Source organism: Mandrillus leucophaeus, unplaced genomic scaffold (genome assembly GCF_000951045.1).
Source record: "Mandrillus leucophaeus isolate KB7577 unplaced genomic scaffold, Mleu.le_1.0 Scaffold7, whole genome shotgun sequence".
Lineage (NCBI taxonomy): Eukaryota > Metazoa > Chordata > Mammalia > Primates > Cercopithecidae > Mandrillus > Mandrillus leucophaeus.
The window spans coordinates 4320729-4386282 of NW_012107585.1; the positions used below are offsets into that span (position 1 = coordinate 4320729).

The window sequence follows — 65554 nt, forward strand, 5'->3', positions numbered from 1 at the left end:
AGCAGACTGATGAGGCTTCAGTTGAGTACTTACTGAAGTAGTTGTCTTGTATTTTGAGGGCCACGGTGGATAAAAATGACGTCTGGTTTATTACTGGAATTGCACTTGGGGTTGGCAAGGTGCTCACACCATGAGACTGGAGGCAGAAATTGAGCTGACTGAGGAAAGATGCACCTTGATCTCACCCTCACTCCAAGGCACATAGCAAGATCACTCCCTAGCTTCTCTGAGCACACCTAGTTGGTTTCATGTATGTTACACATGCCTCCACTCCACAGTACCTAATTTCTCTGCGTTCCCCTGAGATCTGAAGGCTACCTTGGGAAGAGGCGTCAGCCATCTTGCTTGAGAACCACCAACCCAAAAGCAAAAGCCTTTATCTATGATATCTTGCTGTTCCATCCGGGGAAAGCACAAAGCTATTTCTAAAATTAGAAAAAAAAATGGTGGAAGGAGCAGCCAGATGTTCCACAGGACCCTGCCAAGAAGGTCATCTCCAAACCCATCCTGGAAGGGCCCAGGATCCAAAAGTCATCAGTTCTGCTTGTCTGACCAACTGGCAGTGTCTTCTGTCTGCTGGCCGGAGACAGCTCTTGCCCTTTCCAAAGTCACTGTCCACTGCCTTGCAATTGCCAGCTTGTCTGGTCCAGCTTTGGGTTTGGTGAGACTTTTGCAACATCCCTGGTTGTTTCCCTGGCAATGTGACTACCCAGCCCTAACCCAAAGCAAGGGAGTGCCCCTTTCCTGGGGGAAGTTTACAAGAAGGCTGCTTAAATGCCTGCTTCTGGAAAATATCTTTCTCTCTCTCTCTCTCTGTCTCTCAGTGTATTTCTCTACTTTCTTTTACATTTCCTTTTTTTCTATCCAAAAACAGTGTGCTTGTTGAGGCACTGGTAACCTTGATTAACCAGAACCTCCCATTCGTGGTATTGCTGTTCCTTCGCCCATTTCACCCTCATTACCTTCTGCTTCCAAGGAATATGACAGATCACCAGGATGCTGCTCGTGGGGAGGATTTATCTCAAAAACCAACCTCCAAAATGGGAGGGGGATGTGGCTTGAGGTCAAGGACCATGCATCCCAAGCCTTTGACCTTCCTGCTATGGAAGTGCGCTGGATGACAGAAACTGGATATATTGCTCCCTTTCCCCAGGGCAAAGTTCCCACCTCTGTGAAAAGGAGGGGTTTGGGGGATAAAAATTCAAAATGTTGGCCTGAGGCCTGAGAGTGTCCCCGGAGACAGAGGGAGCTTCACTAAGACCCAGAGGGAAAAGGAAAAGAGCCTCAAACATTTTTAGGAGGTTCTCCATTATGAGAGTAAAAACAAAAAGCAAGATTTGATCTCCCCTCAGTTAATTAGGCAATGCTAATTAACTCAAAGCCCCCACTTCGTAACATTCTGGTTCATTGAGGTTTGACCATATTCCTATCTGCTTTCCTTCCCTTCTTTGAAGGACAATTGATCTTTCAGAAGCGGAATAAAATTAAGATGTTAGAACAAAGGTCTCAGTCTCAGAGAGCCCCATCACTTCATTTGCTCAGAGTCATCCTCTTTTGCAAAAGGGTTTTCTTGGAGAGGCCAAAATTCAGGGTGCTCTCAAAGGCAAAGAAAGCACATTGTCTTCTTTCTCCAGTCCAACTTTCATCTTCTCTTCTGCTGTTTTCTTTTCCCCTCTTCTTTTTCACAAATGTTCAAAATGGTCTCATGCGCATGTGTCTTGCCCTGCTTTCCCCTTTAGCTGAACAGAAAATTTCATCTTTCGACTTAGTAAAACAAGTCAAAAAACAGGATTCCTCCAAACATGCCTCCTCCCACACCGGTCAACCAAGTCCAGCTGAGAAACTTTTACTAGATTCAATGTCATTGAGCAATGCTTTATTGAAACCTTGTTCTCACTTCTGCACCAATGAGCCAATGATACTGACGCAAATGTCATCTCTCCTCCATCTGTGGTTGTTGTTTTTGGAGTTAAAGTTTGTGTGTGTGTGTGTGTGTGTGTGTGTGTGTGTGTGTGTGTGTGTTTAGTTCTTTTGATGGCTGTTGTTTTGCATTGTAAATACCATGATGGGGGACCCCCATCAGAACATGGTTTATTTAATAATTTATTTCCTATTTATTGAGTAATATTAGGAAAAGAGAAGGACCACCTCTTTCCCTGAATTGCTATTGAGAATTGGTCCATCTCCCAGCTCCGGGTGCTGCTGTCTGCAGCAGGGGCATTACTGCCCAGGTAATGAGTGCTAGAATCACCAAGCAAATTGAAGTTGGCAGAAATGGAGGCTTCAGTCACACAAATTAGGCTCGAATGGAACTAAAACACTGGTTATCTCTGAGAAAACCTCATTTAGATGGAAATTAATTGAATAAAATGCTTACACACGAACCAACGTCTATTAAAAAGTCACAACTCCTTGAAAAAAAAAATGAAGAAAGAAAAATTGTAAACCCTTTTTCTTTCCGGCCAAGAAAAGCTATGCCTCATCTTCTAACGAGCCAAGTCAAAAATACTACAATGGTATTCCTATGTGTTTCTTTGGCCTTTGTGTCAGTCTGAATGAAATAGAATGGGTCTCTAGCCTCAGTCTCGTCATCTGTAAAATGGGGTTTGTCCTATATATTATCTGCAAGATGTAGGAAATGGGGGCCCAAGCTCTGATGCTGTGGACTCCATACTGTTGGATATATTGTCCCTTGTGTCTTCTGCTGACTGTAGATTAAAGGGTGTCAACCAAGGAAGGAAACAAAAAAGTAGGGATTGGACTTCATTTGCAGAGTGAGGTCACAGTCGCTGAGTCCCACAGTCATATATGGGAGACCTCAAGTTGCTGTCACCTTGATAACTCTTGTATACTGGGTTAAAGCCCTCTGTATTTAGTTTGAACTTCTCTCCAAGCCCCGTGGTCCAAAGTCATCACGGGAGAGACCAAGATGGGCTTACCTTGCCCTGCTCTAGATTTAACCACTGTTCATTGTCAGGCTATATTTTTGTACAATCATTCAAACAATCCAGTGACATAGGTCATGTTGCCACTTTTCAGAGGAGAAAACTGAGGCCCAGGAGGGGGGAGTTGACATGCCCAAGCTCCCTTGAGCCCAGATTGGCTTGACTCAATGTCCAACGTTCCCTTGGTAGCTTTTTCTCTGGGGTCCTATGCTGTAAGAACTTCCCTCCGCACTGTATATTTTTTCTCCCAATTCTTAGCTATTTCTTCAAGCAATGATTGGCCAAGGACCTAGCATAATCCACCACATTGGCCTAGGGGACGTGGTGCACCCCAAGGCCATTTCTCTACATTGGAGGCTGCGAATCTCCTCTGGAAAATTCCCAACCCAAGGACCCACCATGAGCCCAGCTCAGCCTGACCAGACAGCCTCTGCCTGGAGCATCCACATCACAGGGAAAGAAGCTGCTGTGTCCTCTAGCATCCTGGGACCCTGTCCTCTGCCCAGTGACACAGCAGCCATGGCTTGCTTGATTTCTGGTCTCCAAAGCTAAGCATAACCTTCCCGGGGTTTCTGGTTTTTCAGCCTGTACGAAACATGTCTCTGTTCTAATTAAAAGTCCCATGGTATGGTGTTCTCATGTATGGCTCAGTGTCCTCTGTTTATATGGGGTACTCAGAAGTAAAAAGTGGGGAGGGAGACAAGGAGCTAGAGAAGGCTTAAGTAGCACCTGCTGCATGTCATACATGTTCACACTGCTCAGCTCACATCTTTAATCTTCCAAACAAACGTGTAAGTATTTTGGGTTTTTGGTTGTATGTACAGTATATATACCAAATATATATATATGATATATATGTGTGTGTGTGTATATATATATATGTGTGTGTGTGTGTGTGTGTGTGTCTGTGTGTGTTAGTAGCATCTATGGGGCACCTTAGGTGACCTTTTTGAAACATTTTATGTGTCTTATCTTAGTCTTCAGCAACAACCAACCCTATAAAGTAGGTATTAGGAACTTCTTACGAATGAGGAAACTGAGGCTTAGAAAAGCAAAGTCAGCCAAGCACAGTGGCTCATGCCTGTGATCCCAGCACTTTGGGAGGCTGAGGCGGGCAGATTACCTGAGGTCAGGAGTTCGAGACCAGCCTGGCCAACGTGGTGAAACCCCATCTAAACCCCTACTAAAAATACAAAAATTAGCTGGCCATGGTGGTGGGCACCTATAGTCCCAGCTACTCAGGAGGCTGAGGTACAAGAATCACTTAAACCTGGGAGGCAGAGGTTGCAGTGAGCTGAGTTCACACCACTGCACTCCAGCCTGGGCCACAGAGAGACAACCCATCTCAAAAAAATAAAAAGAAAACCAGAAAAGCAAAGTCACTTGCCCAAGGACCACAGAATCCAGAATCGATGATAATATCCAGGCAGGCTAACTCCAAAGCCCAGGTTGTCAACTTCTTTGCTCTGTAGCACTCCAGTATGTGTAATGAGTAACCAGAGTTCTTTGGTGGAACTCTTTTTCTCTGGAATCTTCTTCATGGTTGGGAGGAAGGACACAGATTTTGGAGTCCAAAGACTTAGATTCAAATCTAGACCCTGCCATTACCAGCTAGGTGGTATTGGGCAAGCACTATATACCTTGCTGGTGCTTGATTGGTTTGCTCATCTGTAAAATGGGATAGCAACAGCCACCTCCCTGGGCTGCTGTGGGAACTAAATGAGATGGCGGCTTTAAAAAATAATGAGGCACCAAAAGTAGTCAGTGACTGTTAATGAGCAACATGACTATTTCCTAAACTGAGACTGAGCTATGGTGGTGAAGATTGAGTAGATAGCCTAAAATAGCCAACTTGGATCTGCAGTAGCCCTGCAAGGCCCTGTGGAAATGTCCTCAATGTGGAATTAAATTGTTTCTTTCCCTCCAGAGGAGGGGCTGAAAACACCCCCCAGGACAGGCAGGTGAGGGAAGCAGACAAGGTTAGAACTGTGGGGAACTGGAGAACTCAATAGATGAATACCAGATCGAAACCTCAGCTCAGAGTTGCCAAATCTTCCCATTTTTCAAGACAGCCTGAATTTTTCCATCTTAAAATCTCCTGATTTTAAAATATTCATAACTCATTGTTTTTTTCAAACACTATGTGGGTCCAAAAAATTATGCACACACACACACCAGTCCACAACCGAGTTGATTATCAACTAGGAGAGAAAGATCAAAGAAAACAGGTGACTGCCACTACTCCCCTTGTATCCTGCCCAGCAGAAATTTCCCTTAGGAGTCATTGGGTGGGATAATCTCCTTTGAGTAAATCCATGACTATACACCACACTCCCCAAGTGCCCCCAAACACACTGATTTCTTTCTTCCCAAATAGGTTTGGATAAAGCAACAACCAGTGTCCTTCTCTGAGGCTCCGTCAATAAATAATGGTAATTACTACTAATAATAAACCTTCATGGATCAGTTACCACCTGCCACGCCCTTTGCATGCATTAACTTATCTCCTTTGGGGAGGGTTACCTAACTTTTTTACTTTTAATTTTTTGGGGTACACACACTTATTTCATTCTCATAACAACATCATTTAGCCCCATTTGACAGAGGACAAAATTGAAGCTGATGGAGGGAAGACCACATAGCTAGTAGGTATTTGAACTTAGGTCTGTGGGCTCCAGGGCCATTTCTGCTACACCTCTTTACCCCTGAGGGTGGGAGCTCCATCAACTCAGAGCTAGCCATCCTTAAGGACCCCTGGTAACTTCTTCCCATAAAGTATGGCTGCCAGGAGACTGGAGGATGCCTTCACCTTTCTATCTCCTGCTCCAGCCCCCGGTTACCGGAATCCATGTGTTTGTTTCTCCAGCAATTGCTCTCAACAGGCACTTCTCCCAGCCCAGGTGTCTGGGTTGCAGAGGACAGAGACATCCCTCCGGAGATGTCTCTCTCTCAGGCCAGATTAACAGCTGCCCAACGATGGAGCGGAGGTGGCACGCATTCAACAGTCCCACCTGGGCAGCCCTGGGGACACACACAGCCCTTCCATCGGGTGAAAACAAAGGCATAAGCAGAGGGGCGGGAGGAACATCAGAAAACAAATCCTCCTGAGAGCCAGGGACCAAGACTTGCTGCATGGCCCTAAGTAAATCAAGCCGCTCTCTAGGACCTGGTTACTCTACCTGTTAAAAGGGAATGCACTAGACCAGTGGTCCACAACCCTGGCTAGACATTAAAATCACCTGTGAACTTTACAAAACCACACATGCTGGAGTTCCACTCCACCCCAAATAATAAGAACCTCCGAGGGTGACATTGGTGTTTCTAAAAGGCTCCCTAGAGCATTCTGATACGAAGCCAGGATTGAGAGTCACTGAATTAGATGGCACCTGAAATGCCACCCAGGTCTGGTGTCCTAGGCATGTTACTAGATGTCATAATGGGGACAATAAAACCAGCACAAAAAGCACCCAACACATACAGGGCCTGCTATGTGCTAGGCATGCTTCTAAGTGCTTCACATATGTGAACATAAATTATATATTTACTGCCACAACATCCTTATAGGGTAGATAGTACAATTTTTGATGCCTATTTTGCAGGTGTGGAAACTGAGGCACAGACAGTTTTCCCCAGGTCACACAGATAGTAAGGGGTAACTGCTGGATGCTAGGATAAAAGTGAGTCCAAAGAGGCACGTGAAACAGCCTTGTGGGGTCAAAAAGGCATCGCAGAAAAAAACTGACCTCTAGGTTGATCCTGGGAGATGGGTAGGTGTTGGTCAAGCAAAGGAAGGGTTAAAAAAGAGGAGGGAAAGGGCCAAGCACAGTGGCTCATACATGTAATGCCATCTCTTCGGGAGGCAGAGGCAGACGGATCACTTGAGGTCAGGAGTTCAAGATTAGCCTGGCCAACATGGTGAAACCCCATCTCTACTAAAAATACAAAAATTAGCTGGGCATGGTGGTGCATACCTATTATCACAGCTACTCCAGAGGCTGAGACAGCGGAATTGCTTGAACCTGGAAGGAAGAGATTGCAACACTGCACTTCACCCTGGGTGACAGAGCAAGACTGTGTCTCAGAAAAAAAGAAAAAAGAAAAAGAAGAAAAGAAAGAGGAGGGAAGGGAGTCATCTCCAACAGGGGCAATTCAGAGTGTACAGGGCCAGAGTCAATGACACCCACCTGCCTCCCCCACGTCCCCAGCATATTCCTTCCATGAGGCTTCTTACCACCTATAACCAGTTTGCTTACTTGTTTACTTGTTTACTGCCCATCTCCATGAGGACAGGAGTCTTGTCCACTTCATTCATCTCTGTACGCCCTGCAGCACATGGCCAGCTGTCAAGTGATTGAATCTGCCTGGAGTGCCAGCCCCGTTCCCTTTCAATACCCATTCATTCTTGAGCTGGTTAATTTTTAGCTTATGTCAGGGACAGAGAGTGGTACCAGGAGGACTGTGGCAAGGCTGTGACATTGTCCCACACAAGGACTCTAAAGATCTCTCATGCACACTCTCTTCCCACCCTGGGAGAGAGAGAAGGCAGCATGCATGGTAGGGTAGACATGAGCACCTACTGTTTGTCCAGCATTGTTCGAAGCACTGGATATATACCCTTAGATGAGAAAATGGCACAATTTTAAAAGGCTGTGGCTTTAAGCAAGAACTTGTGAATCAGACAACCTGGACTGGAGCCTGACTCTGCTACTTCCTCACTGTGTGTCTGTGTGTCAGTGACCTAACCTCTCTGAGCCTCAGGTTCCTTATCTTTCCAATGACTGCTGTGAAGGTTAGTAGAGGTGATGCCTGGAAAGGACTTAGCAAAGTGTCTGACTGAGTTACTGATCATTTTAAATTTAAATGATTGTTACTGATCATTTTAAAAAGGGGAGGGGGGCTGGGTGAAGTGGCTCACGCCTGTAATCCCAGCACTTTGGGAGGCCTAGGAGGGCGGATCACGTGAGGTTGGGAGTTCAAGACCAGCCTGGCCAACGTGGAAAAACCCCGTCTCTACTAAAAATACAAAATTAGCCAGGGGTGGTGGCACATGCCTGTAATCCCAGCTACTCGGGAGGCTGAGGCAGGAGAATCTCTTGAACCCGGGAGACGGAGGTTGCCATGAGCCGAGATCATGCCACTGCACTCCAGCCTTGGCAACAAGAGTGAAACTCCACCTCAAAAAAAAAAAGGGGGGGGTGGTGGGGGTAGATGCTCAGTTGCGTATATAAGCTCATGATAATTTCTGGGAGGATTTCAGGTCACCTTGGCAAAAGATAGAACAGTATCTCTTCCCCTTTCATCACCTACAACACGAGATTCTCAAGAGAGGCACTCCCACCTGCCATCCTCCATAAGGATCTCCTCCTCTCAGAAGGATCTAAAGCCTCCTGAGAACTTGGCAATCTTCCTATGTAGATCCCCACCCTGATATTTCATCAACATCTTCCACGCAAGTAGCTCTAGCCTGAACCCATCAGTGGAAAGACACTGGGGCACTGTTCAGGCCTTTCCACCCATAGTGGGTTTACAAAACAGGCTTACCACTCCCTTGGAACGCTGTCACTCCACCATTGTATACCTATGGCCAACCTATAGTCAGATGACTCATGGAAATTTTTCTTTTGGTCTTTTCTTCCCCTTTTGCCATGGAAAATTGTCAAATGTTTTCTGAAGGTTTAACACTGTGTTCCTTTGACAATACACTCTCAAATTGAAAACCAAAATAACACAAATCACATCAAATAGAGTCATATTGCCAAATGGAAAGGGGTTGGAATAGATACACACACACACACACACACATATCCCGAGAGAGAGAGAGACAGAGAGAGAGGATTTGTTTTTTCCCTTCAGTCTCTGTCATCTCAAAACCTATTTCTAGATCAAGGTATCTTAATCTAAAGAAAACCATGCCCTCCTGTGCTTGGGCTTCATAGAGTCTGTGAATCATTTGAAATTCTAAGCCAAGTTTTCTGTATTAAAATATCAGCATTTCAGTGCAGAGGAGGTATATATTTCCACCAGTTTTCCAAGGGATTCAACTCAATGAAACCTTCAGGATGCTTCTGCAAAACCCATCTTCACTCTCTTCGGATGTGGTGGTGTTTCTAGTTGCCTCCCAAAAGCCATTCCCCCTTCATCCATAGTAATAAAAAACCCCAATTTATAACTGGGATTATAGCCACCCAGAATAAAGACTGCATCTCCCAGCCTCCTTTGCAGCTAGGGGTGGCCATAGCTGCAAGATGTCTGAGCAATAGACAGAATTCTTGGTGGTAGTGTCCAGAAATTTTTATGAAAGAGATTTGTCGTGTGCTTTTTCCTTCTTCATTGCTTCCTTTCTCTTGCTGGCTGGAATGTGGACATTATTGCTGGAATGCGGGTGACTTTCTGATTCATGAGGTGGCTTTGGGAATAGAGCCCATGTGGTTAAAGCACTAAGATAGAAGCGGTCTCCAGCTTGAGGATATGGTGGAGCAAGGACACATATTAGCCTCAGACAGAATCTCTCTGGACTTCAACGTTAAGAAGAAATAAATTTATTCTCTTATTTCAGCCACTCTTATTTTGACTGTCTGTTGTTCACAGCTAAAGTTACTCACAACTCAAATTCAGGGTGAAGCTAAGACAGTCCCCAGAAGGAATATCTTGTTAATCTCTCCTTCTCCATCTCTATACATCCTCCCCAGCTCCTCCAGTCTTCCTCCTGCTCCCAGAACAAAGCTTGAGAATGCTCTCAGCTGAATGCTCCTAAGAGCTGTCACTCCAGACTTAGAAGAAGCTATTTCTAAGTAGTTGTCTGGCAGCAAAGTCACCAACTGGTCAAACCGGATTCTGCTCTGACTGCAGAGGTATCTGGGAAAAGGGCCTCAAGATTACAGACCTTCCAGCTCTCCCTTTTCCAAAGATCTCAGAGCCACCCTCTGTATAAGGTGCTCATGATGGAATTCTTCATAAATGCTCCAAACTGAGAGGAACATGTACCACTTTCCTAGCCAGGCTCTAGACAGAGGAAGCAGAATGATTTACCCCTTAGCATAACTTTAGTACTGGGAAAGTTCTTTTAAAGCAATACCAACAACCACAGAATTACAGAATTCGGAAGACTCTCCATCAGAATAAGCCAGGTTATGCTGCAATAACAAATAAGTCCAAAATTTCAATGTCTTGAAAGAGCAAAGACTTCTTTCTCACCCGTGTCCATTGTTGGCCAGCAGGGTCAGCCTACTTGTTACTGATGTTGACGACTATGATGCTGATGATCATAGGGCAGAGGGAAAAAGAACTCACTCACCCAAGGGTGCTGCCTACACAGAGCCAAGAGGTTCCCACGGGCTCCCAAGGTGCTTTGAACTGGCAGTGATGGACATCATTTCTGCTCACAACTCATCGGCCATAACTAGTTATATGGCTCCTTCCAACCACGGTGGCATCAGGAAGTGCATTGCTGCCTCACAGGGGCCCAGAAAGCAGGAGGAGGAGGAAGAGAAACCAGAAATGTTTGGCAAACAACGCTAGTTACAACCTCAAACCTCCCATTTCATTGAATCCTCACTATGGGTCAGGTACTGCTCTAGGTGGCAATGATACAGCCATGAACAATCAGACATAAGTCCCTGCCCTCTGCCTGCATGGAGCTTACATTCTAATGGAGGCAGCAGAGAAACAAATAACTAGAGATGTAAAATGTTACTAGTAGTTAATGGTAAGTGCTGTGAGGAAAAGTAAACCAGCTAATGTGAGAGTGTGACTTATTAAGTGGTTAGAGAAGCTTTATCTGAGTAGTTGAAATATAAGTAGAGACACAAATGAATGAAGAGACCTGCCTTATGGAGACCTGGGGGAAGAGTGTTCCAAGCAGTGGCAACAGCAGGCAGGAAGACCTTCAGGCAGGAACATGCTTGATTCTTCCATCTGAGGGTCAGAAATGAGGACCCTATGATTGAAGCCCATGACCAAGGAGTGGGTATTAGCAGGAAATCCAGTGAGAAGGGTAACCAGGAGCCTTCCTTTTTTCTTCATAAAATTTTGTAGTATTGTCACCAGAAATGGGTCGTGATCCAGATCCCAAGAGAGGGTTCTCGGATCTCACACAAGAAAGAATTCCAGGAGAGTCCATACAGTGAGGCCAAAGCAAGTTTATTAAGAAAGTAAAGGAATAAAAGAATGGCTACTCCATAGGCAGAGCAGCCCTGAGGGCCGCTGGTTGCCCATTTATGGTTATTTCTTAATTATATGCCAAACAAGGGGTAGATTATTCATGAGTTTTATGGGAAGTCAGGGGTAGGGGGGTGGGGGGGTAGGGCAAATTTCTGGAACTGAGGGTTCCTCCCCTTTTTAGACCATGTAGGTGTAAACATAACTTCCTTACATTGCCATGGCATCTGTAAAGTGTGATGGCGCTAGTGGGAGTGTCTTTTAGCATGTTAATGCATTATACTTCGCGAATAATGAGCTGTGACGACCAGAGGTCACTCTCATTGCCATCTTGGTTCTGGTGGGTTTTAGCTGGCTTCTTTACGGCAACCTGGAACTTTGTGACCTGTATCTTGTGCCGATCTCCTATCTCATCTCAAAGACCTTGTGACCCAAGGTCTTTGTGACCTGTACCTTGTGCTGACTTCCTATCTCATCCTGTGACAGAATGCCTAACTTAGTGGGAATGCAGCCCAGCAGGTCTCAGTCTTATTTTACCCAGTCCCCATTCACCATGGAGTTGCTCTGGTTCACATGCCACTGACGGTATCTGAAATTCTTTCTATTGTTTATTTATTTTGTGAACCCAAAAATCTGAAACACGTCTCAGTTAACTTAGAAAGTTTATTTTACCAAGGTTGAGGACACACCTGTGATACAGCTTCGGGTGGACATGTGCCCAAGGTGGTAGGGGCACAGCTTGGTTTTATACATTTTAGGGAGACAGGAGACATCAATCAATATGTGTAAGATGTACATTGGCTCAGTCCAGAAAGGTGGGACAACCAGAGGAGAAGGCAGGACAACTTGAAGAGGGGCGGGGGCTTCCAGGTCATAGGTAGATAAGAGACAAATGGTTGCATTCTTTCCAGTTTCTGATTAGCCTTTCCAAAGGAGGCAATCAGATATGCATGTATCTCAGTGAGCAGAGGGGTGACTTTGGATAGAATGGAAGCAGGTTTGCCCTCAACTGTTTCCAGCTTGACTTTTTCCCTTAGCTTAGTGATTTGGGGGCCCCAAGATTTATTTCCCTTTCATAAACTGTTTATTGATACACATGAAAGCAGGGATTTTGCCTCATTTACTGCTTCATCTCTAGCCCCTCAGCTAGTGCTTTCCAAGTGAGAATGTAACAATTATGGAATGAATGAATCCGTGAGTAAATGAACAGACTGTGTCTCCCACTCCCTGCGTCTGGCTCCTCCTCACATGTTCACTGAGTGGCACCACCATTCACCCCATTGAAAGGTCTGAAAACCGAGACATGCATTTGACGAAACTTCTCTTCCCCTCTCACCGCAATCAGCAGTCAAAATGCTCCTGCTTCTTTAACGGATCATGATTATATCCACACTTTACCGCTCCTCAGCCAACAACACAGCCAAGGTTGCCATTTCACTGGGACCACTGCAGCAGCCTCCTAGCTGGTCTCCCTAAAGCCCCTGTAAGATCTTCTCCAAAAGCAGACAGTGATTTTCGTGGAACTCAGTTCTCATCACAGCACGCTCCTCCTCCAAAGAGTTCAGTGGTTCTTCAGTGTGCTCAAGACAAAGTCTAACCTCTTAATGGAGTCTGCAAGGTCCAGTGTGATCAAGGGCACACCTTGACTATTTCATCTCCCTGACTATTATATAGTCACCTCCCTGACTATTTCCCCTGATAATCTATGCTGACAGTTACTCAGGGAGATAGGTGTTGAGATCATCTCCATTTTACAGACGACAAGACAGAGGTTCAGAGAGACTAAGTTCCTTGCCCAAAGCAGCAGAGCTAATGGGATTCAAATCCATATCTGGTTGAGTTCCTACCAACTATGTTTTACTGTCTTTCTTAAGTGGGAAATGGCAGCCCGGTCACTTCCTGAAAATTCTGGTTAGTTGAGATACTGGTTCCCTGAACCCGGAGGAAGTGTTTGAACCATGAAAGATCTCAGAGGCCTTGATTTAGGCTCAGGTGTAAGAAATAGAGCCCCTGAGAGCCTAGTTGCGGATGTCCCTTCTTGAGGATGGGTGGAGAGAGGGCAGGATGATCCTCTCCGTCCCATAGCTGAGCCCTGACTCCCGTCTGTTGGCGGCACCTGCAGCAGAGGGGAGCTCCTATTGAGCTTGCGGGGCCCCCAGCCCTGCCCCAGCTCCAAGTGGCTTTCATTAGTAACACGTAAGGATCCTCTGCTCGACGCACAATAGCTCCTCCCAGGCAGTCGTCACTCTCCCAAATGACAGCGTGTTCCTGATGTCATTTGTTCTGCTGAGAAAGTCTGGAAGGGCTGAAAGAGGTTTCAGAGAGAGAGAAGCCTAGCAAGAAGGTGGGGGAAGAGGTGGTCCAGTGACCTGAAGTTCAGCTGTGTTCTGCTGGTAGATCTGGGTTTGGAAGGCCAGTGCTCTGGCTGGGCATACACCAGGGGTCAGGTGGCACAGGCTCCCTGGGTAGCTGAAGGTACAGGTTTTGCATCCAGTCATCCCGGATCTGACCCTGTGCTTTAGATTGTTCAACTGTAAAATGTGGTTAACAATAGGACTTCTACCTCCAAGGGTTGTTAGGAGGATTAAAAGAGGCACAACATACAGGGCATTTAGCAGAGCTTGGTACATGATAGTTCTCAAATAATGATGGGTATCATTACTTTCATTTTGTAGTTATTATTCACAGAATCACATAGTGGTTAAGAACACAGACTCTGGAGCCGGATTGCCTAGACGTGAATCCCAGCTTTGCCACTTAGTAGCTGTGTGACCTTGGGCAAGTTATTTAACCGTTCTGTGCTTTGATGTTGTCATCTGTGAATGGGGATAATAATACCTACCTTAGAGCAATTCACGTGAGAATTAAATAAGTTGATATATGCGAAGCACTTACAATTGGTACTAAATGTTAAATACGTATTTATTATTATTATTATTACCACTATGATCATTATTTGCAAAGGTGGTCAGGGAAGGCAAAGTCCTGGAAAGAATTTTGGAGAAAAATAATAGAAGAAAGCTAGAGCTCCAATAAATAAGTGTTACTTTCCCAGGATTGTGAGGGCGTAGGCTCATTTAGGGAGGGACTCACTGCAGGCTGTTTATTTTATTTTGTTTATTTATTCATTCTTGCCAGGGTGTGCGGCAGAGAAAAGAGGCCTGGGCTTGAAGTTCAGACAAACCTAAGTTCAGAATCCATAAGCTGGAGGCCTCGGGCAGGTCCCTTCATGTCTTGCGCCTCAGTTTCCTTATCTGTAAAAAGGGAATAATGATAGCATAAAATCTCCAGGGGGCGGTGATGAAAATTAAAAAGAGCATGCTTGGGAAGCCTTGGTGCCTGGCACCTTTTACGGACTGCAGAAATATTAGTTAATATTCTGATGCTGTTACTGCATGTAGAGTCTACCCAGTGGGTGCTAGGCAATTCAGACCCAGGGTTGCTGATATGACATCATCTACTCATCCAAGATATGCTGGGCTTCTACAGTGCAGCAGGCACCCTCTAGGTGCTGGGGATGCCGCTATGAGCAGGACATCCAAGGTTCCTGCTGTATGGAGCCAAGTGTGCTGGAAATTCCATTAGTGTCATCGTAGGGGAGTCTGAGAAACGAAAGAAATAAAAAGGCATGAGCACGCTTACTTCCTATTTTCTGGAGGATGTGCTGGGATCCAGGGCCACCCAAAAGAACCAACTCTGAGACGGGTCTTCAGACCCTGGGGAGGGGCTGGGGGCTGGGAATCCCCTAGGGGAGGGTGGGAACTTTTGTTTCTTACTACACTGAAAAGAAAAGGCACAGAATCTGGCAGCTGTGTCTTTGTCCTACTTGGTCCTAGCTTCAGACCACCACTTCCCCCGAGTTTTGCACATGTAGGGTGATCTCATCCTCCTCCTGGGCTGTTTTGAGAATTAATAGCGGTATGCCCCATATGAAAGCTCTAAGAGGATGGCATCCAAGAGAACAATGCTCTGGTTCCCAGGATCTAACGTCCGTACCCTGCACCACAGTACCCTCTAAGGTCTCTTCTTCCCTGGTGGAACCAGCTTGGAGGCCCCCCCTTTTCCCGGGCCTCTCCTGAGCCTGGCGTCATATTTTCACCTGACTGGTGACAGCCCATGGGGTTTAGTGACCACTTTCCTCGTGTGTTAGCTGACTCCTCACCAGGTGGCCGAGTTAGCAGGAGCAGCTGCCTCCCTCCTCAGCGTCCTGACATGAAGGGCTGGCTGGATCCAGAAATGCAATGAGAGCCCAAAGGGGAACAGGACACCAGGTAGTGTGGAAGGATCGCTGGGTAAGGCTTGGCCAATATTGTCTCATACCGGTTATTACCGTGCACTCCCAAGTCCCCCCGACTTGGATTCCAATCCTTGGTGGCTTCACCTCTCTGAACCACAAGGATTCCATGAGGTCATGGATAAAACTGTTGATCACAGGGCTGGGTGCATGGTTAGTGTTCAATAAATGTGAGCCATGACTTTGACTTCAGAGGCAGTGTAGCAGATGAGACAAGAACCAAACTGCCCAAGTTCGAATCCCAGCTCTGCCACTGACATAGGCATGTCAGGTAATCTCTCTGTGCCTTAGTTTCCTCATCTCTAAAATGTGTTTAATAAAACATTCCTGACAGTCATGGTGGCTCATGCCTGTAATCCCAGCAATTTGGGAGGCCGAGGGGGTGGATCACCTGAGGTCCAGAGTTTGAGACCAGCCTGACCAACACGGTGAAACTCCATCTCTACTAAAAATACAAAAATTAGCCAGGTGTGGTGGCAGGTGCCTGTAATCCCAGCTACTCCGGAGGCTGAGGCATGAGAATCACTTGAACCCGGGAGGGAGGCAGAGGTTGCAGTGAGCCAAGATCATGCCATTGCACTCCAGCCTGGGCAACAAGAGTGAAACTCCACCTCTAAATAAATAAATAAATAAATAAAACATCCTTCCTAGTAGGATTGTGGTGAGAAGTACAAGAGTTTTAGGCACATACATTTAAAGTGCTCAGAACAGAAACTGGCATGGGGCAAGTGCCCCATAAATGCTAATGATTGTTATTTCTATTTTCTACCTTTGCATCCTCTCTCTCCTCCCCCTCATCCTTGAAATGAGAAGGTGGATTAGGTCATCACGGTTCAGTTCCCTGCTCCTTCGCCAGGCTTCCCCTCCTTCTGGGTCCCCTGGTACCAACTAAGCCGCGTTTTAGGCAGAGGGGTCCTCTGGAGGTTTGGGGATGGCCTGGAAAGGGAGAAGGAGGGGAGTTTCTTCCCGAACATACCCCACCAGCAGACTCGCCAATAAATAAACACAGCCCCATCGGCACATAAACACACACTCACCCCTGCACCCACTCAAATCCACACACAAACTCATTCCACCCTGTCCCACGCACTCAGAAACCTCACCCCAGCCCCTGCCCAGGTCCCAGGTAGGGCCAGGTTTCTCTGGTGCGTCATGCGGCATGCAGTGATTCTCCCCACAACTGGTTTCCAACTCAGCCGGCCCCGCCCAGCTGTAATTACAGAGAAAGCAGAGGCTTCTGTGCCCAGCCATGACGTCAGCCCGAAGCTTCCAGCCTGATGAGCTCACCCCACATCCAGCGGGGGCCCAGTCACTCGGGACATGTCATGCCATGGGGTCCCGACCATTCTTTCTCAGCTGGGGAGGAGGGCAGGGGTCTCTGTCTGTCGGTTAAGCACAGATCCGGGATTCAGAACAACCCAGGTTCCCATCCAGGCTCTGCCACTCCATATCTGTGTGCAAGGGCCAAGGCTCTGTGCCTCTGTTTTTTCACCTGCAAAATGGGGGTGATGATAATAGTGACACTTAACTATTGAGTGAGGGTTTAACTCAGTAATGTCTGAAATATACTAACTCTAAAAGCAGATGCACAGGAGGCAATGGGTGACAGTGATTGTTTTTCTCCATATTATTATTTTTAGCAAACTGCCTCATGCAAACACTGTTTAATATCAAAACAATTTCTCAACCTATGACTCACCGAATTCCTTAATATCCTCAACTTACCCTCATCTCGTGAAGAAGGCAGGGCTGAGACCCAAAAGCCCACAGAGGGAAAACGACATGCCGAAAATTGTCTACCTGTTGCGGACAGATCAAAGATTAGAACCAAAGGCGAAGAGGCCTCCGGGCCAAAGGAGGATTTGTAAATTCATTCTTCCAGCTGTGTGGTTAGAGAGGGAAAGTCTAGATTTGGGGCTTTGAGTTTCAGACCAGACATCCTGCTTGAGTATACTACTTTTCAATAATTATCAGTATTAACAGTCATAATAATAACAGAAGCTACTATTCATGAACACTTCTATGGTAGTTTTCTCATCTGTAAAATGGGATAATACTGGTACTCTTACCTCATGGGATTGCTGCTGAGGATTAAATGAGTTCATATTTATAAAGCCCATAGAGCAGGGCCTGGCATATAGCAAACATTATGTAATCGATAACTCAAAATGGAAACTACAAAGGTGCCCATCAGACTGCTAGGTGCTGAAAGAGAATTACCTCATGTATTCCTCATGGCACATCTGTGAATTGACTACTGTTACATCCATTTATAAGGAGGAAAACTGACAATTTGGAGGTGCCTGGGAATAATGTTACTGCCTATAAAGATGCTTTGCTTGATCAAACATTAATCAGATTTCTGAATCTTCTCCTAAGTCCATCTGTGAAGTTCCTTATAAAAATTCAGTTTTGGGCCAGGCGAGGAGGCTCATGCCTGTAATCCCAGCACTTTGGGAGGCCGAGGCAGGTGGATCATGAGGTCAGGAGTTCAAGACCAGCCTGGCCAAGATGGTGAAACCCGTTTCTACTAAAATATACAAAAATTAGCTGGGCATGATGGCGGGTGCCTGTAATCTCAGCTACTCGGGAGGCTGAGGCAGGAGAATCGCTTGAACCTGGAAGGCAGAGGTTGCAGTGAGCCAAAATGGCACAACTGTACTCTAGCCTAGGGGACAGAGTGAGACTCCGTCTCAAAAAAAAAAAGAAAAAAAGAAAGAAAGAAAGAAAAATTCAGTTTTGGCGTGAACTCTGCTAAGTCTGTTTAGCAGCAATCACCCATCTTCGATTTCTGATCACCCTCCATATCTGATTAGTTTCTCCATCCTCCACCATCCCCCAGGTGACATCTGAGCACCCTGGCCTGTCTTCAGCAAGCATCCTCTTAGGTTAGCTGAGCCTGAATCCCTCTGATCCCTGGACTTTCCTCCTAGTAATTTTCCATTCGCTGATCCTATCCCCACCCCACCTGCTTCTTGCCTACAAATTCCCACTTACCTATGACCTACTGGGAATCAAATCTAATCTTTCTCCCTCACTGCAAAATCCCATTGCGGGGGTCCTTACATCTATGGAGAAAGTTTCCCTGCCCAGTAAAGTCTTGCTTATCATACTTTGACAAGTGTCATATGAATACATATATATATATGTATAATTTTTTGTTTTTTCTTTACCGCTCTCCCCAGAGGGCGTTGAGGCTTTAGGAGCTTGGCCACCTTGTAACTGGGGATTCCAACCCACGGACATCCTTCAAATCCACTGGGCTAATGTCTCTCTCTTCCCTTTCTGTAGGTCCCCAGGGGAAAGGCAGGATACGACACGCTCTGGGGAAGGTATTTCCAGAGGGTGACCTGAGCCCTCAGCCAGGCTAGGGGTTATTAATAGCCAGGCCTTAGTGCGCCTCTCCGGGAGGGCGGCTCCAGCGCCAGGAGCAAGCGGAGGGCGGAGCTGAGCGGAGTGGCCAGGGGAGGAGAGAGTGTCCAGAGAGGCTGGTTGAACTTGGACGCGGCCCCTCCCAGCTCCCCCCACAGCCCAGCTGTTCCCTCCGCGGATTCTCCGGGGCTGGTTCATCACCTCCGAATATTCCTGTGACAGGAGACGCTTGCAAAACCCGCCTCCAGTCTCCAGCAGCAAATAAATAGAAGGCTTGCAGCCCAGGAGGAGCCAGAAGAAGTTTCTAGGCGCGTGTGCCCTGGGTTTATTAAGCTCCTGGCTCCGCTCTAGACCTCAGCGGCTCTGGCTGCCAGCCTGGGCAGCCTGGGAGGACGGCGGCTTGCTGGTCTGTCGTGAGGCAGTGCGGAGAGGGGCCCTCTGGGATTCTGCTGGACCTGCCTGGGGGTCACCTTTGGGGTCTGGGACCCCAGCTGAGGGGGCACAACCGTCCCTGGCAGTGGTTGGTTCTGCTTCTCCCTGCAGAAAAGCAGCATTTTCGGAAGCTGAAGAATAAGCTAACCCAGCCACACCACCTTGTTGAGTGACCTTGGGCAGGTGGTTCTGTCTCTCTGAGCCTCTGTTTCCCTCTGAGCTCAGCAGCCACCATGGCTGATGGTCAGATGCCCTTCTCCTGCCACTACCCAAGCCGCCTGCGCCGAGACCCCTTCCGGGACTCTCCCCTCTCCTCTCGCCTGCTGGATGATGGCTTTGGCATGGACCCCTTCCCAGACGACTTGACGGCCTCTTGGCCCGACTGGGCTCTGCCTCGTCTCTCCTCCGCCTGGCCAGGCACCCTAAGGTCTGGCATGGTGCCCCGGGGCCCCACTGCCACCGCCAGGTTTGGGGTACCTGCCGAGGGCCGGACCCCCCCGCCCTTCCCTGGGGAGCCCTGGAAAGTGTGTGTGAATGTGCACAGCTTCAAGCCAGAGGAGTTGATGGTGAAGACCAAAGATGGATATGTGGAGGTGTCTGGTAAGTCAGGGGTAGGAGGTCGGCGGGAGGAGGGGTGGGGCGGGGGAGTAGGCCTCAGCCCTGGGAATAGCCAGGAGAAAAGTTTCCTGAGAGCAGACGCTGGGACAGTGTGACACAGGTGACCTCAGGGCTCAGGAATGCAGCCCACAAAGTTATCTTTATGGAAAACTTCTCTCCCAGCTCCCAGCAGAGATCTTAACCTGCCTGACTCAGCTACTGGGGCCTTTGGGTGCTGATCAATCAGGGTACAGACAGGAAAATAGAAACCACGTTGGGTATTTTGACAGAGGGCATTTCATATAAAGAACAGGTTAAACAGATATCAAAAAATTAAAAAACAAAGAAGAAATGGGATTTCATGCACTCCAGCATCACAACACAGGGTCTAGAAGTTCACGTTAAGGCTGAGCAATGATAGTGTTAATATCCACAACTGGTTTCCAGTGAAACACCTCTCCTTGTCCCAGACAAGGAAACTGAGGCTTACCAGTAATTGTAATAACACTAACTGGTAACTCTGAGTGCTAACTATGTGCTCAGCACTTTGCTAAATACTGTTGCCTATCATATCTCAGCTAACACAACCGCCAGAGGAGGTGGGTACTGTTTATCTTCTTTTTTTTGCAGATGAGGAAACTGAGGTATGGAGAGATTAAAGTAACTTGTTCAAGGCCACCAAAGATTCAGACCCAGGCTGTCTGGGAATTAGGAGGCCAGAAAGAGGGAATGATTTACTGAGCACCTGCTAGGTGCCAAGGGCTGGGCTGACATTCTTATACTTCTTCTCCAAAATCACCCTCAGTCAAGTCCAGAGTAGCAGGGGTGTCTAGGCCCATCTTGCAGTTGAGGAGGCTGAGGCCTAGGTGGGACTTGTTCACAGTCATGCCATGAGTCAGCAATAGGAGTGGAGTAGGGACTGGGCCTATCCACAGCTTTAGGCTCAGGGCTCTCACAGCCACATCCCACCCTGGGAGAAAGAAACATACAAGGGGGAAGAAAGAGAGAAGACAGGAAGCTCAGCCCCTGTTAAGCTGGGCAGCAGAAAAAGCTTTCTTTTCCTTCCCTCCCGCTCCATTAAAAAGAATGTGTTCCCGGCAGAGGCTTGCCTTCCAGAAAATCAGTCAAAGCCATTGCAAACACAGGCTGGGCAGGAACAAGCCCCGGCAATGTTCAGGGGGAGTTTCAAGCCAGTCATGGCAGAATTATAAACATCAGAGGCTCCAGCGGGTGTGGTGGGCTGGGAGACTTGCTGGGGCCACGTGCTGCTGACAGGGTCAGCCAGATCTCTGAGTTGGCTGGGAGCCAGGCACGAGTTACGAAACTGGGTCCAACTCTAACCAGCAGGATGTGCAAATTACTTTACATCTTTGTGCTTGTTTTGTTTCCTCATCTGGAAATTAGGGTTCAAATGGTTATACCGTAAAGATTGTTGTATTAAATGAGGTGATGCTGTACAATGTGTACCTACCTGTGAACCCAGAAAATCTGAGACATATCTCAGTTCATTTAGGAAGTTTATTTTGCCCAGGCTGAGGACATGCCCATGACACAGCCTCAGGAAGTCCTCCTGTCACATGCCCAAGGTGGTCTGGGCACAGCTCAGTTTTATACATTTTAGAGAGACATGAGACATCAATCAATATATGTAAGAAGTACATTGGTTCCATCTGGAAAGGCAGGACAACTTGAAGCAAAGGCAGGAAGATTTGAAGTAGGGAGAGGCTTTCCAGGTCACAGGTAGCTGAGAGACAAATAGTTCTTTTGAGTTTCTGATTAGCCTTTCCAAAGAAGGCAAGCAGCTATGCATCTATGTCAGTGAGCAGAGGGCTGACTTTGAATAGAATGGGGGGTAGGTTGGCCCTAAACAGTTCCCAGCTTGACTTTTCCCTTTAGCTTAGCGATTTGGGGGCCCCAAGATTTATTTTCCTTTCACATTTCTACGACCTGGAACACAAGGAATTAGTAGTAGTATTGCCATCGTTGTTGTTATAATGCCAGGCATCCAGGAAGGCCCCAATAAATAATGAATAATAGATTCTCTTTGAAACCTGGGTTCAGATCCCAGCACTGCTGTTCACTAGCATGATGGATGTGGACAAGAAAGTCTTCTCATCCCTCTGAGCCTCATTTCTCCTATCTGCAGACTGGGGATCATAATACTATCTGTCCTGCAAGAGTGTAGGAAAGATTAAACATAGACAGACTATCTATGATCACATATGCAGAGTGTCTATAAAATGGAGCTAATAATAGTGCTTGGCTGGCATTCTGTAAACAGAACGATTATCACCATTCCTTCTGTCCTTGTTTTAATTAGGCTCTTAGATGCTTCCAGCCCAAGTCCAAGGGTCTTCCCTACCCTGTGGCCTCTCTAGGAGACCCTCTGTCCAGCCTGGAGGGCTTTTCACCATCCTCTTTTGTAGGTGCTTCATAACAGGTGGGGTCTGGCAGCTCCATGTTGAGATCTCAGCTAAGTATTTTACTAATCCAGAGGCTTTGGGTGAGTCATGCAGTCTCAGTTTCCGCATCTGTAAAATGGGGTCATTGGGAGCTTACATAAGACTAAGACAAAGCTTTTCAGATGTACAATTAGTGACATCGGCTAGACAGAATCCAAATTCCCTGAGAGTCCATACAAGTGCTTTCAAAGAAGGAGTTTAAAAAAATAAAATTGATATCAGGCGCTCTATTTAAGAAGCAACTTTCGGGTCGAGTGCGGTGGCTCATGCCTGTAATCGCAGCACTTTGGGAGGCCAAGGCGGGAGGATCACTTGAGGTCAGGAGTTTGAGACCAGCCTGGCCAACATGGTGAAACCCTGTTCTACTAAAAACACAAAAATCAGCTGGGCATGGTGGCAGGCACCTGTAATCTCAGCTACTCAGGAGTCTGAGGCAGGAGAATCGCTTGAACCCAGGAGGTGGAGGTTGCAGTGAGCCGAGACCATGCCACTGCATTCCAGCCTGGGCAACAAGAAAGAAATTCTGTCTCAAAAGATATAAAAAATAAAAATAAATAAAAAGCAATTTTCAAGGGAAGTTGGAAGTCAGATCCACTTTCCCACCCTGTACCACATAATGACAAATCCATTCCTCCACAAGTATGTGCTAAAGGCCTACATGTGGTGGCTCAGTGGTTCCTCATAAGGACCTCCTAGGAAGTGTGGGTAGGTTAACCCCATTATGCAGATAAGGAAACCGAGGCCCAGGGAAAGTAACTCACCTGAGATCACCCACTTCTCCCTGGCAGTGTCTGAGATTCAATGTCAGGCCTCTCTGCCTGGTTCTGAGCCAGGATGGCTGGATCTACTTCTGGCGGTGTGACCCTGAGCAAATCCCACAGCCTCTGAAGCCTCAGTTTTACTGTTGGTCTTATGAAGAGGTAGACAAGATCAGAATTTACCAAAGCACTTCAAGTGGTTACTAGGCATTTAGAAACAGGAGTAGGAGAGTTCAGAGTCTTATATGGTACCAGTAAAAACAAAATTATAAACCGGTCTTCTCATTGCAGGACTTGTCAGAGCCTTTAAGTCACTAATGTAGTTTATGAATCTCTGAGAGGCAGCCCTGTCTTATCTGACCACGTATGAGTGTCTCATTCAAGGAAGTGTTCGGAACATGCTGGACTAGACAATTTCCAGCAAGCCTCAGGTTCCCCTGCCCGCATCCTGCAACCACCAGCCAAGAGATGTTCCCTTCATGGGCCACTGGGCCAGACCCTGGCTAAGATAGAGACTGGAAAGCCCCAAGGCCTTATTGCCAGCCCTTCTCCTTAGTCCCAGGGCCTCTGTCTTCCCTGGAAACAGCACCTTCTTTCTTTAGCTGGGCCAATAGTGTTCCACTTACATTTCTCTGAGGCATGTTGAAAAAAAGCATGTCTGCAAGGGGTCTCTGACTTCTAGCCTCTGGATGTATTTTTAAAAATCGTAATAATTACTTTTTTCTGTTGACAAAAATAAAATGTCTTCATGATAGACTATGTAGTTAGGAAAGCAAAATAAGAAATTAAAAATCACTCATAATCCTTAAGCTGCCCCAATGGAAGTATGCAAATGACAAGCAAATTGAGTTTCAAGATGATCCTCCTAACAACACTCTCTCTCAACCAGGTTAACTCCACCTCCAGGCCCCTCTTGTGGAGATCTTGGAGCTTTCCCTGCTCAGAGATCCTCCCTTCCCTCAGCCCAATACCCTATTTTCAGAGCAGACAGAGGCACCTAGTTTCTGAGAAGCAGTCCTTTCCCCAAACATCAAAATAAACCACAAGCGTTTACCTTCACATGGTACTTTTACAACTTCAAAGCCATTCTGTGACTCGCCTGCATTTGCTTCCTACAGTAACCCAATAAGGTAGGTGCTGTCACTCCCATTTCAGAGAAGAATAAACTGAGGCTCAGAGACACTCAGAGATGTGCCAGGAAATGTCAGAGTAGAGACTTAAGTCCAAAACCCACTATTCCAGAACCTATCTGCTTGCTTTTGAATCTTTGCACCAGTCACTTCCAAGCTGTGTGACCTTGGGTACAGCACTTAACCTCTCTGAACTTCAGGTTTCCTATCTACAAAATGATAATAATGAAACTGCCTGCTTATATTATCATTTTACTATTATTATTTAAGGTTGTTGCAAAAATTAAAGGAGTTGACATAGATAAGGTGCTTAGAACAGTGGCTGACACCAAGGAAGCACTATATTACTTTGCTATTATTATTTATATCATCAGTTATTCTTCCCAGGACACCAGCTTGCAGGAGGATTCTCGGATGCAAAAGGGCTGAGTCAGAGGCACTGGCCTGTCCCCAGGGGAAGCAGGTCTCCCGGCGCCCTGGCTATGTGGAGGGTACCAAAGAACAGATAGTGCTCTTCCGGGCACAGGCCTGTGTTAGAGCCAGGCAGCTGGTGGTCACGGAGTTGGCAGCACAGGATAGATTGTTTAAGCAGTCACACATTCACAGAATAGCATGTTCTGCTTAGCCAGACACTCCAGTTTAAAATGAATTTCTTTTCCTGAGAGCAATTTAGCAATACAGATTAAGCCTTAGAAATTCTGGAAGTTGGATTAGTCTTCAGTTAATCCTAAAGAAGTCACAGGGCCTGGTGTAAAGCTACAAGAATGTTCAGGGCCGTGAAGTTCTCTCCAATGTTGGAAACTCCTCAGTGCCCCAAAGTAGGGGATTGGTTAAATTAGCTCTTATGTATTCCTCAATAGAACACTGCAGCCATTAAAAATTATGTTGTCAAAGAATATTTGGTAATATGGAAAAGTAATTATAATGTGTTAGCAAGAGAAAAAATAAGTTCCAAACATAATGCAGAGAACTATCCCATTTGATAGAATACTGATATACGTGGATACTATATAACATTTACACATTTCTGAGAAACGTAGAAAAGTCAGAACATATAAAATATATATTAGTAGCTTCCTTGGGGTGACAGGATTATGGGTAGTTTTGATGGCTTTTTTTTTTTAATTTTTTCTTTTGTTGTTGTTGTTGTTGTTAAATTTAGAGACCAGATCTCACTCTCTTGCCCAGGCTGGAGGGCAGTAGTGCATTATAGCTTACTGTAACCTCAGACTCCTGGGCTCAAGCAATCTTCCCACTTCAGCCTCCCAAATAGCTGGGACTACAGGCACGCACCATCACACCTGGATATAATAATAATATTAATTACTATTATTATTATTATTACTATTTTGAGACAGAGTCTCGCCCCGTCACTGGGCTGGAGTGCAGTAGCACGATCTCACCTCACTGCAACCTCCACCTCCCAGGTTCAAGCAATTCTCCTGCCTCAGCCTCCCAAGTAGCTGGGACTGTAGGCATGTGCCACCACGTCCAGCTAATTTTTGTATTTTTAGTAGAGACGGAGTTTCACCATGTTGGCCAGGATGATCTCGATCTCTTGACCTCGTGATTCACCTGCTTCGGCCTCCCAAAGTGCTAGGATTACAGGCATAAGCCACCATGCCCTGCCTATTATTATTATTTTTTAGAAACAGTGCCTCTCTATGTTGTCCAGGCTGGTCTCAAACTCCTGGCCTCGAGTGATCCTCCTGTCTCCCAAAGTGCAGACATTATAGGAGTGAGCCACCATGCCCCGCCTATTTTCTACATTTTCTAACATACACATGCATTATCTTAAAGCACAAAAAAAGCTATCAACAAAGAAATAATTAAAAGTAATTAGCTATAAGTTGTCAGTTTAAAAAAAATCTGGACTGCTATATTCAACAAAGTTATTTACATTCTAGATTTCAAGGCCTCTCAGAAGCACCTCCCTGTGTAAATGAGAGTTCTTGTCTCCAGAAGGTGGCCCCACAAATGAGGACTGAAAAGTAACAGCCGAATGGCCCCAGTGTTGTACTAATCTTGTTTGTTTAAAGAGAAACTAGAGCCACCCTCTTTATTAAAGAAAAACAGAATGAGGAGAGACTGAGAGAACTAGAAGGTGCTATATACGTTACTAGATCAAAACCAGTTTAGGCCCAAGCCTTCTCGTAATTTCATCTTTCTCCTCCCTAAGGGAGTTGGGAAGCCCTCTCGTCCCGCAGGGTAAGAGGCAGGAGGGCTGGTGGAATTTCACATCCACAGTGCTCTTAGGAGAAGCTGGGCGTTTTTGGTACACTGAAGCATTCTTTTTCCAGGCTGTGCTTTCACTACTGGCTACAGATAATGCGGCTTAAAGAGCTAAGCGGGAGCTGGAACAGACAGAAATTCAAGAGCAGAGGGGCATCAGGCCCTAGAACTTGGCCTAGACTCAGAGAGAGCTGATTCGAAGCTCAGAGCCACCACGGACCTGCTGGGCGACCCCGGATCCATCACCAGGCCTCAGTTTCCATGTCAGGAATCAAAGGGAGAACGATGTCTGGGCTCAGAGTTAGGAAAGCACTCTGTTGGCTGTAAAGCAAGCTACATGGCAGACTTGCCCTCAGCATGTGACCCCACTTCAAGCCTGCCACCCAGTCTGGGATGTCAGCCCCAGGGTTCTACTGGTAGGTTAGAGAAGAGGAGTCAGGTGGGAGACTGGGAAGATTTGGTACAACACATGGCCCAGCTTCTGTGATTTCCTCAGAGTAACCCTTCATTACCTACAAACCACGGTCAATGCCTCCTTTCCATCAATTTCCTTATTTCACCTTCATAGCCAGCCTTGGAGGTGGACTTAAGTGGGTCTGTATGGCAGACAAGGTCCTTGAGGCTTAGAGAACTGGAGTCTCTAGGGTAGACCTAAGCCACACAGCAAGGCAGGTTCAGGTCCAGGATTTGAACCCAAGCCTGAGTCCTGAAGGATGCCCAAGGAACATAGATGCTGACACACCACACTTTTCTTCCTTCCAGGCAAACACGAAGAGAAACAGCAAGAAGGTGGCATCGTTTCTAAGAACTTCACAAAGAAAATCCAGTGAGTAACCTGGAGTCACGGAGCTCAGGGTGGGAGTGGAGGAGGGGGCACACCTGGGACCCATGATCTGGGGTCTCTCCCTCTTGGGCATCTCCCTTTTAAGACACGTCCTTGGGGCAGGGAATTGAACCCTCACACTTAATGAGAAGGAAGTGTCCCAGCAGACCTGTAATAGGGTCCCAGAAGGGGTAGCACATAGATTGCATCATCTCATCTGCTCAGTGCCCTGTGAGGTGGGTATTAAAAACCCCATTTTATTTATTTATTACTTATTTATTTATCTGGAGACTGAGTCTCACTCTGTCACCCAGTCTGGAGTGCAATGGTGTGATCCTGGCTCACTACAACCTCCACCTCCTGGGTTCAAGTGATCCGTGTGTCTCAGCCTCCTGAGTAGTTGGGATTACAGGCATGTGCCACCATGTCTGGCTAATTTTTTGCATTTGTTTAGTAGAGATGGGGTTTCCCCATGTTGCCCAGGCTGGTCTCGAACTCCTGGGCTCAAGCGATGCACCCACCACAGCCTCTCAAAGTGCTGGGATTAGAGGCTTGAGCCACTGCACCCGGGGAACAACCCCCTTTTGTAGACTAAGCATCTGAGGGTAAGTGAGACAATGCCTTGTCCATAATCACACAGCCCCTACCCACGGGGCACAGCTGAAGGAGGACCCCTGTCACCAACCAGAAAGACTATCCCCTGATTCCCCCAAATGCTCCAGCAGAATATCTTGCAGGCTGCTTGCTCTGCCTCTGCCCTACCGGGAGAATGAGCACCTTCTCTAGAGCATCCACAAAAATGAAGCTGGAAAGTGTCCTGAGAGCACCGCATACTACCCAGAGGCGTTTGGAGGCTGAGAGATTGGGGCAGAGGAAGGGCTATTTTGCTGAGCGGAGGGAGTAGAGGGGATTCATGTTTAACAGGGAAAGCTGGGGGACCATGAGAGCAGCCAAAGACAATCAGGCTGAGGCCATGAACCGAAGCTACCATGAGCCCCTAACTGGCAGTACCTGTAGGGAGAAAAGCTGCACAGTGTGGTCATGATGGCCGCACTTCAACAACTGCCAGGTGCTTCATACATACCTTCTCTCTAATCAGCAATCAGCGTCACTCCACTGTGTGCATTTCTGGCCCTAAACTCTCTCTCTGTCTCTCTCTTTTTTTTTTTTTTTTTTTTTTTTTTTTTGAGATGGAGCCTCACTCTGTCACCCAGGCAGGAGTGCAGAGGCACGGTCTCAACCCACTGCAACCTCCGTCTCCTGGGTTCAAGCAATTCTGCTGCCTCAACCTCCCGAGTAGCTGGGATTACAGGTGCATGCCACCACGCCTGGCTAATTTTTGTATTTTTAGTAGAGACGGGGTTTCACCATGTTTGACCAGCCTGGTCTTGATCTCCTGACTTCAAGTGATCTGCCCGCCTCTGCCTCCCAAAGTGCTGGGAGTACAGGTGTGAGCCACTGCGCCCGACTCCTAAACTCTTTTCCGAGCCATTGTTGCATTTAGCCTTTGCAGCAAAAGTGTGCATCGGGGAGAACAAACATGACCCTCCTTGCAATACAGGGAAACTAGGTCTCCCACAGGTGAAAGGACATACCCAAGGTCTTTAAAACTAGAATTTAGAAGGGCCCAGAATAGATCCCTGACCTCTGAGTTCCATGCTCAGTCCTTGAGCAACGAATGCTGTGTCCCCATCTGTGAAAGAGATGCTGATTCCAGCCTTGCAGGGTTCCTGGCTGAAAGTGACATGAGGTCACGGCCCAGGATAGGTCCTCATAAGTGGCAGTTCATTATTACTATTGTTGTTGTTGACTCTTAACTTCTCCATCAGCCTTTGCGAAGACCTTGTGTTTCTGGAGAGATCACACTAGCTGAATTCTGAGGCTTCTTCCAGCTTTGGGATTCTACATTCCTGTCTCTTGCCCCACATGTCCGTCCCTGGCCCTCCCAGAGCCTCTGCAGTTCTTGGAAGCCTGTGGACACTTCCTGATAAGGCAAACGCCAAACCGTTTGTTCTTCATGTTCGCTGGCTTGCCTGACATCTCCGTGCCCCACACCTCTCCCTGGTATAGCAAGCAGATTAAACATTGCTGAAGGGAGAGGAAGGAAGGCGATGGGGAAGCTGATGTCAAGGCTCAAATGAGGTCTCAGGGTGGAGTCACAAGCAGGGCATAGCTGTAAAAGGGAATGAGTGAGAAAGAAGTGAATTAATCATCTTAAAAGGGGTGTGTGTGTGTGTGTGTGTGTGTGTGTGTGTATTTCACAAGCTCCAAGGCCTTAGGGGAGATAGCTCACTGGAAGTAACCTGATGAGAAATGCCTGAAATTGAAATTGCTCCAGGCTGGTGCTCAGCTGCTGACCTGGGCTAGTTGTTAAAATATTCAGCGGTTCCCAAACTTTTTGGCACCAGGGATCAGTTTCATGGAAGGCAATTTTTCCATGGACTAGGGGATGAAACTGTTCCACCTCAGATCATTGGGCATTAGATTCTCATAAGGAGCGTGAAATCTAGATCCCTCACATACACAGTTCACAACAGGGTTCAAGCTCCTGTGAGAATCTAACGTCACAGCTGATCTGACAGGAGGCGGAGCTCAGGCAGTAATGCTGGTTGAACTGTTGCTCACCTCCTGATGTGCGGCCTGGTTCCTAACAGGCCACAGATGGGTACTGGTCCATGATCCAGGGACCCCTGAATATTGGCTAGCTATTGCCCTGAGCCCTCCCTAGCCAACCCCAGTCACTCTGATCCTGTCCCCAGGACCCTCTAAACCTCTCCACCTTCCAACAACTAAAGGGTCCGAGGACCCTCCTCCATCATTATGACATGCACCCATCCCTTCTGAATGGTCAGTGCCCAGCTGCACCAGTTGTTAAATATTTTGAATCTCAGCTCCGGGTGCAGGGAGTCCTGGCTCCATGAGAAAGTGGGTGGGTAACTTGGGGCAACTTGCTTAACTGCCCTGACCTTCCATTCCTGCATCCCTGCGTCCCTGCATGGAGGGGTTGTGATGGGAGTGAGAGGATGTGTATAATGCATTAAGCATGGAATACAGACTCAGGGCTTCGTCCGTGGGAATTAATATTATGAAAAGGCTTTACAAGGCTGGACTCACACTCCAGCAACTGGGACTCCTGGGAGCTCCTGGCTCTGCCCAGACTCTAGACACCAAGGAGTCGAACTGGAGTCTGGGACACCTCTGGACCAATCTCAGGAGGCCTCATTGCCTCCTCTCCCAGGGAAACCTCCGGTCATTAGAGGACAGGGAGATTTCTTCAGCCAGGCTGAGATCCTTGGAGATTTCCACCCAGGCAGGATGCTGTAGCTGTTTGCCTTAACTATGGCAAGGAAATTCATCCCAACACATCCATCTCTGTGTGAAAGGCCCCATTTGGACTGAATAAGGAGAGGGAGAGGTCTTGGGTTTCCTCTCAGGCTGGGGGCAGGGCAAGGACTGCAGCTGGCCTCTTTTCCACACTCAACCTGGATAAGAGAACAGGAAGACAAGGGTGCAGGAAATTACCAAGGGAGGATGCCTGGAACCAAAGCAAACTTTATTTTCCTGGTTCCACATCTTCCCAGATACCTGTTCTGCCACTTATGACACCTATGACATGCCCAGAACCATGCTAAGAGATTTATAGATTTAATTTTATTTAATCTTTAGAAGAATCCTATTGAGTAGGTTTGTTTTGTTTTGTTTGTTTGTTTTTTAGAGATGGAGCCTAGCTCTGTCACACGGGCTGGAGTGCAGTGGCGCGATCTCGGCTCACTGAAACCTCCATCTCCCAGGTTCAAGCGATTCTCCTGCCTCAGCCTCCCAAGTAGCTGGAACTAAAGGCATGTGCCACCACACCCAGCTAAATTTTTTTTGCATTTTTAGTAGAGACAGGGTTTCACCGTGTTGGCCAGGCTGGTCTCAAGCTCCTGACCTTAGGTGATCCACCCGCCTCAGCCTCCCAAAGTGCTGGGATTCCAGGCGTGAGCCACCACACCCAGCTAAATTTTTTTTGTATTTTTAGTAGAGACGGGGTTTCACCATGTTGGCCAGGCTGGTCTCAAGCTCCTGACCTTAGGTGATCCGCCCGCCTTGGCCTCCCAAAGTGCTGAGATTCCAGGCATGAGCCACCATGCCTGGCCTTGAATAGGTATTATCAAGCCCATCGTGTGGGTAAAGAGACTGAAGCTCAGAGGGGTAATGGGATTCAACTAAGGTCACACAGCGAGTAAAGAACGGATCTGGAATATAGTATTATTAAGCCTTAAAATAGAAGGAGGCTGGGTGCAGTGGCTCATGCCCGTAATCTCAGCACTTTGGGAGGCCGAGGCGGGCAGGTCACTTGAGGCCAGGAGTTCGAGACCAGCCTGGCCAAGATGGTGAAACCCCATCTCTACTAAAAATACAAAAATTAGGTGGGTGTGGTGGTGCACACCTCTAATCCCAGCTACTCGAGAGGCCGAAGCAGGAGAATCACTTGAACTCAGAGGCAGAGGTTGCAGTGAGGCAAGGTCACACCACTGCACTCTAGCCTGGGTGACAGAGGAAAAAAAAGAAGGAAATACTGCCACTGGCAACAGCATGGATGGAGTGAGGACATTCTGCTAAGTGAAATAAGAAAGACACAAAAAGAGAAATCCTGCATGATCTCACCATATGTAGAATCTAAAATAGTCGAACTCGTAGAAGCAGAGAGTAGGGTGGTGGTTGTCAGAGGCCAGTGCGGCGGGGGAAATGGGGAGATGTTGGTCAAAGGGTACACGGTTTCAGTTTTGCAAGATAAGTAAGTTCTGGGGGGCTAATGTACGGCATGGCAATGATAGTCTATGATACTACATTATATATTCAAAATTTGCAGGTAGCGTTGCAAAATTAATCTTCTTAACTTAAATGTAATCTTCCCGACACACACAGATACACAAAATATATGTTAATTAGCTTGACTCTAGTGATCACTGTATTCACCATGCATATATACATCAAAACATCAAGTTGTATACCATGTATATATAGATATATACAGTTTCATATGCCAATAATATCTCAATAAAGCTGTTTTTTAAAAAAGAGCAGATTGGGACCTGAGCACAGCTCTCAACTTTCAAAGTCCATGACCTTCCTATTTGGTTAGGGGAAACCAAATTACAGTCATTTGCAATACCGTCATTCGCATCCCATCTTCACTATTTTTTGCCTTATATGCTTACATTGCTGTACCATGATTTACTAAAGGTTTATTTTTTCTTTTAGATCAACTCATTTTTGATAAAGTTAAATTCTCATCACTAAAATGTTCACTGAGGAAGGCAATCGTGAAATAAATTCAATGAAAGCAAAATGTGGTTAAATTCTAACTACATAATATTTCCTGCCTACGGGCCTCAGTTCTTTCATTGTTAAAAAGGGAAGGTAGCAAGTGATAGAGGCTAAAGGCGTTAAAGGCATATTAGTACTTAGCAGAGACATTGCTTCAGATGTAAGTAGAAGCACGGAAAGAGAAATGAAGAGGAATTACTTCCCACCAAGTGGGTTCAACATGCAAGTCACCTGGTGAGAGACCTTGGGCATGTCTATCTCTCTGAGCCTCAGTTTCCCCATAAGTTATATGAGACCATTGTCATGGACAATCAGGAAGATCCCTTGGGACCCTGATCCTCTGTGGTCCAACGATACCGCAATTTGTATGATACTCCATCTTGTTGTCAAGATGCCAACATGTAAGGCCAAAGACTGCAACGTAATTCTCACACCACCCTAAGAGGTGGATACTATTATTGCCCCCCTTTTTCTGCAAAGAAATAGGTTCAGAGAGGCAAGATCACTAGCCCCATGCTCTGTAGTCAGGAAGAGTCAGAATTTGAATGCAGGCTGGCCTGCCTGCAAAACCCATGCTCTAGGCCATAGCTACCCTGTCACACTGTACCTAGTGTGCACTGGGTTGGTCTGCACATGGTTAAACAGTCAGCCCATCCCCAGCAGTGGGAGGGAGCTGTAAACTTTTGACCTTGTCTCTGCTTCAAAATCTTGACTTGGCAGCTTTCTAGTTCCCTCTTTTTCTTCCAAATGTGCTTCCCAGAAGCACCATTGTTCATCTCCATGGTTCCAATTTGGCAAGGAATCTCCTGGGTAGATATGGCTCATGTGGCTACAGGATGCTGTACACACAAAAAAAAAGGAAGGAAAGAAGGAAGGAAGGAAGGAAGGAAGGAAGGAAGGAAGGAAGGAAGGAAGGAAGGAAGGAAGGAAGGAAGGAAAGAAACTCCCCGGCCCCTCCAGAAGGAGTCCTGCCCATGATCAGGAACGGGCTTACTTCATGCCTTGGTTCTTTCATCGAGACCCTTGTATTTACAAAAGGCAGAGCTAACATGGACAAGTGGAAAGATTGAACTTTCCACTTCTTCTAGGCCTTCCTGCCTTAGAAGGGCCTTCTATGAACTTTTGATTGAACTTCTGGGCCTTCCTGCCATAGTCCTTCTTTCAAATATCTGGTGCTGGGGGAGGCAGGAGAGCATCACAGTCAGGTACTCTGAGTTTGGAGACCAGGATTCCAGTTCCAGTTCCTTTCTGCCGTTTGCCAGCTGAGCAACCGTGGGCAAAGCAGTTCGCTTCTCTGAGCCTCAATTTCCTCATCTGTAAGATGGGGATAGCAATGGAATCTGCCTGGTGGGATTATTGTTAACACCAAAACGATATGATTCAGCTAAAGTACCTGGCATATAGAAAGTACTCAGAAGGTCATGGATTTCATGATTAAAAAAAATAATGGCACCCCAGTGAGACCACTATATGTCCTCACAATTTTAATAGTTTGTTGAAGAAACCAGATTCTCAATAGTCTCATTCACTCAAAGCAATCCGAAAATCATAAAAATACCTTATTAGGGCCGAGGCAGGTGGATCATGAGGTCAGGAGATCGAGACTATCCTGGCTAACACAGTGAAATCCCGTCTCTACTAAAAAGTACAAAAAGTTAGCCGGGCGTGGTGGCAGGTGCCTGTAGTCCCAGCTACTCGGGAGGCTGAGGCAGGAGAATGGTGTGAACCTGGGAGGCGGACTTGCAATGAGCCGAGATCACGCCGCTGCACTCCAGCCTGGGCGACAGAGTGAGACTCCATCAAAAAAAAAACAACAAAAAAAAACCTTATTAGAACTTGGACCAGATTTAGGTTTAGAAATTCCATCTTCAATGCTTTCTCACTTATTGAGCTTCTCATCTGATTTCCCCCAAGTCTCTGTTTTGTGATCTGTAGAATGGGCATATTAATGCTTACCTCTTAATCATCCTCTTATAATACTCCAACCAGGTATTGTCTATAATTGAGTTTTAAGAACAAGATAATTGGCTAGGCTCGGTGGTTCATGCCTGTAATCCCAGCACTTTGGGAGGCCGAGGTGGGTGGATCACGAGATCAGGAATTCAAGACCAGCCTGGCCAACATGGTAAAACCCCATGTCTACTAAAAATACATAAATTAGCCAGGCGTAGTGGTGGGTTACTGTAATCCCAGCTACTCAGGAGGGTTGAGGCAGAATTGCTTGAACCCGGGAGGCAGAAGTTGCAGTGAGCCAAGATCGTATCACAGCACTTCAGCCTGGGTGACAGAGTGAGCCTCTGTTTAAAAAAAAAAAAAAAAGAAGAAGAAGAAGATAATAATAATAATAATGATCTGCTAAGTGATTGTATTAGCCTGTTTTCACACTGCTGATAAAGACATACCTGAGACTACGTAAAAAAAAAAAAGAGGTTTAACGGATTCGCAGTTCCATGTGGCTGGGGAGGCCTCACAATCATGGCAGAAGGTGAAAGGCACGTCTTACATGGCAGCAGACAAGAGAGAAAATGAGAACCAAGCAAAAAATCTTATAAAACCATCAGACCTTGTGGGACTTATTCACTACCATGAGACCAGTACGGAGGAAACTGCCCCCCACCCATGATTTAATTATCTCCCATCAGGCCCCTCCCACAACACGTGAGAGCTACAATTCAAGATGAGATCTGGGTGGACATAGCCAAACCACATCAGAGATACTTAGGTTATGAACAAAATCAAGGCTTATTTTGAATACCATAGAGTATTTGAATACCATAGAGTATGTTGCCATCTGAAATCTACGTGTGGCCAGCTTGGCCTCTTTTATCCACCAAGGTGCCTAGTGCTTGCATCACCCATAATGCATTTTGTAGTGAAGCACTCTGCAGCAAGCACACGTCAGATGAAAATGTGTTGCCTGCTATGCATAACACCCTACTTGTGCTCTATAAAGGGATGGTAGTGGTGCCATTTCTGCTAGTAATTGTGGTTAGTAGTGGGTATTAAGGTGAAGACTTCAACCTGGGACCAAATATGTGGTCCACAGCTCTCTTTTAAGTTAAGAACTACTGTTCAAACAGCACTTTACCATTTCAAAGCATACTCAGACTCTGAAGTTCAAATACTCTACAAGTTCAATATTATTATCCTCATTTTGCAGATGAGAAAACAAGCTCAGAGCAATGGAATAATCTTCCCAAGACCACACAGCTAGAAAGGGGTAAAGCCAGGATTCAAACCCAGCATTATATGCCCCCAAAGCCTAAGCTCTTATCAAAAATATTTCCTCTCAAGTGAATAAAATAATGTTTAAGCTATATTAACAATAATAAATGAATAAAATCATATGTTTCTCCTAGGCTTCCTGCAGAGGTGGATCCTGTGACAGTGTTTGCCTCACTTTCCCCAGAGGGTCTACTGATCATCGAAGCTCCCCAGGTCCCTCCTTATTCAACATTTGGAGAGAGCAGTTTCAACAACGAGCTTCCCCAGGACAGCCAGGAAGTCACCTGTACCTGAGATGCCAGTACTGGCCCATCCTTGTTTTGTCCCCAACCCTAGGGCTTCTCTGATTCCAGGGTACATTACTTTAGCTGAACTCAGATTTAGTGCAAGTAAAATGTTGGGGGGTGCGGGGGTGGGGACTGACCACAGATTCCCTGGATAGTGTAGTGGTAGATTTTTCCACAAGATAGCGCAATTGGCAAACCATGCTTGGTTGCGTTAGGACAAAATCCTAGTTTTTCTTTCTTTACCTTTTCTATCTTGATGAAAATGTTGCACATTCTATAGTTGCAAAACACATAAAAGGGGACTTAACATTTCACGTTGTATCTTACCTTGCAGTGAATGCAAGGGTTACTTTTCTCTGGGGACCTCCCCCATTACCCAGGTTCCTACTCTGGACTCCCAATTCCCATGGCTCCCAAACCATGCTGCATGGTTTGGTTAATGAAATCCAGTAGCTAACCCCACTGTACTTCCACATGCCTGGCCTACAAAGGGTGATATACAGGTCTTATATCCCTATACGGAATTTGTCCATCAATCACATAAAAACAAACAGTGCCTTCTGCCCTCTGCCCAGATATTTCCAGCATGTTCCCAAGGTTTCCAAGTTAGCCCTCCCTAAGGACTCTGGGAGCCTCTCAGTTTATGATCTGGCCAAGGTCCCCATTTTCTTCTGTCCCCTATATTTAAGTCGGGATTTTTACAGAGGGAGCTGTCTCCAGACAGCTCCATCAGGAACCAAGCAAAGGCCAGATAGCCTGACAGATAGGCTAGTGGTATTGTGTATACGGGAGGGACGTGTGTGTCATTGTTATTTGAGTTATGCTGTTGTTTAGGGGGAAATAACAGTAAATAATTAATAACAATAATAATAAAGGAGCTGACGTTCTTAGCCTCGTGTGGTTCTTTTAATGAGGAACTAAATGTAATACCACCTAGATATACAACATCAGTTAGCAATTCTGTGGCTTCAAGTAATGTTTCCTGATGAATAGTGGCTTAAATGATATAAATAGCTGTTTTCTAACTTCACCAAAAGTTTAGAGGTAAGTAGATACAGAGTTGTTTTTTTCAACTGTTATGCCACAAAGAGCCCAGGATAGTTCCATTTTTTTCTCTGATGTCTCTGACAAGTTTACATAGTCACAGTCTATCCTCATGGTTGCAAGATGGCTGCAGCAGCTCCAGGCATCTCATCCTCATATGACTTTGTATGGGAATAGAAGGAAATCATAAAAAGGTATTACCACCTAGATTCTTTTATCAGTGAGCAGGATATTTTCCAGAAGCTCCCAGCAGACTTCTTTTTCTATCTCACTGGCCAAAAGTGGGTCACATGCCTACCCTCAGACCAATTTCTGGCAAAAGGGAAAAGGATGATCATGACAGGCTTGGATCAACATCTTCTCAGGCCAGGAACACTGCTGCCTGAACAAACCAAGGTTCTGTTAGGAAGGAGGAAAGAGGCCTAGCAGTTCTGAGGGCAATTAACAGTGTTGTGGCTGCCACGAGTTTTGACGCTGCCAGGAACACAGATCCCTGAGTGTAGGGTGGAAGGAAGAAGGGCTCCTGGTAAGTGCCAAGAGACCCAACTCAAACTAATTTCAGCCAAAAGGGGTTTTTATTGCTGCACGTAGCTGAGAAGTCTAGGATAAGAACTGCTTGCTGCTACAGCTGGATTCAGGGTACTAAAGATATCAGCAGAACTGTTTCCCTCCATCTGACGTGGCCCTGCAGTGCTGGCTTCATTCCCACTCTCCCTCTTGCCCCCGCTTCCCATGCTCCCGGCCCTCCGTGCCCCCATGTCCTCTCACTGGGGCCACAGGTAGCTGCAGTCACTACAGCTCCACATCCACATTCCAGTCCTGAGGGAAAAAAGCCAGTCACCCTAGGAAGCAGATGTTGTTATTTTCGCAATGAAGAAGCCTGAGGCCAAGAGAGAAGTAGCTTGGGTAAGTCACATGGTGACAGCAAAACTGGAACCTATATGTTTTCTTATGGAAGAGTTAACAAGGAGCTGCAGGGCTGCTTCTCAAGGGCACATCCAAACCCCAAAAGACAGCAGAATCAGTGACTGAACACCCACTCTGCTGGGACCTGTGCTAGGGGCCAAGGGCATAGCAAACCATGAGTCGCAATCCCAGCCTGCAAAGAGCTCATCGTTCAGTAACAGAGACAGGCAAAAAAAGAATGGCCCTCACTGAATCTTTGATTCGTGCCAGACACCATGCTGTGTGCTTTATGTATATTTAATACATTTAATTGCACTACAATCATATGAGGTAGGTCCAATTTTCTTTCCTTTTCTTTTTTTTTTTCTTTCCTCTCACAGAGCCTCACTCTGTCACCCAGGCTGCTGGAGGGCAGTGGCGAGATCTTAGCTCACTGCAACCTCTACCTCCCGGGTTCAAGCGATTCTTATGCCTCAGCCTCCCCAATAGCTGGAATTACAGGTGCCCACCACCACGCCTGGCTAATTTTTGTATTTTTAGTAGAGATGGGGTTTCACCACGTTTGCCAGCCTGGTCTCGAGCTTCTGACCTCAAGTGACCTGCCCATCTCAGCCTGCTGAAGTGCTGGGATTACAGGCGTGAGCCACTGTGCCCAGCTGAGGTAGGTCCGGTGTCTATCTCCATTTTTCAGATAAGCAAAAGTGCCCTGTCCCAAATCATACACCCGGTAAGCAACGGGCCCAGGCAGCCTGACTTCAGGACCTTCACTCTTCACTATTACTCTGTTCTGACTTTCTCCTAACAAAGCAAAATATATATGGCTTAAGTGAGTCCATCCAAATTATGGGAGAGGTGAGAAGACAGGTGTTTCAGACTGGGGCTTTGCAGAGCACAGGGCAATCAGGGGTGCCTTCTTAGAGCAGAGTTCACTCATGGCAGGCTTGAGGCTCAGGCACAGTTATAGGACTTGAGAAAGCAGGGTTTGGGGTAGGGAGGTGCCTCACAGACAGAAGAAAATACATGAGCCAAAGCAAAAGGCATGTTCCTTTTAAAATCCTTTGATGTTACCCATTGCTTACAGGATTGAGTGCAGACTTCTCTGCAAGACTTATTAGGCTGCTGGATCTGTCCCTGAGTGATCTTTTCCCACTACAGCCCAAACCCCCACTCTCTCCCTCCTGCCCCACCTAACTTGCAACCAGACACACCCTTTCTTGCTATCAGGACTTTGAATACACTACTCTCTCTCTTCCAAAGATTACTGTCCCATCTTCTTCATTGGATAATTCTTTGGGGCCCCTGCTGGGCCTCCTACCAGGCCGGCCAGAGCCCCCTCTCACTTACCCTCATCCCAACACAACACATCATATTGTAACAGCCTAGGTATTTGTGTAGTAGATAAATAACAATAACAATAAGAAAAATCAAAACTGATTCTAGCTACTCTGCCTTCAAGGAAGGGAGGAGGAATCATTTCAAGCCTAGGGGAAAATCCTTACCCATCTGATATTTGTTCAGCAAATATTTACTGAACACCTACCATGTGCAACGCACTGGGCTGAGTGTAAGATACTGTTTCTTCCCACTTCAAGAGCCTGGTGAGAGGAGGAAAGTAAGATTGTCATTTCCACGTTCTCTAGTTCTAAGCCACTGAATGGTGAGACCCCAAGCAGGTAGAGTAGAAGCCCATCCATATCCATGAGAGGGTTCCGAGCCAAGGGTATGGAGAGCCACACAGATCCGCTCAAGCAAGTGAGCAGGGTCTCTAAAGCAAGGGGGCCTGGCAACGTGTGGGATGGCTGGACTGTCATGATGTAACCGCCCAATGGGTTCACCTTGCCTGCTGCCTAGACAGAGCTGATTTATCAAGACAGGGGAATTGCAATAGTGAAAGAGTAATTCATGCAGCGCCGGCTGTGCAGGAGACCAGAGTTTTATTATTACTCAAATCAGTCCCTGAGCATTCGAGGATCAGAGTTTTTAAAGATAGTTTGGTGGGTAGGGACTTGGGAAGTGGGGAGTACTGATTGGTCAGGTTGGAAATGGAATCACAGGGCGTCAAAGTGAGATTTTCTTCCCTCCCTCCCTCCCTCCCTCCCTCTCTCCCTCCCTACTTCCTTCCTTCCTTCCTTCCTTCCATCCTCTCTTTCTCTCTTTCTTTTTTTCAGAAGGACCCTCTCTGTGTCACCCAGGCTGGAGTGTAGGCTCACTGCAACCCCCGCCCCCCAGGTTCAAGTGATTCTTCTGCCTCAGCCTCCTGAGTAGCTAGGATTACAGGCGCCTCCCACTGCGCCCAGCTAATGTTTGTATTTTTGGTAGAGACGGGGTTTCACCATGTTGACCAGGCTGGTGTTGAATTCCTGACCTCGTGATCCACCCACCTCGGCCTCCCAAAGTGCTGGGATTACAGGCGTGAGCCACCACACCCGGCCGGCAGAGGTTTTCTTAATGTCTTCTGTTCCTGGGTGAGATGGCAGAACTGGTTGGGCCAGATTATCTGGGTGGTGTCAGCTGATCCATCCAGGGCAATGTATGCAAAATATCTCAAGCACTGATTTTAGGTTTTACAGTAGTGACGTTACCCCCAGGAGCAATCTGGGGAGGGTCAGACTCTGGGAACCAGAGCCTGCATGATCCTAAACTGTAATTTCTCATCTTGTAGCTACTTTGTGAGTCCTACAAAGGCAGACTGGTCCCCAGGCAAGAAGGGGTCTTTTCAGGAAAGGGCTGTTGTCAATTTTGTTTCAGCGTCAAACCATGAACTGAATTCCTTCCCAAAGTTAGTTCGGCCTACACCCAGGAATGGACAAGGGCAGCTTAAGCAAGATAGAGTCGGTTAGGTCTGATTTCTTTCACTGTAACAATTTCCTCAGTTATAATTTTGCAAAGCCAGTTTCAGTGAGAGGTGATCAGTGAGGAAGGCCAGGTGGTGGGGAGAATCAGAACCTAAAATATGGTACACAATATTTAATTTTAAATTCTTTGCATTGTAATATAAAACTCATATGCCAGTACAACTTTTAGGGAAGTCTCACACACCCACAGGTGCTTTGTATGAGTGATCTTGGAGGATGAGGATGGATCAAGGTCAAGGATAGTCCCGAGCAAGGTGAATGGAGAGAATTCTTCATGGGCAGGAACTTGGAGACGGAACCACAAGATTGGTCTCCTGAGAGGCTCTTGGAGAGGGTACTCGATAGGGGTATAAGTCATTTTTATTTAAATATCTCAAAAGAGCATGATTTTTTCCAGATACCCTGACAGTTCCCCTGGTAGAGCACAGACAGAGAACACACATTGGTGCTTCTTTGCAGTATCCCTAACTCATAACACAGTGCCTGGTGCAGAGGAAGCATTTCACACTTGCCAGATGCGTAGACGAATGGATTGATTGAACAAATTTAATCCAAACTCCATCCTACTGCCCTCAAATCCCTGTGATCTGGCCCCTATCCGTCTCCAGCTTCACCTCTTGGCCATCTTTCTGTTCCTCAGACACCGTGGTCCTTCTCACTGTAGGCCCTTTGCATTTTCCTTTTCTTTGGTTGTGAACACTTGGCCCCCAGCATTTTGGCTGCCTTCTTCCTATCCTAATTTCCCCAGATCTCCCCTCCCCAACCCTACCCTTGCTTGCTCAAGTCTTACAATATTGTGAGAGGCCTCACAATCACCACTTCCAGTCACTGACTATTAAATAGATCACACTGGTTTATTTCCACCAAAGCACTTCTGAGAATTGTGCTTGCTTGGTTGGAAGCACACGTGCCTATTAAAATGTAAGCTACCCTCAACACATATCGCTTACATAGATACACCCTGGAACGGAAACTCCAAAAGAGTAGGCATTTTATTTGTCCATCTTGTCCACTACTGTCTTTTATGCTAAATTTAATGCTTGGCATATTAGAGACAATGAATATTTATTAAATGGATGCATGAATGAATAAATGGTGAGTGTGGGCCACCCTGGGAAATTAGGCTAAAGGCGTGATTTCAAAACCCAGAAACCTGACTCATTTCCATTCTGAGAGGTTCAAGCTCAAAGACACAAGACTTGGCATCAAAATAGATGACTTGACCCTTCCCCGGAGATCTCTAATCAAATGACAGAGAAGTATTGTTCCTGAGCTCTCACTTTGATGATACTGGGAGAGGAGATGCCCGGAACCTTCTTGCAGCCCCCTGCCTTGACCCAGCTCTGAGGGAGCTTTATCCGCAGCACACCTCCACACCCTCCCAACTGCCTTCTAGCCAGCTGGCTGCCAATGGTGATGTATGGAGATGACTTGATTTGACCTTGAAGGGAAGAAACAAATTAATGTGTCTCAAAATAAATTCCGGGAATCAGTGGCTGGCTTCTCCTCCAACCCCTCCCTTCAGTGCCTCACGGGTAGTGCATCATAATGTGAAAATCAATACTGTCTTCTTAAATGAGCCAACATCTGGAACTGGCAGGATGTGGGGCTGCCAGGAGGTCCCCCCCCCACCCACCCAATGTCCTGGGCCCAGGAGTTGTTAGAAGCAGTGGGAGTCTCAAGGCCTGCTGTGGGCCCAGCTCTCAGGTTGCTGAAAGCTGGCTGAGCAAACCCACCTGTCCCATAGCTGGAAGGCCTCCCAGGTATAAGCAGGCGTGGGTTACCCTTGGGAAGAAGGGAGGGCAACCATGTGGAAGGGCATTGCCATTGCCGTTCTCTAAGGATGACTTGGATTTGGAGGGTGGGGCAAGAAAGACTCCAAGTCTCACTACCCAACTCAGCAATTCAATGTATATTTACTGAGCACTTGTGCTTGGCAGTAAATTCAACTGGTATGCCCAGGTACAATATGCCAGTGTTCAAATAATGAAATACCTCATTACCGCTTGGTGAATAGCACTGCCTGAGCCTCTCAGGACTCCCAGGATCCTAGCCTATATTAAGCATGTTTTCTTATTCTGATGCTTTGGCATTTGGATCCTGGCTAACCCTGGAGGGACTGCCTGTCCCAGGGCCAGCCAATTTCTGGAAATAGAAAAGGACTCTCTGGGAGAGGAGCACATTTTTCTTATGCAAACCAAACCCTCCAGAGCTCAGACCCCAACCACCTTCTTTATTGTGCTTTTCAGCCCTGAGTCACTCTCCACCTGCCCTAATCACCCAGGGCCGGGAACCAGAGAACTAGAGAACAGCCCCTATGTCCCAGAGCCTGCTGCCGTTATTCACACGAGCCAATTCAAAACCTGCATGCCCTGCTTCACCCTTTCCTTCTCGCAGAAGCCATGATAAAGACTCTTGCTCACATTTTCTTCTTACTGCCTCTGCCTCCTGAGGGACCCTGGAGTTTCCCTTTGTGGCTCCCCGTGGCGTGGGATGCCCCCACTTCTTAGAATCTTTGAGTATAACAAGCTATGTTTTCAATGGCAATCTCCTTTTCTCTTGTCCACACCTAAATAATGATAATGATAATACCTACAATTTCATTTTTTCCTATTTTTTTGAGACAATCTCACTCTGTTGCCCAGACTGGAGTACAGTGGTGCGATCACGGCTCACTGCAACCTCTGCCTCCGAGGTTCAAGCAATTCTCCTGCCTCAGCCTGCTGAATAACAGGGACTACAGATGTCCTCCCCTAAACCTGGCAAATTTTTGTATTTTTAGTAGAGACAGGGTTTCATCATATTGGTCAGGCTGGTCTCAAACTCCTGACCTCAGGTGATCCACCCACCTTAACCTCCCAAAGTGCTGGGATTACAGGCATGAGCCACCACACCTGGCTACAATTTCAAACATAGCCACAGCCCCCATCACCTCCAACCCCCTCTAAGAATCAACAGTTGAAGTGTTAATATCTCTTCAGGAGGAGGCCTTTGGACCAGTGGCTGTTCTGAAAGATCAGTGCCGTGTCCTACCCGTCAAAGGTTTTGAATACCACACGAACACACACACACGCGCGCACACACACACACACACACACTGGCCTACTATGTGGCAGCTATAGCACTGGGCCTTGGGGAACACCCACATGGGTCTCTGCCTGCACCCGGCCTGGATGCAGTAGTTACTGGGGGCTTCTAGGAAGAAATGGAAGAAATGATGTCCAGTTGAAATCTGAAGGGGAGTATTAATAATAATGTTACTGAATGTTATTAGCTGCAAGGCACTGTCTATGCTCTTCACACTTATTTAATCTGTGGTCAACCCTGGAAGGTAGCATCATGATCCAGAAATGTGCCCAAGATCCCATAGCCTGGAAGTGATGAGCCAGTTTTAAACTATAGCAGGCTTGTTCCAGACCAGTGTGTTAGCTAGGCCAGGGAGCAGGGAGGGTGAAAAGAAGGGTTAAGAGTTTCTGGCAGAGGGAATGACAATGCATGGATTTAGTAAGTGTGTGTTTTTTAAAACAAGCGAAACCCTTAAATTTCACTCAGAGCTTCAGTTTCTTTACCCGTAAAATGGGAATAATTAATAATCACGTTTAATATCCCCCAAAGAATTGCTGGGATGATCGCGAGTTTGTAAACTAAACAGGGCAATTGCTTAGTTATTATCACCATCCCAGCAGCTGAGAGAAGCAGAGAGAGCAGAGGAATGACAAGGACCAGCTGTCTTGGAAACGTTGCCTAGTGACCTGATATGGGACAATTTCATTTTTTTCTGTGCCTGCATGACACACCAGCTTGTTCTGGATCTGACAGTGACAGCTTACAAAATCCACAGCAGACACGATGACAGCACTTACTGCCAATAGGCAGGCATGTATGCACACACACGTACACACACACAGGCCCATGCACACCTCAGATCTAAGCCAGCACAGACACAGTTGTTGGAGAACAAAGAATGTCTTTGCAGAAGGGATAGAAATGGAGACTTTCTGGCTGTGTCCAAGATTTCGTGCCAGATCAGCAGTTCCTAGAGTGGATTCTATCAGCAGAAAAGGAGATGGGAAGAGTTCTGCAGTCAAACAAGTTTGGCAAGTGCTAGGTTAGACAAAGTTAAATACTCCTCTTTAGTCTGGCGATGTGCATTGTGAACCTCCAAGAGGAAGATACAGCTGGTAGCTGTTGTTGCATAAGAGATTACCATAAAATTTAGTGACTGGGAACAATAAACAGTTATGATTGCAGTTTCGGAGGTTCAGGAATTCAGCTGAGGCTCAGCTGGATGAGCCTGGTTTAAATGAGATTGCAGTCAAGATGTTAGCAGGGACTGCAGCCATCTGAAGGCTAGACCGGGGCTGGAGGGTCTGCCTTTAAGCTCACTCTTGTGGCTGTTGACTGGAGGCCTCAGTTCCTTACCACACGGGCCTCTCCATGGAGATGTGTTAGAATCCTTATGATATGGCAGCTGACCTCCTTCAGAGCAAGCGAGCCAACAGAGAATGAGGCAGAAGCCCAATGTGTCTTTTGTGATCTGTCCTCGAAAGTGTCTATATGCTTTTGGACAGCGCCACTATAAATAAACCCTAGAGTGGATGTGAATTTGTTCCAACCTAAGGCAAGAGAGCTGGGCTTTAATTCTTCTGCACCCAACACCCATTGTCTAACGTCTGCCCTGGGAATGGAAATGGGGCGTGTAAACTCCCAGTCGCCCTTTGACCCTGTGCCTAAAATGGCTCTAGTAGCCCCAGGGAAATCCTCCACAGAAGAGTCACAGGTGCAAACTCATGGAAACAAAAGCACCCAGAGGCCAGGGGAGGCATATACAGAAACAGTAAAAGGGAGCTGGGGGGATGTGGGCTGCAGTGTCTGCTGCTTTTATATGCACGAATAAGTGGAAGTCAGCAATGGTTCGATTGCAGGGCATCAGTTGGACAAATGGCTGAAACAGTATGCAGCCACTAAATATCATGCTCCTGAAGATGATTTATTGTCACAAAAGTAACATATGGGAAGAGCCAGCCTCAAATAATCAGTGTGTATGATATTCCATTTAAAATAAATAAATATAACTTTGCATTTCTATTTTGTTTTAAAATATCAATATTTCTTGGCTGAGTACAGTGGCTGATGCCTGTAATTCCAGCACTTTGGGAGGCCGAGGTGGGCAAATCACTTAAGGTCAGGAAGTCGAGACCAGCCTGGCCAACATAGTGAAACCTCATCTCTACTAAAAATACAAAAATTAGCCGGGTGCGGTGGCTCACGCCTGTAATCCCAGCACTTTGGGAGGTTGAGGAGGGTGGATCATGAGGTCAGGAGTTTAAGACCAGCCTGGCCAAGACGGTGAAACCCTGTCTCTACTAAAAATACAAAAATTAATGGGGCGCGGTGGCAGGCGATTATAATCCCAGCTACTCAGGAGGCTGAGGCAGGAGAATCCCTTGAACCTGGGTGGCAGAGGTTGCAGTGAGCTGAGATCGTACCACTGCACTTCAGCCTGAGTGACAGAGTGAGAGACTGTGTCAAAAAAAAAAAGAAAAAGAAAAAAAAAAAGAAAAACATTAGCCAGGTGTGGTGGCAGGCACCTGTAATCCCAGCTACTAGGGAGGCTGAGGCAGGAGAATCACTTGAACTCGGGAGGCAGAGGTTGCAGTGAGCAGAGATCGTGCCACTGCACTCCAGCCTAGATGACAAAGTGAGATTCCATTTCCAAAAAAATTTTAAAAATTAAAATATAATTTTGCATTTGTTTTGTTTTAAAATCTACTATTTGAGATTAGTGCCTTTATAAAGGGTGCCCCAGAGAGCACTCTCACCCTCTTCCTGCCATGTGAGGGCACAACGAGAGGCTGGCAGTGTGCAACCTGAAGAGCGCCCTCACCACCACCCGACCAAGCTGGCAGCCTGGCCGTGGACTTCCAGCCTCCAGAACAGTGAGGAATACATTTCTACTGTTTGTAAGCCACCCAGTCTGTGGTGCTTTATTATAACAGCCCAAACTAGGAACAGTGCTTTTCTAATATTCTTCATAGAGAATGGATTGCATTTCAAACAAGAAAAGTAAACTTAGCTGTTAGATCTAAGAAATTCTCATAAGGAAATCATTGATTTAATATATCACCTGATGCAGATTTTATTTCCTGTCCTAGAACATGGCAGTCGTGTAGCCGTGTGAGGTTATCCATACACACTCCAGAGCAAGACAGCCCTAGTTTGAATTCTGTGCTATCATCTATTAGCTGGGTGACCCTGAGCAGATTTCTTAACTTCTTTGTGCCTCAGGCTCCTTGGCAATAGCATAGGAGTGATGATAGAGTACCTTGCAGAGTTGCGGAAAGGAATAAATGAATTAAGATATGTAAAATACTTAGAGCAATTGCTGGCAAATAAAAAGCACTTTGGCAGCACAGACCTACCTTCCCCCACCCTTCCCTCATCTCTAATTAGTCTAAATGGCTAAGGCCTTTTTTTCCTCTTTTCCCTCTCATTAAAGCTACCCTGTTCCACCTTCTGTTGCATTCCTTGGGGATCCTGCCAGGTATAAGTGGGTAGTGATGAATTAATCAGGTTGGCCAATCACATTCATCTAAGCTCAGGTCTTACCTCCTCCAGGGAATGCCCTCTAACCCAGTTTTGAAGGCTCCAGAGAGCCCTGTGCAAGCCTGGGGTGGAGGAGGGGTGGGTAGACACCTGTGGCTTCTGCCTGGCAGCATTTATGTCTCTTTACTCTGGTCACAGTCCCTCAATACCTCTTTGGGACATCTTTCTCACCGCTTTGTGCAGATTCACTGGGAATGTCCATCAAAGGACGTCAACCTACCTTCACTAGGGGTGGGTACATGTCCCAAACTAAGCCAAGCAGAGTCTCTCTCATGGAAATTTGAACCTCTTGCAGAGAGACTTGAGGATGGGAAACAGTTGAAGCTGATTCATTCCAGAGACAGTGCCCTGAGATGTCCATTTTCCTTGCTCCGGATCCCCAGAGTGGCCCCATTCCTGTCCTTCCTGACATCTAAATAATGCTCAACTTTTCTTTTCAATTAAATGAACTGTCTCACATCCCTTTCTCCCCAAATTAGGTAAAGTCTGTTTCTTTCACTTAAAAACAGACTACCAGCTGCTATGCTATAGTAAGTACACTGGGAGAGAGGGAGAGAGAGAGAGAGAGAGAGAGAGAGAGAGAGAGAGATGTCAGGCTGGGCAGCATAGTATCTCCCATGTTACCTGTAAGGTGCCACTTGAGTTCTAAACCAGCCAAACTACTAACTCCTTCCGTGACCCTGGCCAAGTCCTCTCGCCTCTCCCCCGCTTCCCCCAACCCCATTCTCCTTTGCAAAGTTATCTTCCTAGAAGCATCCCATAAATGCAGTTGTGGTGGAGTCCCCGCCTAAGGCCCCCGTGCAATTTCCTGGGAGTATCCCACACATTCCGTAGCCTTCTCTAAGCTAACACACCCAAGTCCCTTCCAGATCAGCTCTCTGGGGCTTCAGGTAGCTCCTAGACATCTCCACTCACAGGATTCTGAAACTCCACATGTCCAAAGCAGAATCCACTATCTCTCCCTGCAAACTGCTCCCTTCCCTTCCTTCCCCCAAGTTAGGACTCAGCACTAACACCTTCCCCGCAGAAACCCCAGAACTCTTCTAGACTTCTCTCCTTGTCAGCCTGTCACCAAGGTGCTGTCCATACTCTGATCTGTATCTGCCAATACTGTCCTCTGTCATATGATTCCTCCTGTTGTCCAGCAATTGTCACTTTACAAAACCCAGTCATCCATTTATTACTTAACCCTTACAACAAGTCGAAGAGGTGGATGGATGGTATTATCTCAATTCAAGGAAATGGAGGATCAGAAAAGGAAAGCCATCTGCTCAGGGTCACACAGGAATTAGAAAGTAGGGCTGGGGTTTGAATCTAGAGCTGACTGAGCCTAAAACCCATGCTGGTCCGTCCAGGACCTCCTCTGTCCATGGTGCCTGAATGCAGGAGGAGCAAGTTCTGAGCCCGTCTCTCTCTGGCGGGTTACTAAGGTCCACGGTGCAAACAGCAACAGTGTTGTTCATGAGCTCATCTGCTCCACCTTGCTCCACCCAGTCCTAATCCGGGCTTATGACCTGGGAATTCATCTCCCAGGCAACCAGAGTGATGCAACAAACAGAGGAGCTGCCCAGGCAGGATTGGTGGTGCCAGCCCAGGACCGTGGCTGACGTTCAAGGGTTCCAGCCCAGAATGCCCCCTCTGTGGGATTAGCACCATGTGTCCCTGATGAGCCGGAGGAATCCAAAACCCAGTCCTGGCAAGGACAACAGAGGCTGGAAACACGGGGAGGCTGGTGACCTGCAGTCATCACAAAACACTCATTGCACATCCTGGGGTACAGGGGAGGGTTCAAGAGACCCACGTTTTATGTCTTGTCCCAAGAATTACTAACTCTGCATATGATTCATCAGGAAATCCTTCGCTCTCAAATGTATCCAGTGTCCAACCACTTCTCACCACCTCCCCTGCCTGCACTTTGATCCAAGCCTATGTTACAGCAAAAGTTGTTTCCACACTTGTCCCTACAGTCAATTTTTTTTTTCTGAGACGGAGTCTCGCTCTGTCACCCAGGCTGAAGTGCAGTAGCACAACTCACCACAGCCTCCACCTCACAGGCTCAAGCGATTCTCATGTCTCAGCCTCCTGAGTAGCTGGGACTACAGCCATGCGCCACTGCACCCAGCTAATTTTTTTGTATTTTCAGTAGAGATGGGGTTTCACCATGTTGGTCAGGCTGGTCTTGAACTCCTGGCCTCAAGTGATCTGCCCTCCTCGGCTTCCCAAAGTGCTGGGATTACAGGCGTGAGCCACCATGCCTGGCCATTTTTTTTTTTAATTTTTATTGTAGTAAAATACGTAACATGCAATACACCATTTAAATCATTTTCACAAGCGAACAATTCAGTGGCATTAATTACATTCAAAATGCTGTGCAACCACCACCCCTATGTTCCAAACTTTTCATCGTCCAAAAAAACAGAAGAAAAAAAAAAAACATCTGTAAGCATTAAGCAACAACTTCCTCATTTCTCTCTGCACCCAGCCCCTGGGAACTTCTAATCTACTTTCTGTCTCTAAATTTGCCTACTCTAGATACTTCATACCAGTGAAATCATACCATATTTGTTCTTTTGTGTCAGGCTTCTTTCACTTAGCTTAATGTTTTCAACGTTCATCCATGTTATAGCATATATTGAAACATAATTTTTTTATGACTGGGTAATATTCCACATTGTATGGCTATATGACATTCTGTGCATACATGTATCTGTTGATGTATACCCTGCATCAATTTGAACACTAAAGCTGGATTGACCTTGGTAAAATATTACTCAGTTCAAATATGACTCAGATCAAAGCCTCTTAAGGCTCCTCTGTTCAGCAAAATCCATAGTCCTTATCATGGCTACAAAACCCTAAAGGATTCTCCCAACACACATACACACACACATGCATATACATACACAGGCACACACACATGCACACATGCACATATGTGTGTGCACACACACACACACGCACACACACACTTGCCTGTACACCCTGTTACCTTTGTGCCCCTTCAGCCTCATCACTTTCCCCCCTTCCCATCCCCACTCCACTCCTTGCTGCTCCATGAATGCCCCTGGCACCCCACCACCCCAGAGCCTTTGAACATCCTGCATATGCTCTTCCTCAAGACATCTGAATGGCTGAGCCCCTTATTTCTGTCAAATATTTGCTCAAATATAACCTCAGTGAGGCTCAGCCTGAATACCCCATTTGAAACTGCAGCTGTTCCCCTTTGTTTATCATTCCTGATCTCCCTTATGAGATCTGTTTTTTTCCCACAGCACTTGCCACTTTCTGATATATTCTATAATTTATCTATTCATGCCTTCCATTGTGTATTATCTCCCTCCACTTCTAGAATGTAAGTTCTACAAGGGCAGGAATTTTTTCACCTGTTCTGTTCATCTATGTGTCTGAAGCACCTAAGACAGCGGCTAATATCCAGGAGGCGCTCAGTATAGTATTTGTTGAGTGAATAAATGTAAAAGGGGATGAGTTGCTGCACTTCTCTGGCCCCTGTATTGTGAATCTGTGATTACAATCTGTCACTGGAGCAGAGGGTGTTAGGGTGGGAATCATGTTAGATAATGGTTGTTACCACCCTTCATGCATCATAAGGTATTATGCAAGGAAGAGAGGGTGGAGGAAAACCGATCTTCATTCAGTACGCTTGATGTCAGATACTTTCCATAATGTATCTCATTTCATTATTGCCATTTTACAGATGAGGAGACTGAGGCTTAGGAAGGTGAAGTAACTTGTCCAGACATCACAGTGTGTAAGTGTCGGGAAATCTGAGCTTCAACCCAGCTGCCGGGCTTTTTCCATAAGTTGAGTCCAGCTCTGGTATTTCATAAGCCTGAGAGCAAACTCCTTCTTCACTAGTGCTGGACCCAGGAGAATAATAAGAATGAAACTATAAACAATAACTACCTTTTATTAAGAGCTTCGTACATATGTCAGGCTCACTTTACTAGGTGCCAGGTGCTTTCCGTATCTTCCCTCACAAGAAAGCAAGGAACAAGTATTAGTATTATTCCCTCATAACAGATGATGCAGAACCTGAGACTCAGAGAGGTCAGGCCGTTGACTTGAGGCTACACAGCTAATAAACAAAAGAGACAGCATTTGAGCCCGTAGCAATCTGACTCCGATGGCATCTTGAAAAGGGATGATCATAGGAATATGGTTTCTCTAATGCTATGTATGTCCCCCACCCCCAAGCCCACTCCCAAGAACCTCCCCACCCAACGCATACCCTCGATGGTGCTTCTGTAGGTGAGAAGGTAAACACAACACCAACCCTCATGCCTGCACCCTCAGTGTGAGCAGCAGGGTGTGAAAGGAGAAGGTATGGGTGGGAGCTGGGATGGGGATCCCACGGGCCTGCGTTGTCAACCAAGATAAATGAATGAACCACTCAGCAAACCAGGGCACTTCCACCCCAGAGCAGAACTATCACTGGTAAATAAATCATCGAAGCTCTACACTGGACGTGCCAATTTCAGCGGGAGACGATGAGTGCATTTATCTGCCTGGCGACACGCTGGATGTCTTCAGGCTGTGAGGGGCTATGAAAATACTCCTCAGCATGCACTCCGCCCGAGGCTGGTTCCAGGGCATGAGTGGCAGGAGTGGGGAGAGGATCTCCTTCCAAGAACTGTGTTCATCTTAAACTTCCCACAGTTCCCCTGATTCAGGGGCCTGATGCTTTCCATGCCTTTTAAAAGGATAATAATAACCATCATCATCATAAGTAGCATGTATTGAGTGCTTACTATGTGCCGGGCATTGTGATTTAAAAAAATATACATTATCTCACTAACTGGCTAAAATATTGAGTCTCTGCTGCGTAGGAAAATGACTCCTTTGAGGTTGTCTATTCTCTACAGTGATTCCCAAACACTGAGTGACATCTAAGAGAGGTGGTCCAGCTCCAGGTCAGAGCTTACCTTCCAAGAACTTCCCCAACTCCCCACAATCGCCAGCAGCAGTAACCACCACCAATCCAAGTCTCCTCTCTCTGGTTAGACTCCCAAAAGGAGACAACAGAGGATAGGGAAAGGAGACCAGTAGGAGGTGGGAGAGAAGGAACTGGAACTGGAAAAGCCCAGCCTGTGGGGAGATAAAGAAAGTTGAAGCTCAGGAACTTTGGAACCAAGTTCTTGCCATTCAGAGGAACCTGGTTACAATGTCCCACCAAGTTCTGCTGTGCCCTGCCCAAAAATAATTGTCCTGGGAATTAAAGCTATCAAAAATCTATTATCTTTGGGAGGGGTTGGTAGAACACTCTGGGTGTCTATGGACACATGTGTGTTAGATAAATGGAGTGAAGGAGGAGAAGAAGGAGATGCTGTCTAGGCATTAGCATGCTTCTTTCATTCAATTCTTAAAACGACCCATTTGACAGAGGAGGGCACTTGACGGATAGAGGGGTGTTATTTTGAAGTCCCAAAATGTTTTCCATCAGGAGTTTCCGAGTTATTCCAAGCCCTCCTATATCCTGCGGAAAGAGCCCTGGCCCTACAGCCAATGGCCCAGCCAGCCACAAAATACTTCTGCACCTCCCACCTCTTTGAAAACAAGAGATAAATAACCAACAATCAGAAATCTGCAGTTGTAAACATCAAGTTGTGAAATGGTCTTTATTTATATGATCACAATACATTGAAAGGATCAGCTTAAAAAATAGCAGGTACAATAGGATCCCGTTTAAAAATTGCATAAGAATGAAAGCGCTGGAAAGAAATATACCCAATATTAACAACGATTTTTTTTTTGGAGTAAGGGAGAGCAGATGTGTTGGTGATTTTTATTTTATTAGTTTAGCTTATCTATATTTCCTAATTTATCAGCAAGGTACACAGGGAGTGTGTCTTAATTGAAAAATAAAGAACAAAATAAAAGGTTTCGTTTTCCTCAAAAGAAAGAATGAAATGAATACTTTGGAACCTCTATAAAGTTGCTGCAGGGAAACGGTGCAAACATCTACACCAGTGGCCAGCCTTGTTCTTCCACAGTTCTTCGTGCTTATTTTTATTTATTTATTTATTTAATGTTTCAGGGAACATAATACAACTGGATCTAAGCTTAAGCAAACACGTGATGAGGGAACAAGTAAATAGGCAGGTAGGTCATCAGGATTTCTATCGTGTTTATTTCTATGTGGCACAGAGAAAAGAAAGTGGTCTGTGCCTTTGACTCACAATTGCCTCCCTCTGCATCGCCTGGTTCCTCTAACGTCCCAGTGGAAATCCTGTCAATCCCCTGGAAATCCTGTCAATCCCCTTAGAGTTCCCCAGGCTCCCTCACTCCGAGTCCTCATCCATTCAGTTCCCACTAACAGGGCGCCACCTCACCTTTCATTTCTTTTTTCATTGATTCGGTGAAGTTCATATGCCAGAGTTCAAATCCTCACTCTGCCTGAGTTCAAATCTCCACTCTCCCTGAGTTCAAATATCTACTCTACCTGAATGCAAATCCCACTCTACCTGAGTTCAAATCCTCACTCTGCCTGAGTTCAAATCTCTACTCTGCCTGAGTGCAAATTCCCACTCTCCCTGTGTCCAAATCCCTAGTCTGCCTTAGGACAAATCTCCTTTCTGCCTGAGTTCAAATCTACACTCTGCCTGGGTTGAAATCTCCACTCCGCCTGAGTTCAAATCTCCACTCGGCCTGAGTTCATCTCTCCACTCTGCCTGAGTTCAAATGTCTACTCTGCCTGAATTCAAATCTCCAGTTTGCCTGAGTTCAAATCTCCACTCGGCCTGAGTTCAAATGTCTACTCTGCCTGAATTCAAATCTCCAGTCTGCCTGAGTTCAAATCTCTATCCTGCCTGAATGCAAATCTCCACTCTGCCTGAGTTCAAATCTCTATTCTGCCTGAATGCAAATCTCCACTCTGCCTGAGTTCATATCTCCACTCTGTCAGAGTCCAAATCGTCACCCTGCCTGAGTGCAATTTCCAACCCTGCCTGAGTGCAAATCCCCACTCTGCCTTCAACTAACCAGAGGATCTTAGGCAAGTCACTTCACCTGTCCAAACCTCAGCATCCTCATTAGTAAAGGAGTAATTTTCATTACCAACCCCTCGGGTTGACTAAGGGGATAATGCTCACAGTGTCTTTGGGAGATGGCAGTGAGTGGCAGGCAACATGAACCCCTCTCTCCCTTTTCTCTTCTGCTTTTGCTTTTTCTCTCATGAAAGTGCCCAAAGGGTCAAAATGGTGTCTGGGGACACAACACTGTTTTCTTATCCTCTGAGGCTTCAAATGCAACTCATAGCCTTTGAACAGGGTTGTCATCTCGTGACTCCCACGGTGATTGCAGGATGCCTGGCCTCAGACTGGCCAAAAGCCAGACAGACCACCAGCCCACCAATTTCTGAATTTGCCAAAAATGTTCTTGAAGACTAGCCTTCCTGAATATATTCAATGAATATTAATATGATCTTCTTAATATATTAGTCTTGAACATATTCAGAGAACATATCCTCCTCAGCAGCATTTTAAGCTTAATTTGTCTAACACTAAATATCATGGGGGCTGTTTAGCTTTCTTAGGACTACCTTCTAATGAAGAATAGATTCTTGAATATCTTAAGCAGAGTCTTGAATATAATTAAAATATCTCGGCTACATTTTTGGATAAGAGTATTCAAGAAGCATAAATTCATTGAGAATTACCATTGAACTGATTAAAAGAGCATTTTATGAGAATGTAGTCATTGACTATGTTCAAGGGCAGGATGTTCATCTTCAGTAATTATATTCGATAAGAGTTTTCCTTAAAATACGCTTTTGGAAAACCGGAAAATTTGACCGATTGGATCGATTGATTTCAAGCATCTTGATATTTTAGGGAACCGCTAATCATGGAGTTGATTTTTGATAAATTGGCCAAATTGACTGTGAACTGCTGGGGCAGACAGAGTGCCCCCGTGTGGTCTGGGGGGAGGTCCACAAAGATTCACCTCCAACTTCCTTTGCGTTCAACTTTGGCCAAAGCCCTAACCCTCCAGCTCTACTCCAACTCTCTGGAGCACTCCTCCTCTCTCTGAGCACTGAAGGCCACCCACATTTTAAGAGGACCCTGTCCTCTTTATTAGCTTCCACACACAAGTATGTATTTTTTCTTTTCAAGACGGAGTCTCACTCTGTTGCCTAGGCTGCAGTGCAGTGGCGCTATCTCGGCTTACTGCAGCCTCTGCCTCCCGGATTCAAGCGATTCTCCTGCCTCAGCCTCCTGAGTAGCTGGGATTACAGGCACCCACCACCATGCCCAGCTAACTTTTTGTGTTTTTAGCAGAGATGGGGTTTCACCATGTTGGCCAGGTTGGTCTGGAACTCCTGACCTCAAATGATCTACCCATCTCAGCCTCCCAAAGTGCTGGGATTACAGGCGTGAGCCACCGCACCCAGCCCTCAAGTATGTTTTTATGCTCCAGGAATGTGGATCATGGACTAAGAGTCAAAACTCAAACACATAACTCCGAGTTTAAATCCTTTTTCTACTGCTGACTGGCTGTGTGATCTTAGGCAACTGACATAACCTCTCTGAGCTTTAGCTTCTTCTGTCAACCAAGGTGAAAATAGTTCCAACTCTAGATAATTGCATCAAGGATTTCAAGAGATCAGCACTTAAAGTGCTGAGCATAGTGCCTGGCACATAGTAAGAGCTCAATGCATGATAGCTCTCATTGTCATTATTGTTGTTATCTGAGAAATTTGCTTCTCGTTTTAGGGAAATCCCTTCATGTCTCTAGTCTTTGGTTTCCTTCTCTGTAAAATTTAAAATGGTAAAGGCAGACTAGAGCCATCCTTCTCAAAGAGAGATTCAAGGCTTCCAGAGGGCTCCCACTACACTTTCAGGGGGTCCACGAGATCAAAACTATTTTTTGTAACAGTACTAAGGTGCTATTTGCCTTTTTCACTCTCATACTGTCATGAGTAGACAGACGAATTTTGCACAGTCGACATGACCAGTGATATCACAATAGAATGAAGGCAGGAGCAGCAATGAGAATCCATTCATCATTGAATGTTGAACATCTGACAGATTTGCAAAAATGTAAAGCCATGTACTTCCTCTCGGTTTTTTTTGAACATATAGTTATTTTTCATAAAAATATGATATTTTTGTTAATGTCACATGGGTTGCCTATTGTTTTTAAATGGATTTATAAATAAATATTTTTAAAATGTGTCAGTTTTAATTTCTAAAGTAGTAAATAATGATAGCTATATCTATACAAACACATTCTTTGGGGTCTTCAGTAATTTTTAAGAGTCTCAAGTGTTCAGAGATCAATATGTTTGAGAATTACTAGATTAGATTATTTCAGTAGGTCCAAGAGTCTGGGGTTGTTACATGCCAGGCCCTCAATGTATGTTGTTCATTCATCTTCATTCATTTATTCATTCTGCAACAGACACTTAAGGAGTACATCCTAGGTGCCAGGCACTTTGCAAGTTGCTGGGGGTATAATGGAGAAAAAGACAGTTTCTGGTGGGGAATACACGAACATACTTGTCCGTTGAGTGATACAGACACACAGACCTTATGATAGTCCTTATGAGGCAAGAGGAATACAGGCTTGTGTGAGCTTAGAAGTAGGGTGGCAGGAACGAGACGACACCACAGGCAAGGAGACCAGTGTTAGCAAAGAACACTCAATCACATATGCAGGAAAGGGCTTGGAACTAAGAGGGAGACTTGGGCAAGGAATCAGGGTGGGGCTCAGAGGGGCACACAGGGGTCGAGGGTTCAAACATCTTGGACTGTGATTCAGAAATGATGACCTCTGTCTTTGAGCCAGGTGAGAACAGCACCTCAGAGAGAGACAGCCACAACAGACATGGGTTACCTAGGAGACATCTGATGCTGTGTCTTGCAGCTGTTCATATGTGTGCTTCTTTCTGCCTGCAACATTATGGCCGGTCCTCAGTTTTCTTCAGGTGGCCAATGCTCCTACCTTTAGCACTCTGTTTCTTCTGGCTGTCTTCTCTAATACCCGGGTCTCCCAAGACAGACTGCATAACCATCAATGCACCTGTCACTGGATCATCCACACCTACTTCCCTCCCTTACTAGACTGTAAGTTTCTTTCTTTCTTTTTCTTTTTCTTTTTTTTAGACAGAGTCTCTCTCTGTTGCCCAGGCTGGGGTGCAGTGGCACAGTCTGAGCTCTGCAATCTCCACCTCCTGGGTTCAAGCAATTCTTGTGCCACAGCCTCCTGAGTAGCTGGAATTACAGGCGTGCACGACAACGCCAGGCTAATTTTTGTATTTCTTTGTAGAAAAAGGGTTTCACATGTTGGCCAGGCTGGTCTCGAACTCCCGACCTCAAATGGTCTGCCCTCCTCGGCCTCCCAAAGTGCTGGGATTACAGGCATGATCCACTGCACCTGGCCCTTTAGACTGTAAGTTTCTTGAAGAATAAAATGGCACTCTGTTCCCATCATACTCGTGGGGAATAGCTCATAACTTGTATACAATAAGTCAGCAGCAGCAGCAGCATTGCCATCATCATTATTAGAGCCATCATTTGGGTTTATGTAATTTTTTTTGCACTGTTACTACGTGCTAAACATTTTACAAATCTGAACTCATAAAGCTTAACTCTTTTAATCATTATCACAATACCCAGGTGGTATTAGGTCACACTTTAGGAAACTGCCACTTTTTTCTAGGTTAAAACAGCCCAATATTAGCAATTTCCTATGGTTCAATCAAATATCTTTTAGTGCCCCCATTTGACAGACGAGAAAAGTGAGGCACTAAAAGACAATTATTTGATGAGTAATGAGTAAATGAATGAATGAATGAATCCTTAGAAATGAGAAAACTGATATATGGTGAGCCCCTACTGTGCACCAAGCCCTGTGTAGGCATTCTTTCATCTATGTAATGTGGCCTCATCCAAAGAGATTTTTAAGCAGGGGAGTGATCAGTCAGGTTGTGTGCAGATGCACTACTTCATTTAATTCTCACCATCTCCTGAGGAGGGAAATAGGCAACTGTTTTCACTATTGGAAAGATGAGAAAACTGAAGCTCAGAGATGTGAAGGGACTTTCCAAGGTCACACAGCCAGGCAGCGACAGAGGTAGGATTTGAACCCAGGTCCATCTGATTCCCTTCTTCAGGTCAGACAACACATAAGGGGGGCTTCTCATTGTTGTGTAGCATGTGGGAAGCTCAGAGCCCCTCATTATGGAGGGAGTCTGTATTAGCCAGTTCTGGCTGCCATAACAAAATACTCCAAATGGTTTGGCTTAAACACAACAGAAATTTATTTTCTCACATTTCTGGAGCTGAAAGTCCAAGATCAAGGTACTGGTAAGTTCAGCTTCTGGTGAGGGCTCCCTTCCTGACTTGCAGACAGCCACCTTCTTGCTGTCAGAGGTGGGGGGAGAGAGAGAGAGAGAGAGAGAGAGAGATTGACAGAGCCTCTTCTTATAAGCTTACTAATCCCGTTGGATCAGGGCCTGACACTCATGACTTCATCTAATCTCACTGACTTCCTTAGAGGTCCCATCTCCAAACACAGCCACATTAGCAGTTGAATTTTGGTGGGACACAAACACTCAGTCAGGGTCATTTCCAGTTCCCCCACCTCCCTGCTCTGAATTCTACTATCCACACCCCACTGAGAGATAAACTGCCAGCGGTGAAAACAAAAGCCTCCTCACTCCTAAAGGGGAGAAAGAGTAAAGGCAAAAGAAAGATTCACCCAAGCAGCAAATATTTACAAACTTGGCAAAACCCTCCCTGACTTCCCACACAAACGCAAACAGACACCGGAGGCTTACTGCTGTCTCAGTTTATTGTACTAAAAATATTTGCCAGCACAAGGTTTTTATTAGTAGTGTGATTAGGATTATTATTTTTTTTCCGCAGACAAAATCATTACTGGAGTAGGAGGCTGTGGACATCTGAAGAAATACCACAGAGGAAGCCTACACTGCCATCTTTTCCTCATTTTTGTCTGACAGGATCTATATCAATTCCTTTTTTTCCCCTCCTTAATTCTATTATTTTTAACTACATAAAACATTTTGTTACAGGAAAACCAGAAAACCCAGAAGAAAATGAAAATCATTCACATTCCTCCTTTCAGAGAAGGCTATAACTATTACACTTTCATTGCTTTTTTCCCATCAACTTTCACATGCACCAACATACAGAGAGTACTGTTTTTAATATTATTTTACAGAAATGGTATCAAACTTGGTGTATTTCCTCCTCTTTGCTAGTACGTATCATGAGTGTCTTTCCTTGCTAATAAATATAGATTGAGTTAATGTTTAATGGCTGCCTACTATAAAATTCTGTTGTACGGATGTCTTATAATTTATTTAAGAACACTCCTATTGATGTACCTTTAGATTGTTTCTAAGTTTTCATTCTTATAAACCAAGCTGAGATAAACATCCTGGCAGCTAAATATCTGTACTCATTCATGCTTGCTTTCTTAGCATAAATTCCTAGAACTAGTATTTCCAAATAAATAGATATACATAGTTTTGCTGGTACTGTATTGTTTCACGCCAATAAAATACATATATACACACACATATTTACATATACACATATATATATCACCATCAAAATAGAGAGTTTTCATTTCTCCCTTTCCTTTTTCATTGTTGGGAAACATCTCTGAAAAGTCAGAAGTTTTTAAAAACATAACAGCTGTATTAGTCTGTTAATTAACTAATTATTAGCATCACTAATTAGTGATGCTAATAAAGACACATCCGAGACTGGGTAATTTATAAAGGAAAGGAGGTTTAATGGACTCACAGTTCCATGTGGCTAGGGAGGCCTCACAATCATGGTGGAAGACAAAGGGGAGCAAAGGCATGTCTTACATGGTGGCAGGCAAGAGAGCATGTGCAGGGGAACTGCCCTTTATAAAACTATCAAATCTCATGAGACTTATTCACTATCACGAGAACAGCACAGGAAAACCTGCCCCCACAATTCAATTACCTCCCATTGGGTCCTTCCCACAACACTTGGGGATTATGGGAGCTACAATTCAAAATGAGATTTGGGTGAGGACACAGCCAAACCATATCAACGACAGATCAACATTATACTATGAGAGCTAATTGATCATTAAACTGGAGTTGCATCACATGTATTTAACTAACTTGAATTCAACTGTCTTTCACTAAATGTAAAACATCATCAACTTTAAGATGCACTATTATTTTATGTAAAATTAAGAAAAAAATTAAAAGCTCTTTCAATTAAACTATGACCCAACGCCTTCTAGTCCAATGCCACGCATTGATTGATCACAGCATTCCTCATTTGAAATCGTTTTCATCTGTTCCAAGGGACTGTCTCTAGTTGCCTGGCTCAGTGTGTAGAAAGAAACCCTTTTGCACATGTTTTGGTGACATAATGTAACATAACTTCACCTACTTGTGGTTTCTTCCTTTTTAGGGGTTCAGCAAAGATTTGATTGTTGCTTTGCAGGAAAATATGAAACTAGAATCATTCCCCCAAACACAAGAATGTGATTCACTTATATCAAATTTCCACACCACTGCTCTGTTTGGGGAACTTTCTGTATATACACAGGCTTTCCATTTCAGTGCCACATCTTATCAGTGCAATCTTTTTGAAGACATTTTAAGTGGAAATTAAAATCAACATGTGAAGTACTTGCAATGTGCATAACTCAGTTGAAGTGATGACAATGTGAGCAGCTAGGACCAAGTTTGCTTGGGCGCAGGGAACGAAACTACATCAGGCCTGCTGGCTGGCTGAGAGCAAATTGTAAAATACGTCTCAATTTCAGGGATGTGAAAATTAGAAAAATTGTGCATATTAAAATTGATGAAGTGTCATTAGGGAAGCTTCAAAAAGTTAAGATAAAAAAGGGAGCAATATCAGTACAAATATGTGGGCAATTATGCTTCCTTCTTCCACCTGGTAAATGTGTGCCCCATGACAGGCAGGAGATAAGACAAATACGTCTGTCCAACTCTCAGCTGATGCCATTTCCCACTTGCAGAGAGAGGGCCTCTTGGCCACATTGAGAGTGGTTCTAGAATCTACAGATACAGTTACATATAACTATTTATTTATTTTCATTTTTTTTAGAGACAGGGTCTCACTCTGTCGCCCAGACTGAGATGCAGTGGTGCGATCACGGCTCACTGCAGCCTCAATCTCCTGGGCTCAAGCAATCCTCCTGCCTCAGCCTCCCAAGTAACTGGGACTCCAGGCACGTGCTACCACGCCCAGCTAATTTTTACTTTTTTAAGCTGAGAGAGGATCTCGTTATGTTTCCCAGGCTGGTCTTGAATGCCTAGGCTTAGGTTATCCTCCCAACTCAGTCTCCCAAAGTGCTGGTATTATAGATGTGAGCTACCATGCGCAGCCTACATATAAATATTTAGATAGACAAAGGAAAGACAGAGAAAGACAGAGAGAGCACACAATAGATATAACTCAGCGTGATCCCTAAACACAAACCCAAGAAACAGCCGTCTGTTTTAATTCTGGAGGAAAACTTAGTGAGAGACAGTATATAATTGCCAAAAGTTAGAAGCAATTAAGATGTCCTTTAACAGGTGAATAGATAAGTAAGTTGTGGTACATCCAGACAATGGAATATTATTCAGGGCTAAAAAGAAATGAGTTACTGATTCATTAAAAGACATGCAGGAACCTTAAATCTATATTGCTAAGAGAAAGGAGCCAATCTGAAAACGTTACATGATTCTAATTACAATACACGACATTCTGGAAAAGACAAAACTATGGGGACAGTAAAACGATCAGGGGTTGCCAGGAGTTGCAGGGAGAAAGGGATGAGTAAGTAGAGCACAGAGGACTTTTTTTCTAGTTTTATTTTATTTCAATAGTTTTTGAGGGTGTGAGTGGTTTTTGGTTACATGACAAGTTCTTTAGTGGTAATTTCTGAGATTTTAGTGCACCCAACACCCAAACAGTGTGCACTGTACACAATATGTAGTCTTTTATCCCTCACCCTCCTCCCCTGCCCTGAGTCCCCAAAATCCATTACATCATTCTGTATGTCTTTGCATCCTTAGAGCTTAGCTCCCACTTATAAGTGAGAACATACGACGTTTGGTTTTCTATTCCCGCGTTACTTCACTTAGGATAATGGTCTCCAGCTCCATCTAAGTTGCTAAAAAAGACATTCTTTTTCCTTTATATGGATAAGTAGTATTCCATGGTGTATCAAAGACTTAAATCTAAGACCTGAAACTATAAAGACTCTAGAAGATAACATCGGAAAAACTCTTCTGGACATTGTAGGCAAATAATTCATGACTAGGATCTTTAAGGCAAAGAAACTACTTTGTATGATATAAGGGGGATACACATCCTTATACATTTGTCCAAACCCACAGAATATAACCCTGAGAGTGAATCCAAATGTAAACTACAGGCTTTAGTTGATAATAATGTCCCAATGTTGATTCATCCATTGTAATAAATGTACCACATTAATGCATGGGGAAACTGGGTGGGGAGGGGTTTGGGATGGGGAGTGGAAGCTCTGTATTTGCTGCTCAAGTTTTTCATAAACCTAAAACTGCTCAAAAATGGTCTATTCATTAAATACAAATATATACATCTATAAATAGGAATTAAACTATATATGGATATCTATCTTTTAAACCCCACTGCACAGAAACAATCACCATTTAGTGGTGAAACTTCTAGTCTTGTTTCCATGCAAATCTATTCCTATTCAATTAGGTGAGAGCATCCTCAACAAGGCATGCACACTTTTAAGAGATTCAGTAAAAATATATAAATTTTCCTGCACAGAGGTATGGAGTTCCACTACCCACATAAAGCACCAGTGCCCTTCCTCCTGCACCCTGACCAACACTGGAAGCCCAGCCAGGTTCGCAGGCAACCACTTGGCTTCTTATGTTTGTTTTATTTCCCACAGCAGGTGAGAAGGTGCTCAGGGATGCCCCTCCGCTGCCCACCATACCTCGCTGTGCTGGGAAGGAGGAGATAGAATTTGCCTTGGCTGCGTGTCTGAGCCCCAGGACTGGCTGTCTCTACTGCAGAGAATGCAAGGAATGGAGGCTGAAAGGCCCCTGAGGCAGGATGAGAGCTGGCTTTTTGCCAGGATGAGATTTGTCAATAAAGCTTTTGCAGTCTCGTCAGGATCAAGACTCGTCCCCCTACGCCTGCCCCAAACTCTGGTTCTCTTGAGATAATGCCAAAGTCAGTTCTACAGAGCCTCACACTCGATGCCAGCCCAAGATCAAGACAGCCAGAGGTTAGGAGAGAAGCTGGGAGTCAGACCGACTCTGCTGGGGTTGCAGATCTAACTGTATATAACCATGGATAGATAGTCTCCCCCCAAGTTGTATGGTTAAAAATAAAACAAATCTAAAATACTGTAGGCTCCACTGCTGGCATTTAAATGCTTCCAACATTTAGTAGCTGTGTTACCTGGAGCAAATTACTTAACCTCTCTGAGGTTCAGTTTCCTCAGTTATAAAATGGGCATAATAATGCTCACCTCAAAGGATTCTGGTAGGAATTAAAGGAGATAATTCATGTAAAGTGCTTAGCACATCAGAAGCCCTCCATAAGGAGAAGATGTTGTGAATCTTCAAGGACCATGGAGTCCACCCCTCCTCCCTGCCAAACCGGCTTGTGTTTGGGGTGGCAAAGGCTCAGAAAGGAAATACCTTGCCCAAAGTCACAAAGTGACTTGCTACTCATGTCTGGAAGCTCACTTTTTAGAACCTCAATCCAGCGCCTTTTCTGTTACCCAAGCAAGAGCCCCTCTTGCAGAATACAAAGTGCGGAGACCACAACCTCCTTTCACTTCCTTGGCTCTCGTCTGCCTCTTGAGGCACTATTGAAACACCAGGCATGTGGAGTCAGCCTCTCAGATAGTAGCTCTCTAACAGGGACATTATTTAAGACTTGAGTCAGTTCGGCATGAAATTTAATCACTGGATCAATATTGTGACACAGCTTGTCAGAGAGCCGAGGACTGGTCAGGAATACTTGGTAGCCAAGAATGCTTTTGTTTGGTTGGCTTCTCCTTTGGATCTTAAAGAACCAGTCCTCAAGTGTGGGGAGCACAGAGTCTTCCATTCCCTGAGTAGGGTGTCTTGTCTCCAGCTAACAGCAAAACCCCTAAACCCTCATTTGTACTCTTCTCCCTCCAGTGACGTCTGGCTCTTCATATTCTCTCATGATTTCTTGTATAATCCCACCTCTGCATCTTTGCCCACTAGGGTCCCCCCACCTTGAGGGTCATCCCTTGCTAGATCTTTCTAACTTGTCTCTCTGCTTCCACTCTGAGCCCGTCTTTCCTTAATTCATAGAATGACACCAGTAGTGGATGATGGATGCATTGACCAAATCTTCCTTCGAGCATGAATAACTAATTTCCCAAGCTGCCCTTTCCAAGGTCACATTCTCTTTCCAAGACAGGTTGTATAAAGACTGGTGATGGCAGAAGTAGAAAGGCCCTTGCTTAATTTGGGATAACTCTGAAGGGCCATCCCAGGCTCTAAGCTCCCCGTGGCATTGGCTGAGCCCTTCCTTGCGATGCATCGCAGCCCCACTTCCTTCTGCTCAATGCTGCTTCTTTCACTGACCTTCTACAAGTGTGGATCCCAAGAGCACCGCCCAGTAAACTTCCCGCAAAATGATCTCTGTCTCAGAGTACGCTTCTCAGGAACCCAACAGCAGAGCGATTCTTTTAGGCACAGATCCAAGTGTCTTACTTCTCCTTTTAAAATCATCTGATGGCTTCCCACTGCACTTGGAATACAATTCAGACTGCTCTTGAGGATTGTAGGACTCCAGGTCAAGGCTGCCTAATAGCAATACACATAGGTCGGTAGCACATTTAGCAAGTAAAAAAAATAGCCGGGCGCGGTGGCTCACGCCTGTAGTCCCAGCACTTTGGGAGGCCGAGGCGGGCGGATCACGAGGTCAGGAGATCGAGCTGTAGTCCCAGCACTTTGGGAGGCCGAGGCGGGCGGATCACGAGGTCAGGAGATCGAGACCACGGTGAAACCCTGTCTCCACTAAAAATACAAAAAATTAGCCGGGCGCGGTGGCGGGCGCCTGTAGTCCCAGCTACTCGGG

The 65554-nt window shown here is 45.8% G+C and overlaps 2 protein-coding genes and 1 long non-coding RNA gene across 4 annotated transcripts in view; 2 read left to right on the forward strand and 1 right to left on the reverse strand.

Moving 5' to 3' along the window:
* The window catches only part of SRRM4 (serine/arginine repetitive matrix 4), a 183998-nt gene extending 183563 nt beyond the window's left edge, over window positions 1-435 (forward strand). Inside the window, exon 13 of the mRNA XM_011964407.1 lies at window positions 1-435. This exon is cut by the window's left edge and continues 2963 nt beyond it. The gene's annotated coding sequence lies outside the window, so the exon portion shown is untranslated.
* A 13773-nt stretch (window positions 436-14208) lies between these two features.
* On the reverse strand, window positions 14209-16577 carry LOC105527914. Its single transcript, XR_001004288.1, has 2 exons — window positions 16500-16577; window positions 14209-14704 (listed from the first exon to the last, which is right to left on the reverse strand). It is a non-coding gene; the product is annotated as an uncharacterized LOC105527914 (long non-coding RNA).
* A 2201-nt stretch (window positions 16578-18778) lies between these two features.
* Window positions 18779-59737, forward strand: HSPB8 (heat shock 22kDa protein 8). 2 transcript variants are annotated; one of them, XM_011964409.1, is made up of 4 exons: window positions 18779-19800; window positions 27142-27205; window positions 53494-53558; window positions 59327-59737. In XM_011964409.1, the coding sequence occupies exons 1-3, from the start codon at window positions 19434-19436 to the stop codon at window positions 53552-53554; spliced, it is 492 nt and encodes a 163-aa protein (XP_011819799.1). In that variant the 5' UTR covers window positions 18779-19433; the 3' UTR covers window positions 53555-53558; window positions 59327-59737. The 2 variants fall into 2 exon arrangements, with proteins under 2 accessions (XP_011819799.1, XP_011819798.1); XM_011964408.1 differs by lacking the exons at window positions 53494-53558; window positions 59327-59737 and adding an exon at window positions 35875-36917.
* Window positions 59738-65554: the final 5817 nt, after the last annotated feature.

What these genes read in the sequence shown, in the direction of transcription:
- HSPB8 (XM_011964408.1), top strand. Translation starts at nt 19,434, where the DNA reads ATGGCTGATGGTCAGATGCCCTTCTCCTGCCACTACCCAAGCCGCCTG. An exon ending in TGGATATGTGGAGGTGTCTG is followed by an intron (nt 19,801 to 27,141) that starts GTAAGTCAGGGG and finishes TCTTCCTTCCAG; the next exon opens with GCAAACACGAAGAGAAACAG. An exon ending in AACTTCACAAAGAAAATCCA is followed by an intron (nt 27,206 to 35,874) that starts GTGAGTAACCTG and finishes TGTTTCTCCTAG; the next exon opens with GCTTCCTGCAGAGGTGGATC.